A 70,866-nucleotide genomic window follows, 5' to 3' on the forward strand; every position below is an offset into this window, starting at 1 on the left:
CTGCCTAATACCAAGCCCCGTCGCTGCAACCCAAGCATCACTCACAACCCCACCGCAACCTTCATTTGATAGCCAGAAACTTAGAGAACACTTGGCAAAATATTGTAAAATGTTTTCCCTCCAAAATCACTTACTAAAAAAACTCATTGTAATTAAATTATGACTTTTAGTTTGTATAAAATCGAAAATAATGTCCTTTAATATCAAATTGCCCATTATAACTATTAAATGTTTAATTAATTTCTTTCACAATATTTCATACTTTTTACTACTAAGTCTATTTATAATATTTATATCCATTGTTTTTGGTAAAATTTATTGTCATTAGAATTATTTAACAACCGTGCATTGCACAGGGTTTAATCTAGTTAAGAATATGAATGATTGGAATAACAAATAAACCAAACTAATAAATAGGAACTTTGCAAAATTAACAAAACGAAAGGTTGAATGGATAAAAAAAAACAAACAAATAAGATTCGATCTTGGGACCTTCTTTGCTAATGGGCCGGGTCATGACCACTCCTACCACTGAGATATAGATTACAAGGCATCATTATTATGCAAATTCATTGTTTATAATAATTGTTTAAGGGGGGCAGCTTTTAACATTTAAGAAACTTGCAGTTGGGCCACGGGGGCCAGGCCTCCACAAGTCGCCCCCCCTCCCGGGGTGTGGCTCCGCCCCTGTATGTGCCTAAATCAAACGCGTCAACTAAATGGAAACGGATGAAGTATTATAGTAATGCCGAAAAAATATAGTCATAAATGAAAGGAGTCAAGAAACTAGAAAATACGGTTTGAAACTGGTTCAGTTTAAACGGAGGTATGGGGCATAATGGGGGAGTTTATTAGCGCAAGATGTGCAATTGACTTTTTTTCCCCTTAGATCTAGTGTAGTACAAGTAATTTTTTAAAACAATTTTTTATGATTATTGACTTTTGAGTCAACTTAATCAAATACAAGTAATATATTAACACTCAAGATGCTTCAAAATATTCCAAAGACAACTCATTCATGTGGCAATGTGGCATAGATTGATACATTACATATTATAGTCATGCCATAAAAAATATAATCATGAATGAAAGAAGTCAAGAAGCTAGCACTATCAAAATACGATTTGAAATCGGTTCAATTTAAACAGAGGTATGGGAGAGTTTATTAGCACAAGATGTGCAATTGACTTTTTCCCCCTCAGATCTAGTGTAGTACAAGTAATTTTTTAAAACAATTCTTTATGATTATTGACTTTTGAGTCAAATTTATCAAATACGAGTAATATATTAATACTCAAGATGCTTCGAAATGTACTAAAGCCAAGTCATGCCGAAAAAAATATAACCATGAATTAAAGAAGTCAAGAAACTAGCAAAATCAAAATACAGTTTGCCAGTTCGGTTTGAAACCGGTTCATTTTAAACGGTTCGGATTGAAATCGGTTCAAGTGACCTATTGGTCGATTTTGGTTCGGTTTAAATTATTATCGGTCCAGTTTCAATTTTTTTAGTTTTAATACCATTCGGCTTGTAAACGGCTCGAATAGTAAACAATTCGGTGTAAACGGGCTAGGGTTTGTAAAGAGTCGTTTTTTGTAAATGGTTTTAACCCGGTTCAAACGGTTTTGGGTTAGAAACAATTCTGGTTCATTTACAGGTTTAGTTTTTTTTTCTGAGTTTGGTTCTATTTCAGTTCGGTTTAGAACTGATGTGGTTTGTTTACAAGTTTGGTTCTTATACGAGTATTTTTTTGCCAGTTAATTTTTTAACAACATAATAAACTAGTCAATTAAGCTATTTTTGAATTTCATTGTACAACATAATAAAGTAGTCATTTAAACTATTTTTTAAGTCACTAACCAGCCAAGAAGAAGAAAAAAAAAATAAATAAATAAAAAATAAAGCAGAAAATTATATAACTTGAATTAGCAACTATATAAGATTGGTAGTGTGACATATATATAGACAAGAAGATGATACACACGACTGTCAAAAAAAATAAAATAAAAAAGAAGATGATACACACGACAATATTTCATTTCCTTTAATGATGAGGGGGATGAAATCCTTGGTGCTTCTGTAATCAATCGGCCACTTTCTTCGAATTAGTATTATGGGCCTGTTCACATTTACTGAACTGAGCCGAACTGAACTAAACTGAAATGAACTGATTGGAGCTTAACTGAACTGAATAGAGATAAAATGAATATTTTATGAGAGAAGAAAGTTAGGAGTTAAACTGAACTGAACTGAACTGATTAGAGCTGAAGTGAATAGAACTGAACTGATAGTAAGCATATACATATAGAATATGAACATACTGGTCAATTAGTACATACTTTAGATGCTTACTTACAAAGCTTTATCATGCTTTGCTATTGTTCATTGATTGTTTGGCAATAGAGAAGCATATGCATGTTCAAACTAAAAGAGGAAGATAAAGGAATGTCGCAAGACTATGTAAATTCAAGATGTGACACTGATCTGGGACCCTTGGATCCTCAACATGATAAGATATATATTGATCTGAGTGCACTTAAATTCAAGATGTGACACTCACTGTGCACCTTAATAGATCCGCCTCTGAGGGGAAGGAAAATAAATGATAAGAAATATTAGTTTTTACTTAATTTATATTATATTTGTGCAACTAATTTAATATTTTCCCACAAAACTAATTAAGTAAAAAATCATAAAGTTAGTTTAATTTAATAGTTTTATAGTACTAGTATGTATTTTTTATGTCTTATTTTTGGATTGAAATTATTTTGGTAAAATATAACTTTTTTTAATATAATTTTTGGATTGAGACAAGTGATTAATTATTGATGGTGACTCATAAGTTCGAAAATCCTAGATCCGCCACTGCTTCCCGTCCATATATTACTATCCAAACAAAGGAAATTACACCCATCCCTTTCCCTTCTCTTCCTTTCCCCTCAAATCCCTCTATCCAAACAACATGTAAGTCTTTTTAGTACAGATCTTTCAACAAGATATAATGTACGTTCTGAACCTCCACAAGACAAGGTGAATTGAAGTCCCGAAGACGCATTCACATGGAAATATTTAATAAAGCCTTTGTTTCTTCTTGTATGAAATCTTTTGAACTTGTAGTTCATCTTTAGATTATGGAGTATATATTACCATCAAGAGCAATGGATTCAGAAAGTAAGTTTACTTTGTAAACTAGTTGTTGGCCCGGGCGATGCCCCGACAATCAAAATTTTATAAATTTGATCAAAATTAATTAAAAAGAGTTAATATAAAACAATATTAATAAGTGCATGAATATAATAGTCTATATTATTATCTTTCATTTATATATACTTGTATAAGATATGTCTCATTTAAATATAGAGGTTATATATATGAAAAGTTTTTAAAGTAAATTAGACATTATTATAGAGATTAAAGTCACACCAATGAAGAGTTTTTAATGTAAATTGAACATTATTATAGAGAATTAAAGTCACGCCAATGAAGAGTTTTTCAAAGTGACTACATTACTACAATTATTCAATGTGGGAGAGAGAATGATAAACACGCATAGGAAGACACATGAACAAATGGTGGGGCCAACTCATAATTAAGGGCGACACATGGCATTGCCATGTTGTTCCCTTGAGTTTTAATAATATTATAGATAATAACAAGTCTAACCTTCCGACTGGGCTACACAAGAGTTTGACAAGCCAGTAATTAAACGCGGAATGGAGTAGGAGCTTGGGAAGCCCATTAATAAATATAATTATGATTATTACAAAGTAATATATTCAACTTTTTACTAATTATAACATGATAACTTATTTTGCTTGCTTAATGAGAAAATTTGTAAATTGCAGCAATTTAAAGTTCGTATTTTGCAAATTGTAGTCATTTTAAAAAAAATTGCAATTTGCAGCCCAAAAGTTCATAGAATTTGTAAATTGCAGTCCGATTCAACTTTTTTATCGGTTTACATATCGAAAAATCATCAGTAAAAGTTTTAGGGGCCATTTTAGCTCTTAAGGGTCCAAATTGAGCTCACAATTAGCAAAAAAATAACCTATGTGTCTCATTTGTACAATTTTCCATAAATCGATACATTTTTGTTACGCAAAACAAGACACTAACATTATTTTGCTAATTCCGAGCTCAATTCGGACTTCTAAGGGCTAAAATGTCTCCTAAATCCTTAATCGGAAATTTTTCGACTTGTAAACCGATGAAATAGTTAAAATCGGGTTGCAATTTACAACTTTTTATTTTTTAAAATGGCTACAATTTGCAAAATACGAACTTCAAATGGGTGTAATTTGTAAATTTTCCTGCTTAATGTATGTATACTACATTGAAGCTTCTCGAGACAAACACAAATAGGTCATTAAATTAACAGACTAGGCTGAGTATCATACGTTGATTTTGGATTTGTAACGTGTGATAACAACTAAATTCTAGGTACTTCTGCTAGCAAACATACATATCTATAGAAACTAACCCATCATATCCAACAAGACTAAGAACAGGTACACATCGATGTAATAACAAAGAAGAAAAATCAAACACTTGAAAATGTAACAAACTCAAAAATGTGATAAAAATATAGGTGTTAAAATACAATCTACTGTAGTTTTTATATTCATGTTAGACATCTAATAGATGGAATCAGGAAACTCTTCTAACTCACTTTTACCTTTTACATGTTCTGTGTGCTTAGCTTATTCATCTTTACTACGGAGTATCATACTGACAAAGTGATTAGGGGCCGTATCTTCCTTTGGAACTGGTACTGGTTTCCTCCTCACCATGAATTTGACTCGCTGAGCAGGACCAGCAAGGTAGGTTGCTGCTTACCATTATCTGAACTTTCGATTTTGCTCAACTCGTCATCTTCACCTAATTTACTCATTGTCGTCAACAAATCTGAAAGTTTAAGTTTCTTCATAATTCACATCATTTGCTATCTCATCACTGTCATCATCACGAAATATTCACACAAAATATTGATTTAAAAAGGGAATCATTATCCTCTTTGTTCATCAACTTTTCCTTAACTTTATCCTTAACGCCTCAAGCATTGTACAAATTCTATCCAGCGTTCAGCACAAGCTATCATAGATGCAAGAAACAGCCAATAAAAATGAATTTGAAAGACAACTAGTTTTGAATCTGTAAAATACAGCAATCTGGTGCAAACTGTCCTGTGTTCTTGTGCTTAATCACTGTCTTCACTGTCATATTGACAAAGTGACTGGAGTACACCATTAGAGGTTGTGCTTTCATGCGGATTAGTAACTTCCTTGTTCAAAGATTCTGTGTTGTCTGGTTTTTGAACTGGTTTCTTCTTCACCAAGAATCTGACTGATGAAGTCTGCAAGGTGGGTTGTTTACTATCTGAAGGTTCTGCTAAACATAAATGAAAAACAACTCAATCAGCACAGATAAAGCTTCTAGAATGATTTATCACTGAAAAATGTGGAACATGGTATCAGATAATGAAGTTCAAACTTGCTGCTTCACATTCTATTCTTTTTATTTTTTATTATTATTTTTTTTAAGACCGGGAGGCCCGAGGTGTTGATATAACAGGAAGCACTAGGTTGGTGTCAGGTTATGACAACCACTTCGTACAATGACAAACCAACAAGGCTTGTCCATTGACAAACCTATATAGCTTTTTCTGTTTTCTTAAGTTGGCATCATTATCCTTCAAAAGATACACCACAATAAACTTCCAGATCATTTAAGAATTCTTACCAACTAATCCAATCAGCATTATTCAGTTCATAACAAGATAGTCCTAAATTGTCCTGAAGAGGAGAACTTTCAAAACCCTTATATTGGCAAGATCAAGCTATGTTACTCGGACTCTTCATTTTACCTCACGTACCCGTGTCGGACCCTCGACACTTGGACATGGGTGGGACACTTGGACATGGGTGGGACACTTGGGCACTTCATTTTAGTTCAAAATCATTGAATTTTTTTAAAAAATAGCCGGGTCGGACACTTGGACACGTATCCGTGTCGGACATGGGTACCCGAGTCCAAGTGACATAGAGATCAAGTTATATTATTGGGCTGTAAGGATTATTCAATTTACTATAACATAGTGGCTGCATACGATGACTTGTGAATGAGAGTCATGCAGATGATAGTAGAAATTACAATTATACATTGTTGCCTTTTTTTTGTGATCAATGCCATTTTGTGCTATATTTTCCTTCCCATTTTGCCACACCTCTAAAAGCATAACATTTTGTTGCCTTAATTGCATTTCTTACACTGTATATCTAAAACATGAAGAGCAAAATAATACTCCCTCTATTTCTGACAATTGCTGTAATTCAAAGAAGAGGATGAACCGATGAAGTAATAATATACTATACCTTTGTTACTCGAATCTTCAGATATATTACTCTTTGTCAACACATCTGTAGGTTTACTAGCATCATCTGAAAGTTTTTGTCTCTGCATCACAATAGACCAAGAATCATGTCAATAGCCTGATTCTCACAAATCACAAGCATAGATCAAGTACACCAAGATAGAGATGTAAAAGTTCAACATTCAAATAATTCATACTCTGATTTCCACATTAGCAGAGAACACTCTCACAACCTCTATAAAAAGAGGGGAAATTGGCAATTGTTAAAACAAAAAAGAAGCACTCTTAATCTTCTGGATTGATTGAAATCGGTCAGTTACCATCTCAGAAATACGTCCTCATGGGTATTTAGTATTTCAACACAACACTTAAGACAAAGATTTATTCTTAGTAAGCACAAAGATAAGATTATTAACCTAATCCCAAATAAGTCTAAATTTTTTTATTCTTAGTGTCCATGGAGGCTTTGGGTATGGGCAGAGGGACGCCGGTGGTGAAGCTATTATGGATTTTGCCCAATCATATGATTTAATTTTGGCTAATACTTGGTTTAAGAAGAGGGATTCACACTTGATAACTTTTCGGAATGGAGCAAATGCAACTCAAATAGACTTCCTGCTCACAAGGAGCATAGATAGACAAAGTTGCATAAACTGTAAGGTTATCCCAGGGGAGAGTGTGGTCACCCAACACCGGCTATTGGTAATGACTATTCGTCTGAAAGAGAAGGCGAAGAAAAAAAGTTAGACAAGAAGAACCAAGGATAAGATGGTGGACCCTAAGGGATGCAAAAGCTAAGGTTTTTACAGAAAAGGTAATTGAAGAAGCGGATTGGGATGGAGAGGTGGATCCGGACAAGACTTGGTTACGAATGAAGAACTGTTTCCTAAGAGTGGCCAAAGAGGTCTTAGGGGAAGTAAGGGGAAGAACTTCGGTACAGAGAGATACTTCGTGGTGGAATGAAGAGGTGAAAGCAGTAACTAAGCAAAAAAGGGAATGCTATCAAGCCTTAGGAAAATGTAGGAGTGATGAAACCTTTGCAGCGTATAAGGAGGCTAAGAGTAAGGCAAAGGCAGCTGTTCGCCAAGCAAAAGAAAAGGCATATCAGGAGGTTTATGAAAAGCTTGATTCCAAGGAGGGAGAAAGGATCATTTATAAGATGGCAAAGAGAAGACAAGAGGCAAGGAAGGATATTGGCATGGTGAAGTGTGTCAAAGATAAGAACCAAATGGTCCTAGTGCAAGAGGAGGGCATCAAGGACAGGTGGAAGGGGTACTTCGATGAATTATTTAATGGAAGTAATGGAGTTGTGATAGGAGATACCTCTATGAGTGATGAAGAAATCAACATGGAGTATGTGCGAAGGATTAGGAGAGTAGAGGTGGAGATTGCACTGAGGAAGATGAAACCTAAGAAGGCGGTTGGCCCTGATGGGGTACCGATAGAGGTGTGGAGGTGTTTGGGTAAGATTGGTATTGATTGGTTAACAAACCTTTTCAACAAGATATGGACGGCTACAAGGATCCCACAAGATTGGAGGAAGAGCACCTTGGTCCCGGTTTATAAAAACAAAGGAGACGCTCAAGATTGTTCTAACTATCGAGGAATTAAGCTTATGAGCCATACTATGAAGTTGTGGGAAAGGGTGATTGAACAAAGGTTGAGGGCATGCACAAGCATTTCAGATAACCAATTTGGTTTTATGCCTGGGAGATCTACTATGGAGGCAATCCATTTGATAAGACAAATGATGGAGTTTTATAGGGTAAAGAAGAAAGATCTTCATATGGTCTTTATTGATTTAGAGAAGGCATATGACAAGGTGCCAAGAGAGATACTTTGGTGGGCAATGTTGAAGAAAGGTATCCCACGAAGGTATGTAGACCTAGTTAAGGATATGTATCGGGATGTGTCAACAAATGTGAGGACATGCGGAGGGTTGACAAAAGATTTCCCTATTACAATCGGATTGCATCAAGGGTCTGCATTAAGCCCTTTTCTTTTTGCAACGGTTCTAGATGAATTAACTAGACCAATTCAAGATGAGGTTCCATGGTGTATGCTGTTCGCAGATGATATCGTTTTGGTGGATGAGACTAAGGATGGGGTTAATGTCAAGTTGGAGCAATGGAGGCAAAGGTTGGAATCTAGAGGGTTTAAGCTAAGTCGGAGTAAGACTGAATATTTGGTATGTCGTTTTGGCACTCAGAGGGGGACAAGCAATGAAGTGGTGAGTTTGGATGGAAAGGATTTGACCATGAGTGAATGTTTTAAGTACCTAGGGTCGATCATCCAGAAGAATGGTGACATTGATCAAGACGTGACCCACAGGATTAAGTCAGGGTGGCTTAAATGGAGAGCGGCCACGGGAGTGTTATGCGACCGCAGCATTCCCTTAAAGTTGAAGGGAAAATTCTACAGGACTGCCATAAGACCAGTGTTGCTCTATGGTACAGAATGTTGGGCTTCTAAGAAAGAGCATATTAAAAAGATGGAGGTTACGGAAATGCGCATGTTAAGGTGGATGTGTGGAAACACTTTAAGAGATAGAATCAGAAATGAGGTTATTCGCAAGAAAGTAGGTGTGGCGGGCATTGTAGATAAATTAAGGGAAAATCGTCTGCGTTGGTTTGGACATGTAAGACGGAGACCCGAGGGTGCACCGGTGCGAAGAGTGGAAGAGTGGGACCATGGAGGGATTAAACGAGGAAGAGGGAGACCAAAGATGACTTGGTTGGAAGGAGTGAGGAAGGATATGAAGTGCATGGATTTACGTGAGGATGAAGTTTTGGATCGTAAGGGATGGAGGAGAAAGATTTATGTTGATGACTACACGGAATAATCAAATTTGGTTCATGTTAGCCGACCCCACTTTTGGGATTAAGGCTTTGATTGATTGATTGATTGATTGATTAGTTGGTGACCGTTGCATCTCATCAGTGAGGTGCACCCCTAGTTCACAACAATATCCAACCTTAGATCATCTTTTCCCTTAATTTAGAAATCCTAATTTGTCAATGTAAACTCTTAGATTATGCGACTGTTGTAAACCTTGCACTTCTGCCTCTCACCTCACACTTTGAGCATCAAATTTGAGGGCATACCTTGCAACTTTTGAAACTAAAATTCCATTGCACAGGCTTCCAAACAGAAGAGCTGAAGGAGCTACGTATAAACTAAAGCAGGATAACACCACAAACATATACAGAAGACCCAACAACACAATACATAAAATAAATCACACAATAATCAGCAACAGAAATGATTTACCCACAATCCCCTTCTAATATATAGAGTATCTATAACAATCAGGTAACATAACTTCTCTGCTTCAACAATTATCCAAGCTTACACTATTGTGCTTACGAGACTAAACACTCAATATCATAGCTTCAGATAGCCCAATAATGTAACTTTAAAACACTAAACCCTTTTGATGCAACAACTCGACATAGAACTGTGAATGATCACAAGGATCCCATTCACTATTTAAATTCAATAAGAATAAGTATACTAATTCACACAAATGTCCCTATGCTCCAAGAATGAATTTCAGCACCATACACAGGCTTCATTATTAGATAACTTACAGTACTTGTACGCATGACCAACATAATTCATCCAGTAGGGGTTTCAACCTGTGACCTTAGGTTCTTTTGCTACCAATTGCAATTCTTACAGGTAGGAATGACCAAGTTAATGACTTGTTCTAATATAAGCAGGAAGTTGCAATGTAAGCAATAGATGTAGTGAGATGACGACCTTAGAAATCCACAATTCCTCGTCATACTATAGAACAAAAACTAATAAAATAATTGACAAACAGTTATTGGAGCCAGCGTATTACATGTGAAGAGGCAGATAGCAGTGATAGCACACAATCAAGAACCAGAAATAGTACAACTGCAGTACTGAACCTTAGAGCCTATTATGTTCAAACTCAGAAATAGGTGTCAGGTGTCACACTTGGTTGGGTATGGATCTAGAGTTGGGCATGAAAGTTTCAAAAATAAAGACAAGGATACATTTCAGTGTCCAAAATTATTGATATGGACTCCAGGAGATAGCAATTGCTAAACTTTAACACTTAGAAGGAAAAACAAAGTATTTTCAATGTTAATGCTCTGTGCTTAACATTATGTTCTCCTTTAAACAAAGACAAGTATTAAAACAAGATTCAATCCTTCTTATATGTGAAATTAGTTAATCTTATGAGAAATTACACAAATTTAATTTTCCAATCAAAGTTTGTAAATTGTAAAAGAAAAAAAAAAGTTAATTTAACGGCTTACATGAGAAGTTGTAGTAGCTTATCATAAGTTAAAGAGTACACAGCCTTAGTTTTAAAAGGCATGAAGCACACCAAGGTGCAAAAATACTTGGAGCCTAGGCACAAGGAGAAGGCGTGCACCTTTTGTAGGTGAAGCGCACTAAATTTACATTCAAAAATATCAATTAATTTCTACTTCCTCGGATTTTTTATTTATTTTTTACTTCCAACACTTCTCGTTTCACACTTGCCATTACATTATTTCATTCCCTAATTAATTTGATTACAAATATGTAAAAAAACATTAAAATATGATATTATAAAAGTATAAATCGAGACAAACTAACAAGACACCACAACTAAATTTATCCTAAACTATAAATTATTACAGCTAGTAAAAGTGGAGTATATGAATATTGCAAAACTCAAAGTGTTGCAAGTAAAAAAAAAAAAGAGGAAGTATTAAATTCTAAAAAAAGAATTATGACAAACAGTAAAAGGGCCTGCGACAGCTAGGGTTCTTCAAATGGAATTGGGGGATACGGGGTTTCACTCTACTCTAGTATTAAGGATTTAATCATTTAAGGTAAATATGACCGTTGCAAAGTCACAAGGTAATTTACACGAAGTATTTTACAAAAATATCTTACACATCAGCTACTGACCTTACAACATATGGTGCAAAGGCAAAAAAGCTTTGCAGCCTTGAAAAAAGCTCATAGGCATGTGCCTTTTGTAGGTCATTGCACTTGGCAGAGCTAAGGTGCCTGCTCTCGTGCCTGACTACGGCTTGTGCCTAGGCAAGCTTCTATTCACCTTACCTACTTTGAGTCTTTGACCAATTTTAGCTATTTATACATAATAAAAAATAAAGTCTTGAGGGTACTTGTTGAAATCGTCTTAATGGATAGTTTGTTAATTTTCAATTGTTATAATTTATATTTGTTGATAACTAAAGATATTATTGGTCAAAAATTCAAAATTCTGCATCGGCATATGGAGCACTTAAATAAAAAACAGAAAGAGTCATACACCCTCAAGTAAAGGCATTGGTATTTTACTAACTAAATATAATCTATTAATTATTACCTTTCTTTTGGATCCATCATCTCCTTTTCACACCGACTTTTCCATCAAATTAAACATACAAATACCCTACTAACCCATTACATCTAATTTTTTATTAAAATAACAATAAAAAAAAAAATAAAAAAAAAAAAAAAAAAAAAAAACCAAAACACAATATCTTCAATAAACACTACACAATAGTACTTATTGAGCTAATGTGGCCAGAGTGAGTAGCACATAATTGCGTTTCGAAAGAAAGAGGCAAACACCGCAATGAGACATCAGTAAGACCAGCTGAAAAGCATCAGCATCACAAAGAGACCACATAATAGTTCTGTTTATACTATGACTAAAATTAAACCACACCATACCTTCACAGAGTTCACACTGTCATTTGCTATCTCATCATTGTCATCATCCCACTCTTCATCATCAATCCTTCGCACATACTGTTTGGGCCCCTGGAAAAGATAATACAGAAGAAAAAAATAATGAAAATTTTAGTTACAAAATGAAAAAAGAACATGTATTAAAGGTCAAAGGACGAGGCATAGAGAGTTATCAATTCCTATACTGACATTGAATATTGATTTGATAAGGGCCTCATCTTCTTCATCCAACTTCCTTTCCTGTAGCATAATTCAACTTGGTCAGCCCACTACTTAACAAACAAGTGAAAAAAAGGGGGTTGTAACATCAACAGAGCAAGGTAAACATAGACAAAGCAATTCAGATACATATTTCCTAACCAGTGAGCAAGTTAACTTCAAGACAGATACAAATGACAGAAACATGAACAAGATATACAAGTATCATCACAACTCCACAAGAATGTGTGACTTCTAAGTACTTTACAATTGGCTTCATCTCAGTTCAAGAATAAGCATGCATGCATTCATCATATAAATAGGTTCACTTAGCATATACACTGGTATGATTATAGTGCATTAACGAATGATTTATAACATGTTAAAACAATAACAACTATAATACCATGGGACAATCGACCAACATCAGCTCTGATTTGTTTCCGGTATCAACTACCTATATTAGAACTCGGAAATCTAACAGAAAAAGGATAGCAAATACATGAAGCATAATATACTAGTATATGCTTGCTTAACTTACTTAAGTCTCTCTAAAATAAGAAGCTCCATCTTAATACCAATAAACATTCTAATGCATTAACAGGAAAAGAATTCTAAATTAAAAAGGTCACCCCTTAGTTTGGAAGACTGGTGTATTTTGAGAAAACTCAAAAATACAGAGTAATATCACTATCAATTTATTTGAAATGTCACAATATATACAAACTTGAAACAAATAAATGCATACGGTCCCCTGTATTTAGTATGACTAACCAAATCCAAAGCAACAGCATTTAGTTATACCTTGTCCTCACCCGTCCGCTGCAAGGCCTCTAGCATTGCATCTACACTGACTGTTGCATGCCTTGACTGAAAAGAACACAGTAAAGATTAACATAAACAAACTTAAAATAGACATCTGTTGTAGAGAACATACAATATAACCAAATATTAAATTCTAACACAAGTGAAGTACCCTCATAGACTTCATTTCATCAAGGGTTGCCAGTATATCCATTTCACGTTTTGAGTCCAAAGTTCTATTCTCTAAAGATTTCATGGCATCTCCCATTTCTTCAGAATCTCGTTTCATTTTCTCCTTCTCAATTTCCTGAAGCCAACAAAAATTACATAATCTAAATCAGTATCAAACAACACACATTCCAAAAACTCTCAGAATTCAAATATCATTTTACAAAGCTCAAGCAAAACAATGGACATCAGCATAACTCACCTCATCTTTATCCCGCCAAGGTTCAAAATTCCGTGTGGCACCCGCCTCAACCACATAATCTGAGTTTTGTGGGTCAGTTTTCATTGCCAGCTCAGCCGAACACTTTGTACATTTGAAGTAAAATCGAAAAACTTGGATGCCCAAGTATGTCTGAATAGTTTAGAATGAAACTCCAGGTTAGAGAATCACATCAACTCTACTTGTAATGCAATTTATCATAAAATAAAATAAGCTATACCCATCAAATCAAACACCAACATAAACCTACAAGTATCATGAAATACAACTAAATCAACCAAATTCCAACACACAAGTTAGGTTTACAAGTTGAAGGATATAGGATACCTCGCCGATGACATCTTCTTTCCTCGAATTGAACTTGGTTCCTTTATAGATGTAGTTACCACACGTATTGCAGCGAATAGACATTGGCAACATCATTCGAACTTTGATTTGCTGATTCTTGGGCTGCCTTCGTCTCGGAATTTTGGCGGGATCAAAATCAGGTGGATAGTATTTGTTTAACACTTTCCTTTCTCCCATCTTTCTCTACTGTTTTCAATTCAGTATTCTACTTCGCCTTCTTCAATAAGAATTCTACCAAAAATTTATAAGAAAATCCACATTAAAGGGTTGGGCAATACATTATAGGGTTTTGCAATACATTGGCAACCAAATTTGATTCAATTATCAAACAAATCGCATAATTTCAGGGGTATGTGATTCAATTATCAAACAAATCACATAATTTCAGGGGTATGTGATTCAATTATCAAACAAATCACAAAATTTATAATCGCAGGTTAGTATTTAGAACCAATACTTCAGATTTCCGACAGTTAAATTAGATGAAAGATGAACCCTAGATTGTGAAATTGGTTTGATGATTACTAAAAGAAACAACAACTTACCTCAGAGGTTGCTGAGAACAAACAAATAGTTTGTAATGGAGAACGTCAAGTGCGATATTGAGTGCGCTTCTATGGAGAAGGAGGAGAGAGACGAGCAAATCAATGCTTTTTTTTTTTGTTTTGTTATTTATAGCCTTATAGGTAAGAAAAAAAGAAAAAACTTGAGAAAGGAAATTCCTAATCCAAAACAATCTTTTGAAAGGGGTGCAACACGAGTAATTCTCAAGATGTCACCTATCTAAAACACGAGTAATCCGGTGTATTAGTGTTGGTATGACTGCACCCGATGAGCAATTTAATGGGTTGGAGCCCTCATTAATAAAAGTAAAATAGTAAATATGATAGGTGACCGTGACCCGACTCACCCAACTAAAATTTAAATGTGATCAATCGTGACTCTTTAAGAATTGATCCCTGACTCGAGCCATTAAACAAGTTTATTGACAATATCCAATATGTTTTGTATTTTTATCTATTGTAAATTTCAAATTTGCAATACTTGTTTTATTCGTTCGTTTTTAATTTTATCGAAACTATTTGGATTATACTTTAATTGAGTGGTGTAAATCCCAACCACACATAATGTATGTGAAACGCTAAACGACACCTTCATTTTACTCGGTAACGCCTGCATTTTAAAATGAATGACGAATCTACTCTTACATACAGTATACTCTATGATTTTCACCCATCCAATTCGAGAACATTCTCTCTCCTCCTAACAAACCACCATCAACCACCACTGACCAAGGGGCAAGGCCATCGTCGAAGAAAATGTTGTATTTTTGCGGACAAAGCTAGGAATGCCTATTTTTCCGAAACACGGGGTGAAAACGGCCAAAAAAATTGAAACTCAAACGGTTATACGAATTCCAAGGTCGTTTTGTGAGAACACCAAGAAATTTCGTAGAATCGTGAGGGTGAACGAAATTTTTAGGCAGTTCTATCATGGTGATTCAAAATTTTTAAATAATTTCCGAAAATTTGAAGAGCAACTCATATTTCGACATTTTAGTAGTGAATTTTGAGTTTAACAATGTTTTAAATTGATCTCTTGTTCACTACCTAGTACTTACTATAGTACTATATACTTAGAAAAGACTATCCATAGGCCAAATTATGCCCAGAAATAGGTTTTTCAAGAGGTAGTTTTCGTTTTTGATGAATTTGAACCTTAATTAATCATTGCTTGTTAAGTATTTGATGTGAATGATTTATGTGTAATATACTCCACTTGTTCTTAATTGTTTCATGTAAATTTAAATTCGTTGATTACATTAGAAAGCCTTAAATCTATATAAACCCTAATTGTACTTGAAATTGCAATGGAAGAATTGGCCGATTATTAATTGAATCATTATGTAATAGGTTTAATAGACTATGTTCCATGTTAATATTCTTCATATATTCACATATTAATATATTAATTGGTTTAGCTATTTTAATCTGAATCACTAGAACCCTAATTCTTGAATAAACGTTGAATTTTTTATAATTTGCGGATTGATTGAAAATTCATGGTATTCATGATATTCTTGCAATTTTGGGGAATTGATTGACAACTAATACACAACCTTCAGTTTCATACAACCTCCAATAGAAATACATTGGTCGATCAAGAACTTAGCATTCATCAAATGCTATCGAGCTAAAAGAGAAACTAAACAATAAAAAATCAACGTGACATTTTATTATTATAAATATACATTGAGCTTAATCTTACAAAAAGCTATCAAAATAATTCGTAACATATATTAAGAGATAGATGATGTATATATTATATTTTATATAGTACTTGATAACCCAAGGAAATATGAAACTCCATATTCAAGTAGACTCATCAATAACACTAGATTTGGTACTCATTGTTAGACCATGCAATTTAGTAGCATAATCTAGCCCATACAAAATCCATACCATGACCAAGGAAGAAATGAGCACAAACACAGGACCAATCAACCACAACAACAAAGGCAGACTAATGCACAACATTCTACTCCCTACAACTCCCATTAGAAACCCTCTTTCCAACACTCTCTTTGTATGCCCACGGCTCAACAACTCGCCTGACGCGTTGATCAAGAAGTTAGCATCCACCAAGTAGCTGATGGCTATTGAGCTGCACAGGAAACTGGTCAATAAGAACACCAATGCTGAACCATACTTGAGGACAACGATCCGGCCTGTTTGGGACCCGAAAAATTGAGTCGTAGCCAAAAGGTCACTGGCCTTGTACGCGTTGTTGGCTAATGCTGCTAGTGCAGTGGTTATTAGCATGGTTATGGTTGCTGTTAGTATTGACTCCATTAGAGTGTTCCTTAGGCTTTGAACTGCTAGTACCTCTTTCTTGTCATCACCCTGTTACATTTACATTGTGCATCCAAAAAAGTTAAAGTTATTTTTATCAACCCTTCCAACTTTTATGAATTTGTTACAAACTTAGAAAACTAGCTCTTTGAAACAGACTCACACTAAACCTTCTCTTTTGCCTATCCTGAATTAGTTATCATGTCGTCACACATCACATAATTAAAATTTATGTCACACTACAAATGACCTTTATATTATAATATTTGTGTATTTCCATCCTTCGATCAATTTAACTTAATTTTATAAACGCGAGTCAAGCTAGAAAATCTAACAAAAATCATTACTACTGTAAGAAAGGTACTTGGTAATAATTTTTACCAGCCATCCTAAAGGGCCTAAACTACTTAAAAAATTTAATAATTTGTAATAAAGATAGAACTACATATATTAGATATATATCTCCAAACATATGGATTTTACTTTAAATAGATCAAATTAAGGTGTAACAATATATATATATATATATATATATATATATATATATATATATATATATATATATATATATATATATATATATATGATTAAAACTATATATATTATAGAGTTTATTTAATTAATTGAGGGAAAGAAATATTACCGGTTTGATACCTTGAAGCCATTCCCTCCTCTTGAGAGTGTTGATTCCAATGGTGGTAAGAGAAGGATTGTGCTTGAAATTGTGCCAAAGAAAAACATGATATCCCACACTCAAAAACAAACTTAAAGGAACTAATGTTGTATCCAAATAATTTGTCACTGCCATTAAATTGATTGAATCTTTTGAAGCTTTAAATTGGGAAACTAAAACTTGTTAGAGGAAATTAAGATTGATAACTAATCATAAAATTCCCCTCAAAAAATAAGTGGTTTTAAAGTTTGGTAAGGTGACTACTAATAAGGAAAAGTTGTGTCCTAGTCATGAAAGCAAATTAGAAGCTTTTCTTAATTGGAAACCAATAACTCAATTGGTAAATGACACATTGTGGAGCCCACATGAATTAAGAAAGATTAGTAACTGAAGCACTATTATTTGTTCACATTTTTTTTTTATTTAATTAAAGCTTTTTAATGATAAGATAATATTGTAGATATATATATATATATATATATATATATATATATATATATATATATATATATATATATATATATATGTATGTATGTGTCAATGAAATATTATAGGTATAAAATGGGAGATGGAATGCTGAGCATGCCAAAATTAGGCCATTTTGCCACCTTTGGTAATTGATAGTTGAGCCAATTAGGTTCATGATCAGCGTATAAATGCATGATGATTTACTTCATACGTATCTTGTGAAAAAATGTAAATGACAACGAATTTAGTTGGTTAATGAAGTATGAAAATCTGCCAATATCTGGTGTCCAATACATGAGATTAATATTGTCTTACATTATTTGTTCTTTTTGCCTCTTTCTGTACCAGAATTAAAGAGAAATAAATCTTGTGAAATTTGTTATTACAACTATCAAATGACCATCAATATAATCTAATGACATATCTTATTTTAAATAGATAATTAGTATGAATTTAGCATTATGATTTTATACCAGATTTAAAATAAATTTCTAAATAAAAATAAATAAATAAGCTTAAAATATAATAAGAAACATGAGCATCTGTTATGAGTGTCAATAGTCTTTTTTGACAGAGCACACTACTATTTATGCTTAAACTATATTTCACATGTATTACCCAAGAAAATCAAAAAGGAGGCTAATTTTCACATGATATGTACCAAGATAATAATGGATTAGGGAGAAAAGTTCACAAATATAAGGACACTGCCAATTGCTAACCAAAAATAGAGCATCAGAGGTCATCAATGATCATCGATGAAGGAAGAGTAGTGAGATGCACTCTCCAGTCTATATGCACACTTTCATTGGATTGGGAAGGGACATCGAAGCAACAATGGCCAAAGATCAAGAAGGAAACAAAGCTTAAGAGAGCAAGAAAGGGGCCAAGAGTTAAACGATGGTATTCGCTTTTATAATGTACATACAAATGTGCAATCAAGTTATAACAGCCGACCTCAATGGCTCAATGCATTCAAGAACAGATTATAGTTTCTTACAGAGCACTATTGTTGGTAGGCTGTCTAACTTTCACATTAGAGTAGAAAATCATGCATGCTTGAACACCAAGCTCGAGGAACAAATACACAAGTCGGCTTGTTCTTTTCATAGCTAAGTTACAGTAATGAGTAATGACATGGTTTTACAAGAAAGCTTCCCCATTTCCCCCCTAATGCTTATGCTAAGCTGTTCTTCCGCATATATACAGAAACACAAAATCATGGATCAGTGAACGTTCTCCCCATTTCAGTATGGATGAGTCAAAATTATGGTGCAGCGGTTATAGAACTTGCTGCTGCTCCATCTATTCTCGCTTGTCCTCCTCCAGTTCCTCCCTAACCCCAACAAACACGTGATCAGTGGAGCCTGAAACTTTTCTCTCTTTCCTTTCGATCATGCTAGCCATATCAGCAGCAACCTTGACTCCACTGCTTGTAAGTGAGACACCCTCTTCGTCTAGGTCATCACCAGACTCTTCCAAATAGGCATACCTAAAAGCAAAAGAAAGTATTAGATTTGATATTTAGATGCATGATTCATGACACCTTCCTAAGACAGGAACCATAATGGGTGATAATATAGAGATAGCATACTACGGGCAACCAAATTGCAATAAGCATAATAATCTAATAATGTCCTGAAAAAGAACAAAGAACAAACAATGAGAGACTCATCACAGAATCATAAACAAACATTATTCAGCTTGCAGCTTCGGACATGGAATTACGAAATCAAACTTCCATATTGCACAAAAGTACAAACACAAATAACTAAAGTAGAAAATCAATTAATTGCTGCTTACTATGTTTCTACACCAAAAGGACCATTGGATGAAGGCACAAGATTCCAGGATCAATGAAAAAGGAAACTATAAAGGCAGCAACTTTAATCAATTCGTCAAATACTTAAGTCTTAGGCTCATATCATAAGTTATATGAGCAGTGGAGCAAGCTTGACAAAAGTAAGATCAGCCTCAATTTCTATAGCTTCCAAGCAAATTTGAGGGGTTACCATTATCTTTCATACCCTCCATCCAACATATTTCCTCCACTGCCCTAACATTGCACCAATAAGACTTTTGATGCTATTCACAAACTTCTCTTCAATTACATTATTGTAATATACTACCTGTGTTTCTCAATATTTACAACAAATGAGTTTGCACGGACTCTTAAGCAAAATTTGTTTGCGAGTGTTAAATGGAAAAAGAACAATAGAGATGCATGTGATGTGGAGAGAGAAAAAGAACAATGACAACTTAAAAAGGATAGAAAACATTTGTTGCAAATAACATGAAACATCCATTTTTGGCAAATGTTGCAAATAATATGAAACAGGGGTTAAAAATCAATCAATCAACCAAAGCCTTAATCCCATACGTGGAAACGGAGGTAGTATATATTCAAATTATGTAGGGTCTTATTAAATTTGTCTTAGTATGTCTAAATATCTAATCTAGTTTTTATAATGTTTACTCATATATAATTAAGAGAAAAAATTTTAAGATTGGAAAATGTTCACTAAGATGCATAAATCCCCCTATGTTGCAATATTTGGGATCCACACTAAAAAATTAAAATACCCTTACTATACTTAGTTATCTTCTTCTAATTCTATCTATATCACTTCAATAAGGTAAGTTTAATGATGTAAGCACAATCAATTTCTGTTTCGTAAAATGAATTTTTTATTTTTTTTTATTTTTTGGGACAAACTAAAAAAGTAGACATAAAATAGACACCTATGTATAACAACAAGGCAATTGCTTCAGAAGCTAAACCCATAATAAGTAGTTAAGTACTAGGAGCACAAGATTGTATCAAGCTCCCTAGCTAATCAATGTTCTTATACTTGTTGTAGCTTATCTTGATAAACTGCCAATGTCTGTCTTGTACTCTAGTAACATGAAATTCCAGTGCCATTCCTTAATCTTTATCTATTTCAGTAGAACCTAAAACCATTAAAAGGGCAATTATGAATAGCATCTGTATGATTCGAGCTTGCAGGTTGCAAAAATCAGTTCCAATATTTCTTATAGCTCATCTTATCAAAAGTGCCAATGATAATCTTGGAGTACAGGAATTCAATATCCAAGAGTTGGAGTGCAAAAGATCAATCTGTCTAAAACAAAATACTTATGTTGCTTCAGATACTAAGGAGCAAAAAATGATTGAAAAAGTAAGAATAAGAGTTTGTTGACCATACAAAGGTGGACAGCAGAAATAATACTAGTAATCAAATTGACTACTGAACCACTTATCAGAACTGGCTTGACTTATTGTGTTATTCCTGTCATCCAACTTAAAAACGCAAACTGGTAATTAATGTTGTATATGCCTCCAACTCTCTTTTTTTTAATATAAAAGAGTTAAGAGAATGAGTTAAGAAAATAAGTTTTTATATTTTAAAGGAGATAATCTTTGTTTACACTTTAAGAACCAAAATCATACAAAGATACACTCTTTGACTCTTTGTACAAAAATAGTCTTCGCGTTATTCCAACTCCTAAGCCTTAAGGATATGACATGAATAAACTAAAAAACCCTTCATGACAGTTTATTCATTATCAGTTTCTCAAAGGCTTCATTACATGGTTTAGTATTTAGAAAGGCTAAAGCATAAGCATAACTATTTTAGAAAGTGACATAGTTTTCACATATCCATGATTAATTCGTATGTGGTTATTATATCCATATGTAGGAAAAATTAGGGAAATGAAAAACTCCTTATAAAATGCCGAAGATTATGGAGAGTATACACTATAGAAGGATGAAATAAGTTCCCAGATCTAGCATTCTAGCATTAGTAACTTAGTATTGAGGAAAGTAGAAGCATTCCCTCCCCCAAGTTTTACTTTCCTAGGGTATGGTAAAAGAGATGAGAGCAGAGGAGGGAAAGGTTTTACCCATTTTCTCATATTTCTTCAAAGATTCATTCCACCAATTTTGGTGGAATTGGTAGGATTATGCTCAGAATTGTAATTCAGCAATTTTATTGTTTTGCCATGGTACTATGAAGATTCCACTAGATTTGTGAATCTTTATCTGATTAACATGGTTTGCTAATATTTAAGAACAAGATCTTTGAAGCCTATATGAACTGGATTCACAGGTTTACCATTGCCAGAAGATACAATAAATTTAAAAAAGCAACCCAATCAAAACAGAAAAGCAAAGATTCAATGGCACACCTATCCGGAAAACAAATTTGCACTATAATAACAATATACAGACAGCTTGTCACCTCCTATTAAAGGAACGCTAAGTGACTAGGCTGCAGGTGAGTCTCATACATCAACAAGAGGGAAGGGGAGGGGGAGGGGGAGGAGGACAATAGCATCCAAATTTAGCTTGACATTTTATACAGGATTAGCAAAGGCCTACATATTACCTATATGTCAGCAGCAAAGAAGTAATACAAAGGAAAAGGCAGTCTTTTTACCTGATTAAATTAGTTTCTATCGTATTCGTTTCCACTATAAAAATTCAAGAAAGCCATGAGATTGAACATAATGCACAGATATCTATATGTTTCCCAACAATAAATTTTCCTTTTAGTGTATATCAACCACCCACATGCAAGCTTTGCAGAATAGAAACACCAACACTCTTTAAGTTCATAGCTAGTCTCAAGAGAGGCACCACAGTCCACAGACATTGGGAACAAATCAACAGACTACCTATATGATATAACAAGTGCTACATACCTCGTAGGGTTGCGAGAAGGAGCCCAGAGTATACATATCACAACTAAAAGAGAGTATGCAAGCAGAGCCCAAAAGGCAGGAATGATCCATGCAATCCGCCAAAGTTCGCCTAAAGGATCAGTTGCATTAAAATACAACTGCAAAAAAGCAGAAAATATCAAATAAGGTAAAGGACAATAACTTCATTATGGAAAGCACAGGAAAGAAGAACAGGTGAATATAAAGTACCTCATAACCAATCCAAGCAATTGAGAGCACTACAAATATCGCAAGGGAATTTGTAAATTTCCGGTAGAGCTCTAACTTAGCCAAGCTTCTACGAAGCTGAATTCAAGAATTAAAAAAGATAAATATAATGGCATTGCAAAATCTTACCTAATCTACAAAAATAGAAGCATCAGTATATGTGATAAAAGAAAACAGAGACAGCACATACATCCACATAATGCCTCCCCACCCACCCCCCCCCCCCCCTCCCCCCTCTCCCTCTCAACAAAAACACAGGGTGCCTATTAAGACGTTCATTTTCTAGAAGTTTTCAATTCAAAGGAATCAATTCTGTATGGAGGAGAGCATTTAAAGTTGAGATTAAAATTTACCCTAAAAAAACGAAATTATAGAAGTATTACCTGCAGCTTCTCCAAAGTGTTTGAAAGGGAGGAGAAAATCCACAAAATGAAGCACGTGTCCATAAACACAACAGGCAACACCAGAACTAACTTGGTTTTCCCAATGAAATCATTAATATTGCCCAAATGTTCATATAGTTCAAGCGCCTCAGAACCTAGAAAGTATATACCTCCAAAGAACATAACCTTCGATGTGATAGCCCCTAAAGTTGGTTTAACCACACCATATCCCATGGAAACAACCAGAAGGAGGAGTCGGGAGAGTGTCTTTTTAACAGCAGTAAAGGTTACTGCCCACAAAGTGACCCCCATTGGCCTAACACCTGTTGCATTCAGATTGGAATAGTCAAAATACCATAATGCCATTTCAAGCATACCAAGGGCAATCACTGCTGTAATGTGATAGTGCAGCTGTATAATATCTTTCCAGAACTGAACAAACCGCAGTAGCCAAGCCAGTCCTAGCAAAAGGTATGCTAAAGACATGAAACCATAAAATTTCATCAAAGGTGTCATTTTTCCAGGCAAATAACCATCCGGATTCTTCCATAACGTTCTTCCACTTATTGTTGTATCCTTTAGTGTCGGATCACAATACATAAAGTACAGATAATACATTCCTGTGCTGTTAATGTCAACAGACTGGAACTCCATCAAGGCCTTGTCGTTCTTTCCTTCAAAGAAAACCTTGATCCGTTTAGGCCATTCACGCTTTTCTGGATTAGGCTGCATTATTACCTCACCTATCTTGCAATGCCCCTCACTAGCAAGGGTTTGATTGCAACATATTGCATCGGTTTTTAGGTATGTTCCACCAATCCGTTCTCGGTCTTTCACCTCAACTATGATAGCTTCCACCGTACTAGTATATTGCTGCCATTCATTCTGCTTCTCTGCAGACTCTTTTGTCCTTGTAAATGTAACAGATTCAAATCTGGAATGCCAATAGCACATAATACCAAACCAAGTATCAGTAATTCTAATATTGAGCAGCACAAAAGCCTGTCGCAACTAATGTTACCAAAAATGTAGACAATGCAAAAGCTCAGTGGATCCATCAAGGCATAAATTCCATAACAAAAGTTTCTAAGTAACAAACTTAGCTCTTTCTGTCACTAAATAGCAGGATCATTTTTATTCTAGGCCGCCTAATATGATACAGAGCAACTCATATAGTCATATCTACAATTAATAATTCAAAAATTTTCATAAATGCCTTATATGATGCTTGACTAAGAATTTAAGTAAAGACTTCTTGTGGACCATAGTATTGCAGAGAAATACAAATTAAAAATCAATGCTCTTTATTCATAACCCCTGATCATGAGCGAGACAGTATAAACTAAGCAATTCTGTAATACATTGTAGTCTCATTACTCCAAAATAAGATCATGTGGCTGCCAACTAATTTAGTAAGTATAAAAGCAATAGGGACTATAGTAATCAAATCCCGACTACATCAATGCCCTTTGAGCTCTCAACACCGAAAATGTAACTAACATAACTAGATTCTTTTATGTTACCCTCCCTTAACCATCTAAATACCCAATCCCACATTACAAATAACTGGATCATCAACACGATACACCTTCTTGGCTCCTCACTCAAATAAACAAACCTAATACAAATTCCACAAACTAGCAATCTTCATTGCAGAAATAATCTCAGGCTAAAAGCTCGCCGTTTTCAATTCTTTTCAAAAGTTTAGCAACGTCTACTATACAAATAACAAATAACAAACAACCCTTAACAAGCTCGAAAATCAACCGCAATAGATTCAACCCAATTAAGCAGCAATTCATCAACCGCCAATTAAAATCTCGAAAATCAAACAATTAAATCCAAAATTGACGGAATACAGTATCAAACAAATCATTCAAATTCATGAATAAGATGATCAAATAATCAACAACTTACAAAAACACAAATTAATTGAAAAAAAAAAAATAAAGATGAAAATATACCTAATAAAAGACCTGCCTTTGGAACTTTTTTCGGAAGAAGAAGAAGAGTGATCGGAAACCTTAGAAGCATAGAGACCTTCGCTTCCGCCATGGAAGAAGAAGGCGTTAGATTGAGGGATGAATTTTTCATTTCTGTAATCGTGAATTGAAGCTTCAACTTTTTGGATTGAATTGAAGAAGAAGAATGTAAGCCCTAAAAAAAACCCTAATTTTAGTTTAACTGGAAATTCTCTCTCCTCCATTGTTGTTGTTGATTATTCTGTTTTTCTTTTTTTCTTTTTTAATTTTAGGATGAAGAAAAAATAGGGGAAAGACGAAAGGGAAAGGGATGAACAGTGACAAGAAATGTACCAAACACGAGGTCATAAACCACGACAACCAACGACGTGGCACTCTTATATATTTTATTAAAACTTTAAATTTAGACTTTGTTCACTCCACCTTAAAAAAAAAAAAAAAAAAATTAAGTTCAGTGAAAGAAAAATATGTTCAGTTCAGTAAAAATCAGTAAATTTAAAGAAAAATATCAGTAAATTTAAAGAAAAATATTATAGAAAATCAGTAATAATAATTTCAGTTCAGCAAAAATAATTTCAATCCAATAAAATTAATTTTATTTCAATAAATATAATTAAACTATGCTCTACAATTAATGCAGGATCATGAGCATATTCCTTCCAATTCGAAGTGGAATTTAGCTTGGAAGGCTCTAGTCCCTCGTAGAATTTGTACCTTCCTTTGGTTATGCTTCCATGATTGTGTGCTTTGCAATGTTAATAAGCTAAAAAGAAACCTGATAGAGAATCCTTCTTGCGATCGATGTAATCAACACACCGATGAGACTCTCCTACATTTGCTAAGGGATTGCCCTGTTGCTAGAAAAGTACGTATGGAATTGGGTGGCACAACCCATTACCAATCCTTCTTTACTGGTGATCTTACTGCCTGATGCGCAATTTAGAAGCTTATGGTTGTTTTTGCTGAGAAATGGCCAACAACTTTTGCGACTACCCTTTACTGACAATGGAGGTGGAGGAACAATGCTATGTTTGAAAGTCTTGAGGCAATACCTGCTGACATTGGATCTTTCTTGCGCAACAAAAGGTCTTCCGGTTTCTGGAGAACATGACTCAAACCAGCCTTGCTCTAAGACTTGAGGCTTGAAGAAAGAAACTCTCATAAGATGGATTGCACCACCAATGGGTTGGCTTGCTCTGAATACAGATGGAGCGGCTAAGGGAGCTCAGGAGGTGGGGTCACCCGTGACAGTACTGACAAGGATGTGCGAGGTTTTGCAACAAATTATGGGATCTGTACAACCTTTAAAGTTGAGCTCTATGCTGCTGAGATGGGGCTTAAAAAGGAATGTACTTTAGGAATCTCGAAGCTAGTTCTATAGATGGATAATCAAGCTGCATTGAAGCTATTAAAAATCCCGAGCACGTGGGAGGTGAATGTGTGCATGCACATCCTAAATAGTTGTCATAGTTTAATTAATTTTCTTGGTTGTAACTTTAATATTATGTTTTGTTTTAATTTAGAGAAGATAATAGGGTGGTTGATGGTTTAGCCAATTTGGGTGTTCGACTTGAAGAAGGGATTATTTATTTCGATATGCTTTCAATCGAAATAAAGTCTCTTCTAAGGGAGGATGTCATAGGCGTGGCTATGCCACATTTCATTACGATTTAATCACTTCCTAATGTGCTATACACTAAATAATCCTTGCAAGAAAGCTAAAAAGATCATCTTCATCTCAGGCCTAATTTAATTAAGTTAATTTGTAATTATTTCCCCTCATTGCGTAACTAATTGTGAAATTTAATTCAAGTCATTTTATGTATTGAATTGTAGCTTTGTAATCAATCTTAGTTAAGGCAATCCATTAATTGATGTGCGTTTATTTAGTGATAAAATAACACTTTATTTGCTATTAACTTCTATTAGAGATGATATAATAAACTCTTTTGAGCTAACTCAGGTCGATCAATTTAGATCACATATAAGTTACATCGATTTAGGTCAAGTCAATTAAGATTCATTCGCATTTGGTTTTATTACTAATAATTTCTTAAAAATTATTATTGCGCATTGATTATTGAGTCGAGATATAATTAGGTGAAAACAAATTACATGTTAATTTTTTTTTATTATTTATTTATATAGTTTTTAAACTCAAACATTGTACTTCCTCCGTTCTTTATTACTTGACCCGCTTTGACTTTTACACTGTTCACCACCCCTCCTTTGACCGTCATTTGTGAATAATATGTAAGGAAAAATATATTCATGTATGATCTCTTTGGATTCGTCTCAATAAGTACTATTATAATATATAACTTTTATAATTTTTACTTATGGAGAATTAAAGTTATTGATCGTTAAAGTTTTGTATTGGCAAGCGTGCTAAAAGAAACAGGTCAAGTAAAAACGAACAGAGGAGGTATACGCCTATTTCTTGAAATTTAGCAAAGTATTTATCTAATCCATGTTTTGTCCATCTAGCCTAATTGAAACTTTTATAAATGTGATTTGATTTGAACTTTTATGATTTGATCCAATTCCATTTGATTTGATAGCATGATTTGAACAAATTCTTCAAGGCATTTACAGAGCTACTTTAGGGTGTGCTTTATTCACTCGATTTTTACTGATATGAACTTATCAAAACATATTAGACCTTATAAAAACTTTTTAAATTGTAATTTGTACTCAAATAACATTTATCAGTTTTTTTTTTTTTTTTTTTTTTTTTTTTTTTTTTTTTTTTTTTTTTTGTCCTGAATTGAGCTAATATGAACTTAAACACATAATAATAAAAATTTAATCTAAAAAATCAAGCCTCGACTAGCTCCGACCTCCGATAAATGATACCTCCGATTAAAGTCGAATCGAATATATATAGCCATAGCCATAGCCGTAGCCGTAGCCGTAGCCGTAGGGCCCAAAGTCCTCTAATACAAACACTAATGAGCCATTTGGTTAGGGGTATTCAACAAAGAGAAAGGGAATCAACTACCATATTGATGTTTGATAGACAAAATCAATCATTCCCTTTACCCCCTCTCATTACCCTATTTTCCTCTACTCTCATTACCCAACCCCCCAAGGGAATCACTCAAACCCCCAAAATCCTCTTCATCCAACTACCTTGACCACCCTTGAAAACACCAACCAACCACCAACACCACCGCCTAACCATCGCAACTATCACCTAACCACCGAAACTACCGTCCATACGCCTACAGTATCACCGCTCAAACGCCAAAAAACCGCCGGCGCGCTGACGCCACCACCCAGTCACCACCAAAACTACCTAGATCCATCGGGAAAAAATACAATCTTCCCCCAAACTACCCAACTCCACTCAAAATAACCCTCACCCACCTCATTCACCACCAATTACCCACGAAAATCATCACACCCACCACAAAACCACCACAAAAACCACCCAAAAAACCCTAGCCATCTCAATAAGAAACCATAACAACCCCATAAACAACCTTCAAATACCCAAAAAACAACACATAACACTCTAAAAACATACAACCTTCTAGATTTTACCAAAATATTACCTAAAATAAGAGAGAGGGGTGTCATCCACATTTACCCATGGCGTTGGTACGGCGGTAGATGAGGTAGGGGTGGCGGTGTTGCAGGGAAAGGGGAGTAGCGTTGCCGGAAGAAAGGGTGGGGGCCGATGAAAGGGGTTGGGGGAGCTCGGCGCCGTTGGGGGTAGGAGGCTAGATCGGAGTTGGTTGTTGCCCTTGTTGGCTGTGCAGTTGTTTTTAAACTTCATTCCATTCTTTTGAAGTAAAACAAACAACTTATAATAAATGAGGGAATTGCTTTCTATTCCCACTCTTTCCCTTTCTTTAAATCATTTGCTTTCCCCTTTCTGAACCAAACGGCCCCTAATTTTCGATAACTTTCAAGTTACTCTAGTTTGTAGGAACAACCGAGCAACCGTTTCCTACACTCCAGGAAATAAAAGGCTAAAAATAAAAGAAACAAAACTTGAAAAGAAACTCCACATCAGATTTTGTTTTCCTTTTTTTTCGAATTGGATTTTGATTAACTTCTTCATCATCTAGTTTCTTAACACCTACAGTACAAACAAAAACTACTTCTTTTCTTTTCTTTTCATTTTTTCTTTTCCCTTTCAAATCATCAAAAATCAATACAATTATCCCTTTTGTACGCAACAATTTCAATTAAATTCCAATTCTGGAAACAAATTTAAGGAACTCCCTTAAATTTTTTTTAATGATCCTATAAACTAGATTATCACACTTAGATTACACTTTAAATCTTCAAATTAATTTCTGGGTTTTCCTCAAACACTACTAAATCCCCTATATTTTTTGGTCTGGGTGTTTAATTTTTCAACCAGATCCTCAAAAAAGGAAGAAAATTTATGGGAAGAAAGATGAAGAAAAACACAGAGCATTTGGTGATAATTAGCTTCCTAATCATGATTAATTCTTGTTTAGGGAGATTTGTGGTGGAGAAAAACAGTTTAAAAGTGACATCTCCAAGTAATCTGAAGGGTATTTATGAATGTGCAATTGGGAATTTTGGGGTCCCACAATATGGAGGTGCAATGGGTGGAATTGTGGTTTTTCCAAAATCTAATCAAAAGGGTTGTAAGCCATTTTCTGATGATGAAATTACCTTCAAACCTAAGCCTGGTGGATTGCCTGTTTTTCTCCTTGTTGAACGTGGGGGTAAGTTTGTCTTCTTTCTGTTAATTATGATTAGTGTTTTCTCCATTTCATTTAAATTATGTTTGAAAAATTGTATCTTGATTTGGTGGTTATGATTTATTTGAGAATCTTGATTTGCATGTGATGTTTGGTTATGTTATGTGTGATAAATGTGATTTGTATGTTTGTTTGGATGCTAAACTCAGTTTATTTTCAACTGTGGTCTTTAAATATTCCCTAATCCTATTTTTTTATTAATAAACAAATCTAGTGTTATTAAATTATATGTATTAGCGTTTCCCCGTATGTTTTGATGGACAAATTATCAATATAATTGACACCTTAACGGGTCTTCAAAAAAAAATAAAATTATATTAATGTTTATGAATATGACAGTATCTAGGATACATCATAGATGATGCTGGATTTGGTCTTTCTTGGTTATATCTTTATGCATGTTGGATGAAACTTTGACTTGGACAGACCTAGCCTTTGTCCTTTGTATATTTGTAATCCTATTTATTGCTGAAGCCATCTTTTATTGTTCCTGTGAGATGGGTTGTTTTCAAATGTTGATGCCTGTTAATAGTCCTTGAAGGCAGTTACTTCATGTTTATATGTGATTTGATTGAACTAAGAAATGTAGCACTAACTACTTCTCAAACTTGATCGAGTGTACGATGAATGTGAGGCTTTATGTCACCGGCATTCTGATTTAATGTAACATAAAAAGTATCAGGATTATCCTTTTCTAAGCTTGTTTTGTTCACTTTGTGACTTTTTATTGAGTTGTTTTCTAACTGTCAAGTTTCATGGTCTTTGCAGAATGTTTTTTCACCTTGAAGTCATGGCATGCACAGAATGCTGGTGCTGCGGCTGTACTTGTCGCTGATGATAGAATTGAGCCTTTGATTACTATGGACACCCCTGAAGAAGGCACATCTGAGGAAGATTATGTCCGGAATATCACCATTCCTTCAGCCCTCATTAGCAAGACATTTGGAGATAAGCTGAAGAAGTCTTTATCAAAAGGCGAGATTGTGAAAATCAACCTTGACTGGAGGGAGACAGTCCCACATCCTGATGATCGAGTTGAATATGAGTTTTGGACTAATAGTAATGATGAATGTGGGCCAAAGTGTGATGCTCAGATTGATTTTGTAAAGAATTTCAAAGGCGCTGCTCAGATACTTGAAAAAGCTGGTTATACTCAATTTACACCTCGCTATATTACATGGTATTGCCCTGAAGCTTTTATCTTGAGCAAGCAATGCACTTCGCAGTGCATCAATCATGGGCGGTATTGTGCTCCAGACCCTGAGCAAGATTTCACAGTAGGTTATGATGGTAAGGATGTTGTACTTCAGAACCTGCGCCAAGCTTGCTTGTTCAAGGTAGCTAAGGAAAATGGAAAGCCGTGGCTATGGTGGGACTATGTTTCTGATTTTGCAATCCGTTGCCCTATGAAACAAAAGAAGTACACAAAAGAGTGTGCAGATCAAGTAATCAAATCTCTTGGTAAGTTATAGAAGGTCAATCCTTGTATCTTACTAGTCTTTCTCAGTTCGTTAAAACTTCATAAATATATAATTTTTTGATATGTTTTGTTTTACTACTAATTAGTTGACTCAAATCCTCTAGGTGTTAGTATAAATCAGTACCCTTTCTGTCCCAATACTATTCTCTTGCTTCCTTTTTCAGGATGGAAGTCCTTATTTTGTGTCTACATACCATACTTGTGAACTTATTCATTGACATTTCCCAATCTACCTTATTTCATTGTGTTTTTTTAGAATTCTATGATTCTTTGATTGTAGTAAAGGGAAAAAGGAGGTTAAGTTGATTTGGACCACGTTCTCTGCATAGTTCAAAAACTTGACACCATAATGTTGTCAACCTACAATGCTTTTCAGAATATGATTATATCCAAATTTTCCAAGTATAAGAGGGCTGTACAAATGAATCATTTTGTTTAGTTTTAAACAATTTCTACAGAGCTCTGTCATCATTCTCAGCATATAAATTTTGTTGAATTGAACATTGAGTTAGGAAAGAGGATATTTTTACGAACTAGTGTGCCACATGGCCCAATGTACTACTCCATATTAACTTATTAAGTAGCTCATATTACAAATTGCTACGGGATTTTTTTGTCACTAGATTTGCTGTTGGCTGATTTTTATGCCTTGCTATGCCCTTTACTCCTCTTTTACAAGCTAGAGGTTATATGATTATGTTGCAGCTCCTAAGAAGCCAGTGCCTGAGATGACCTGTAAATTTCTTATATTTCTGAATTGCCATTATTTGATGATTTAATTGTATTGTTCCTGATTTCATTTACATGTCTACTATCCTTTATACTTACTGTTAGAACTGACGTGGTTTTATTTCCCCCCTTTCCCTTCTGCTTTCTCCTGGAAAGATTATTCTGATAATTTATCTTCTATGTGCTGTGTAGGTGTTGACGTCAAGAAAGTAGACAAATGTATTGGAGACCCTGAGGCTGACGTGGAAAATCCTGTCCTTAAGGCAGAACAGGAGGCACAGGTATATGAACATTTATTTATTTGATGTGACATCCTTTTTTTTTCTTTCTTCCCCCCCCCCCCCCCCCCCCCGTTGAAGTGTGGTTTATATGTTGGTCCTAAGCCTAGCCTTTCATTAAATTTGTTTCAGATTGGTCATGGTTCTCGGGGAGATGTGACAATATTGCCAACTCTTGTAGTAAACAACAGGCAGTACAGAGGTTTGAAGATGATATATTGATGTTTGATTTAATTTCTGGTTGTAATTGTCCAAATTATATGGATGCATCAACTTTTCAATATTTTCAGGTAAATTGGTGAAGAATGCTGTTCTCAAGGCTATTTGTGCTGGTTTTGAAGAGACCACCGAACCTTCACTATGTCTAACCCCAGGTCAGCATTAGCATTACGTATAAAAGACACTGGATACCCCCTTTACTTTTTCCCAGTTGGCTTGCTATTTATGTGGGGCTACTGTTTGTTTCAAAATGCTAGTGATAGTATCCTGAACTAAAAATTGATGAAACAATAAAACACTATGTTCCAGAAAATCTACCTCCCGGGCAGGGGGATGTGTGTGGTTTAGCCTAAGGGAAAGGCAATTACCTTGAAGCCACCTGTTGAAGGTCTGTTTAATTGCTTGATGATGGTTGTGAACTATATGTTAACAGATGTTGAAACCAATCAATGCTTAGAGAACAATGGTGGATGCTGGCAGGACAAGGCTTCCAATCTTACGGCATGCAGGGTAAGCACAACAACTTTAGTTTACTGTGACTGTTGAAAGAGTATATAAATATAAGAGAAGGATAGTCATCAGGGTAATGATTATGAATTTATATCTTATACATCTCTATTGCTCAGGATACTTTTCGAGGCAGAGTCTGTGAATGTCCTACGGTGCAAGGAGTCAAGTTTGTTGGTGATGGTTATGTTCATTGTGAAGGTAATTATATATTGATATATTTTAGGCATATTCGAGGGAGAGCCTGGATTTATTTCACACTTTTCCTTTTGGGTTAAAATTTAAAATTCAACAACTTACATAATGTTTTGGAATTTTGTAACTTTCCCTTGTATTATATTGTCTTACGTTGCTTACTGACATTGGCAGTAGTCTACTATGTGGAATGTAGCACTCATATCTGTTATTAATACCTTTTGTTTTTCAGCATCCGGACATTTACACTGCCAAATCAACAATGGAGGATGTTGGAAGGATACTCGTGGTGGCAGGACATATTCTGCTTGTGTGGTAAGCTCTTCCGAGTTCCAACTCTCTGGTTATTGCAGGATTATTGCGCTAAGACGCACATGAATAAACACAGAAGATCTTGTTAATAATGAGATTGATTTCTATATTTTCTTTCTGATTCAAATTATACATCTTTTGCATGTTCAGGATGAACACACTCATGGATGTAAATGTCCTCCTGGGTTCAAGGGAGATGGTATTCACTGTGAAGGTACTTTTTTCCATTGTTATTATTGCTTCATCAAATTGTCCCTAATGCTAAATTAACTTGATGCGATTTGCTTTCTCTCTTGCTAAGGCTAAGTTTGGTTTGTGTGAGTTTGGAGTGTGGCTAACACAAGGCTTGCTGTTTAAATGTCTAATAGTTGTGAAGTTCTGGAAGTACTGTCAGATTTTCATAAGAATGAGTGGAAAAGAAAATCCTTTCAGACCATTTTTCATTATTCCCTACAGTAATGAATTGTTAAGCAATAACTTGATGTGACAGTTGGACTGGATATTGTTACGCATGGATAGCAGAGTTCTTTTTTGGATTTTTGACAACTCTTCCTCTATTATATACAGTAGTAAAGAAAAAAATTATATACACCTTGTGGGCCGACTGCTCTCACAGAATATTTTTCTCCAACTCTTCCTCTATAAATTAAAATCAACGTCAACATTACTCCGATCCCTTTGAAAATTTTCCATTCAGCCAGGTGTAAGGGGGTGGTACCAAGTAGCCTAATACTGTAATTATAAGAGGCTATTTTCATTTTTAAAACAGTAACAGTTTATTGTGTATTTTATCTGTGTTCATACTTTCTGAAGTCAAAGAATAGTGAAACCTATTGCTTCATTTGAAGTGAATCTTTCCTGACTCTTCTGTGTTTTTTTTTTATCCAGATGTGGATGAGTGCAAGGAAAAAGTAGCCTGCCAATGTCCAGAATGCAAATGTAAGAATACTTGGGGAAGCTATGAATGCAGCTGCAGCAACGGTTTGCTGTACATGCATGAACATGATACGTGCATAGGTGAGTTGCCTGTGAAATTCCTCTTTGGTCTTTAGATGTTTTGTCCTTTCTTCTCTCTCCCCTCTTAAGGGTTTTGCAACACAGAAGCATTAGCATGCAAAACTCTCGTAGTAAATCTTGTGGCATGCATACTCAAAGTAAAAATAGTGAATCTTTTAAAAAAAAAGTATAAATAGTGAAGTAGTGTTTATGGGATCTTAATTCAATTCTCAATTGTGCCCCTGAACAATTGTGCTTTGTAGAGTATTATATAACAATAAGGATAGATTACTAACCTGTTAATTAGTCACCAACTAATCAAATCATCAAAAGGCGAGTTTCTTATTTCTCCTCTTACCCCGCATCAATCTTTACTTCGCTAATTCCAAGGATGGTTTTGTCAATTTACTAGGGGTTAGCTAAGAAACAAGCTTGTTTGCTTGCCTGCTTGGTGTTACCTAACGTTTAGTATTTGTTGCGCACTGTGTAACTTCTTGATAATTTTGAAATCTTTGGGAGTATGTTAGTTATATTAGTGAGTTTTGGCTTTTCAGCTCTTTGCAAAACCTAAAATAATGTTTTGGAAATGTATATCATAAATAGCATAAGTATAATAGAATATTAGTATTACTAGTTCAGTATTTCTTATACAATGTTGAAAACTGGTAGTGATACCGAGAAAATCCTTAGATTTTGGTACTGCTCTCTTAATGCTGCCCTTTTTCTTTTTTCTGCCAATTGTATATGCAGGTAATGGTAATGGAGGGTCTGGTTGGGGCTTTGCTTGGATGTTTATTCTGGCTTTGGGAACAGTTGGACTGGGTGGATTTGCATTTTACAAGTACAGGATCCGGAGGTACATGGATTCAGAGATACGTGCAATCATGGCTCAGTATATGCCTCTCGATAATCAAGTCGAGATTACCACTCATATACTTGGGGAAGAGAACTGAGAACTCGAGCTCAACGCTGAAGGTTGGCACCAATGACATGGGCTAACTGGAGATTGATCAAAAAAATTGTTGTATCTTTGCCCTCAATGCGTCATTACTCTTATCTTGAGTTGGGCAAAAAGAGGATTTCCCCTAGGCCAAGTATCTGTTCATAGAAGGCTGCATATTTTTTTGGTATGCTGGACTTTTACTGTAGATCTGGCTGTCAGATTAAGTATCCTGTTATAAATAATCCTGCTTGTATATATAGAATCGTCAATAAGCGATGGAGTTTTGATTTCCATCCATTTTCAGAAGCAGATTACTTATCCTATAGTAAAAAAATATCACTTATCTTGGATTGGACACGATTAAATGCTGCATATACATTTGGAGAATTTGTTGGGACTTGTTTCTGTTGGAGGTCATGGCCTAACAACGTCCATCCAAAGGAAGTAGCATTACCAGTTGTGAATTGGTTTACCATGAGCGCCATATCTATTTGATGTTTTCTTCGCAGCTATTGTTGGTCGGCTGGGCTCGGGTCTCGTTTAACTTTGCATTCCCTCCAAAAATTAAATAACTATGATCTTTGGCTGTGGCCCGTGGGATGATAGGATTAAAGATTAATAACAATCTCAACCTAATACAGTATATGTATCCATAAATTAACATAATCTCTATCAAAATCACTAGAGGGGGACCTTCCACCGGGGCCAGGCCCCTCGTAAATTATTGTAAATAATTAGTTAATGAACTTAAATAACCTATATATACTTATTAAATATTGGGCCATAGTGATTAGTTTTGAGCAAGAAGTAAAATATTCTTTCAAAAAAAAAAAAAAAAGCAAGAAGTAAAATATTTAAATCCCGGCCCTCTACTATTTTTGGCCAAGATCCGCCATTGAAAATCACCAAACACTATATGCATATTAACTCTCGCACATTGAACCCTATAAAATGAAGATTGTAATACACATTATTACAATTAATATGATTACTAGAATACGTAAATTGTTTAATTAACCGTGTTGCTCAACCTAATAATTTGCAGTTTACTCGTCTCCCAAAAAATATAATAATTCCTTCATTGTTTTAGTTAGTTGACACTTTCAATAATCATTACTATTCTCAAACTCTACTTGTTACAAAACATAGTTATGATAAAACTACTCCTTATATGAAATCTTTTTTGAATCTCAATGTAGTTTTCTTTTAACAAAATCAACTTTTTATACTTTGTAAGAATTATTAATAATGGGATTTGCATGATGACAAATGCAATAAAAGAAACATGTCAAGAGCGGAAGAATTTACCAAAAAAAAGAGCAGAAGTATACAATCGTTTTATTGTAATCATTGTCACAAAATTCTAATGGGAACTCAGTTGCTACTTTTGAGAGGAATAGTCAAGCTAGCTTATGGTTTAATGAACAGTACCAGGCACTCATGCTATAATCAATCAAGTGTAACCTTATTCCCCAGAGTTTTCTCATTACCAATTTGCACACAAAATTTGTACAGAATATTTTTTTCCAAAAACATCACCGCAATTTATGTCAGAAATTAACACCTGCTTTGAAAATGATCATGTTCAAACCGCCAACAATCCTCTCCCACATTCACAATTAATAATAAATTCTAGGTCTACTAGAAACTTGCTTTATAAACTGCTGATGCTGTGCATAGACTAAAGGTTGGGCAACAGCAAGCAACTTCATGTGCCAGCAAAGGCCAACACACCTGCTTATTATTACATGCTAAGAGACCTGCGTTTTGAACAAATTTAAATCGGGACACAGAAAGGGTAAAATACAACAAATTTTTTAAAATTATGGACTTGCTTTTATAGTTGATTGAAACTTCCAAGATCTTGCACACAACTGAGCATCCTCAACCTCAATTGAACTCTGAGATCTGCGTTAGCATCACGTGTCATCTGGTGGTTGTTTGATGAAAAAAACAGTAGGTTCTAATCTACGCTTTAACTGGTTGCCTCCCCATCAATATTTGGTTGCCTCTTGTCATAGGTAATCCTATATATAAAGAAAGCTGCAACTGCCCCACTGTACAAAGATGCATCCAAAATCAGAATCGGTGATGAAAATAGTAGTCATACACAAAATTGTGAATACAAATCAACATTCTGAAACTAATTGCTAAAGCAAAAAGGACAGTTAGAAGTTGAAAGCACTCCCTCGGCCAATAAAAAACATCATTACTCAAACATGGACAAGAATACACATCAAATTAAGAAAGAGCAAAATGGAATGGCACTACAGGCTGAAAATAAAACTATTTTTTTGTATATCCTGAAATAAAGATAAAGTACTAATTCATGCAGAAAAGATACATGGTTTGACCACCATTTCCGTTTACTTTTACCTCAGTCCAGATTTAGCTGTCATATGCCAATTCAAAATACACTATCATTGAAAATGGTTTCAAACAAACAGGTGTATAATTTGATAATGCCACTGTAACTAAACTTCACAAATTTGTCAGACCACATCAATCCACATTGCAAATCATTATACGATGAGATATATTAAGGGACTCCGTATAATTATTGATTTTGATATATAAAGGGACAATATTTCTAGGAAAGAGTATACGATGAGACATAATGTGAGCTATCAGCTGTTATGTTCAGCTTCGAAGAAGCACATAAACGCAACCAAAACAAGGAGATAGAAGAGGCGCGGGGGGGGGGGGGGGGGAGGGATGAGCTGTAAGCTCAAAAATGAAAACAAATATTGCAGACAGAAAAAAGGAAACACAAAAAAAGCAGTGGTAAGATAGAAACCTGATGATTGTTTTCAGAAGTCCAAAAAATGTCAACCCCTGCAATAAAAGGTTACAGATTTCAGAAACAATTTTTGAAGGATGTCGAATGTGCAAGTGCACCAATAGATAGGCACATCAAGTAAAAAAAACACCAATCTTACCTCAAACACCAAGCGCGCGTCCCTTAAAAATAAAATGCTAGTAATTGCTGCGTAACCAAAAATAAACATGTTTAGAAATCAAGTGGAATCATTATGGAGGTGATAAGGATAATTATATGGAAAGTTAATCTATTATTAGCAGGCTTGAGCCAGTCAACAAACAAAGCAAAAACTTATATCTTACATTAGAAGTTAGAAGAATGCATTTCCATGTCAAACTAAAAGCATTTATATACAGTATTATTATTGTAAGATATTTTGACCTAATAAAACAATTAATTACAATTCTATTTACATATTTATCGCATGCCTGTACAGAGCTAGATTTTTTGCTAATTGATACAGCTACCTAAACTACATGCCTGCCTTGCAAACTAACAAATCACTTCATAAAAATGTTTGGCTTCTTCACTTTACAGACCACACTAGGTCTAAAGATTGCAAGTACCAAATCAATAAAAGAAACAATCAGTTGCGACATAGTCAGGTGGGCTGTGCCTGAGTGTGTGCATTGTGCAGCTGCTTGCTGCATCCTCAAGAGGTCAATGCAGTCAACTGCAGTTTGGTGAATAGTTTGGCAATTGAAATTTAATAGCTTCTGCCATGATAATGATATAACAAACTTAGTTTTGATGATTTGATTGTTCAGCTCAACTATAGGCACAACATATGACTATATGAGCAGTTTAATTTGCCTTTCCATCTATTCCCCTTGTTTGGAGTAGGGGGTAAAGACTACAAACAAAGGCAAAACTATTAAAAAAAAAAAGATTAAAGTATCCACAGAATTTCAAAGGCAAACAGTGCAAGACTGAACTGGTGTTAAAATCCAAAATTTTACATATCGTCACATAGACATATATAATATGCCAAGTTGCCAACCAGATACTAACCTGCCTGCCCTTTCAAAGTCGTATCACTAAACTCCCCTTTCCTCCATGATCTTAGACTTGATACGCTCAATGCCAAAAGAATACCCCCAAGGATCACACCAAACCTAATGGAAGAAAGGCTTCCAGTTATCATAAAGTTAAGGAAGCCACCAACAGACAGAATTGTCCCTGCAAATTTAAAAGTTATATGAGAGACCATTCAAGGCAAGAATGAAATATACAGTAAATAAAAAATTAAACTAATGCAAGGAGAAGAAAACATGCATTGGAGTCATTGGACTATGAAAGTTCCAAACAATCCAGGATTATGAGAACAAATGACGAAATTGAAAAACTTTGTTGCATAAATATGATTGACAACAATCATATTCGTGACGTATAATCTTGAGACCAAAAAAAAAAAAAAAAAAAACTTGGATACATAAAATATGATTGACAGCATGCACATCCTAGACATAATAATCTCATCAGAGTAAATTAACTCTATTGTTAGAAATCTGCTTTATTTGAACATCCAAGTAAATGTCATACCATATGGTATCCCTATATAGAAATCACGGACTTTAGATACATCATCTAGATCACGAGCAGAAGCAAAGGTCTCCACTACATCCTTCACAGGTTCCGGGGAGTTCTCTGCTGCTGTAGCAAGATATTGTCTACCCTCTTCACTCAACTCTACTGTCATTACACTTAAATCCTGCCTTGCTTGATCAGCTTGAATCTTCAATTTATCGGCAGTGTCCTTCAGTGTAACAACTGCCTTTTTCATATATACTTCATATGCTTCTTGTGAAACACTTTGTAGCTTTAAGGCTTGCTCTTTAAAAGATGCTAAAGCTTGTTCCCAAGCTTCCTGAGACGCTTTACCACCTTTGTTAATATCATCCTTCTCCGTATCAATTTCCGCTTCCGAGGACTTTAGAGTTCAAAAGCATTCAATAAAATATGAGATGTCAATAGAAAGGATCAAGTTCATGCAAAAATAAAGTATATATCTAAATAAAGGACACCAAAAAAAAGAAGAAAGCTGATGTGCATCATGTTCTACCATGACATCTCAACCAACATAGTTGCCAAAAGAAAGGCAATAATGACATGGTGACATTGTAACTTTCACAATACAACAAAGGTAAGAAGAGCTTAAATTGGAATACAAAATCACAAGCTGGCTGCACAGCAAGTGAAAACATAAATAATTGAGATGGATTTCCTCAAATATATTTTTTTGAGGACAACTTGCAGCATAGAGGAGAGGATAGTATATTACAGTGCATTAACTGCACATAAGTTGCACTATTCACAAAATAGTAATAGCATTAAGACAATATGTAGATAGACATTCTACGTAAAAATAATAATTAAAAAAAGCCCTACAAAAACCAACTACAGGAAAAAAGATTAATTTTAAGCTAGATCAGCTAAGAACTATGTACTCTTTCCAATAACATATACTTATCAAAATGATCATATGAATGATATAATATGGCTTTCAACAAAATAAACTGGCACTTAAGCCATCTTGAATTTGGCATTTTTCAAGTTATACAACAGCAATGATCAGTAGGAGAAAATGATCAATTTAAAACCACCCATTTCGGTTCCAATTAGCTGCTCATTTGCTTCATCGACCTTCACCTTTTAAGTTGAAGACGTTGCCACGTTTGATAGCAAAATGATTTCATTAGAGGCTCATGAAGATTACACGCACCAATTAATGGATGCAAAAATCTATCATCTCTAGGTCGTAACCACCCTTTTGGGTCCTAGAATATGAATATCAAATACGAAGTACATCAAATGTTACTATCAACATCCTGCCTACCTCTTCCCTTCAGAAACAGGGGATGCGAGAGAGAACCCCAACTATGAACTCATTTGATTCACATTTTGTTTTTTTTACTACGGGTGTGGGGAAGTCGAGAGCAACGGTTAAACACCTCTGGAAATGATCAAGCCCTAAGCAAGCTTACTAGCACAGAGTCGGGGACCCAATTCTTCAATAGACATAAGAATGTAATTATCATCCAAATATTCAATTCACCTGATTTCTCCGGTACCCAATAATCCAAAAATATATCTATAGACATGAATTGATTAATCAACTGACCTACATTTTCCATTCACATTACGCACAGTAGTACAAATTCATCAAAATTGCATTTCTTTCAACCAATTTTAATTTTCTCTCAATCAAAAACCCTCCATTTTGTTCAATCAAATTCTCCAAACAGTACAATAATCATACCAATAAACACAACAAAAACACTCAAAATTCCAAACATTAAAACTCAATAGAACGCTTAAAAAAATATATAAACTCACAGATTCTTCGTGAGAAGCAGCAAAAACAACGGAAAGGTTCTTCTTCTGCCGATATCGACTCGGTAAGCAGGACCCAGTTAACCCCTTCGGCGACGCTGCCATACCAGAAACCAGCAACGCTCTTCGACGACGATTGATTGATTCAAATCGCACAGAAAACGACGACGTAGGCGGAGCAAACGAAAAGGACGCCATTGATGAAGAAGAGAGCTTATTCTTCAATGAAATTCCACCCAAATTAGGGTTAGGGTTTGTGAGAGAGAAACATTCAGGAGTCATCATAATTTAGGCGTAAAATTGTACCAGAAAAATTTGAAAAATGAGGAGAGAGAAAATGGAGGAAAGAGGAAAAGAAGGAAGGTGAGTTTGAGTAGGTAACGGTAAGTATAAAAAGATTGAAGAAAGAAAGGAATGAAGGAACCCTCAGATTTTTGTGAGAGTGACAAACTTGCGCCCTCTCTCTGATATGGAAAACTGAAAGAGTGAGGAGAGAGAAAAGTTTTGTTTTTTTTTTTCTTTCTGTTGTAAATTGACACGTAGGTGTTTCTTTTTTGACATGTAATCAATTTGGGTCCCATTTATTTTACAATGTTTACTAGGGCCACTAGGGGTGTTGGGTTCAATGGGTTGTTAATGAGCCGAGTAGTCTGGGTATTCAAGGTAGCTTGTAGGGGTGAAGTAATTCGGATTAAAATTGATCTGAACAGAAAACTGGATTGGATCGGATTGAAAAATTTAAAAATATAGATTATGGATTGAATTCGGTTTGGGGTTTAAAATCGAAAACCGAATTTCGACCTAATACTTTAAGCCCATTTTCTTTTTCATATTGTCCAACCACTTTCCCCTTTCATATATAAACTTTAAAAAAAACCTAATTCTCAACTCACCTTTCTCAATATCTTACTCCCTCATAAAGAATGTAGTTAACAAGGAATGGTTGTAGGAATTATCTAGGTGAAGACAAAAAATGGAACAAATTTCGGTTTGGATTGGATTGGATCGAATCTTAATTCGGTTTGGATTCGGGTTGAGATTTCCGAAATCGAATTAATTCGATTTGGATTCGGTTTTGGCTATAATCCAAATCGCAAACTGAACTTTCACCCCTAGTAGCTTGGGTTCGGCTTGTAAGACTTTAAGTCTTTAATCGAATTTAAGTTGAGTCTCGAGTTTTTCCAAACTCGAGTTCCTTAGACCAAAAACTAGATGGGTCAATAATACTCTTGGTGATGGGCATGGGTCGGACTAAGTCGACATGAAAGTTGATTGGACATGGTAAGAAAATGACTCAACTCGACGGTAACATGCTACAAACAGTGCATGAGAGGCACACTAGTTAGCCACAAGTTGAGCATGACCATTATTTTCAAAGTTCACAGAAGCTATGTTACATGGACTTTTCATTTCACCTCAAGTACTCATGTCGAACCCTTGACACTCAGACATGAGTACGATATTTGGACACTTCGCTTTTTGTTCAAAATAATGAAACTTTATCACAAAATAGTCAAGTCAAACACTCGGACACGTACTCATGTCGGATATGGGTACCTTAGTCCATGTAAGTAGGACACAAGCAAGACAAGTCACCTCATCTTTTGTAACCAATTTACCAAATTCGGAGTATATAACGATTACTATAGGAACCAGCTTCGCGTCGGAACACAACCAACTTTTATTTTTTTTGGCTCGCTCTAAGCACGACTTGTTTAGCTTTGTGCACGAGACACAATGGCATGACCGCATGAGGTCCATGAGCACACCTCCAAAGGTAGGCGGTAGGCCCTCCGCCCTTGCCCATCTTTAAAAATTTCCCCAGGTCTATAAAGTTACTCCGCATTTTTCTTGCCGTGCCAGTGCCTGGCTGCATCCGTTCCCCCTCTCTCTGTATCCTCCATTGTAGCAGCTTCTGAGCTTTCTGTCTTCCATTGAAGCAGCTTTTAAGGTAATTTTCTTTTTAATCATAGAATATCAATTTCGCAATCTAGTGTTAATCGTTAATCTTATTCAAATTAGGGTTCTTCTAAGGTGGATTATTGAGCTATTATGCTTTGATTGATGGAATTCAAATAAAACGACATATATATTTTAATTGATTTCTGTTGGAAATTTGATGTTTGTCGAATATTTGTAGCTCTCTCAGCGAGTTTGATTCAATCTAGTTAATGTTACATTTAACTTACTAAAGATCAGTTTTGATAATTAGTTTCAATTGATTTGTTTTCTTCACTTAGGCTGTACTCAAAGTACTGAATTAGAATTGCAATTGATCATATAATGAATGAGGGCAAAAAGACGAGAGAAAGCTGTTTATATAGTAGAGAGTTACAAAGCATTGACTTCAAGAAACTAGAATGATGGGGTATTTTAGAACCCAAATTTGTGTGTGTGTGTGTGTGTGTGTGTGTGTGTAACAGTGATCAGAAGAGTGGATTCATTAGATTATTCGTCGATTTGTTGCAAGTTTGTGGAGAATTGGGAATCTTGTTCTATCATATTAAAGCACGAGTAAAGCTTCTAAAGTTTGTGTGGCCTATTCATGTTGGGCAATTTCTAGCTGTCTAGCTTTAGGACACATTGCTTGTTGAATTGATTTAGCACGGAATCATTTATAGATCAATGATCTCAACTTAACTCCTTAGGCTACCCGTAGGCTAACAATGTCATGTAAAACATGTTGCTAATCTCCTTGTAGATTAACAAACGAGTTTTATTCGACATTGTTAATCTACGAGTAGACAAAGGAGTTAAGTGGAGATCATTGATCTATTAATGCTTCCGTGCTAAAGAATTTGGAGCAATACATCTTATGCCTTCCGTAGAAGTAGTGTTACTCCTATTCCTAAATCGTGTTCCCTGACCGAGAGGTAGTTTTAAAGTAAAAGGAAACTATTGTAGATCTTATTTGTTGAGCATTTTAGTTATCTTACGGATTTAACACTTCAGTGAGTATCACCTGGCCTTCTCTATATCTCCCCTTCAATATCCTTTCTCAACTTCAGGCAACCTTGCCATAGTTTTCTCTGCATCGGTTTCACTACTGGGGCTGGCTCTTTATTCCATTGAGATTTTGCACATTTTACCATTCTTGCACATGGAACCGTTATATGCCAACACATTCTTAGATTCATTGGGGGTTTTTGCATTAAAGTTTTGTAGCTAATTTGATTTGCCTGTGTTTCTGGGCTGATAAACTGCTTTATGGAGTTGATCTGTTAGTTCACTCTCCCTTAACGTCCTTGTGTTTGAAAGTAATGCTAGGAAGAACTTGTGATGTGTGTTTGAACTCTTTTTCCTAGCTCCCGTCTGTCTAAACAAAATAAAGCCTTAATTAGCTTTCTTCCTGTTTTCCTCTGTATCTATGAAAATTTTTGAGACTCCTCCTTTGACTTTGTTAAAACTCGAGTTGTTTGACTGTGTCTCTCTTGCTGTTGGATTAATGTTTTGTCGTATGTCTTTAAGATAATTTATTAGCTGGACCAGAGTTTTCCCATTTGACTCCTTTTTATTGTCTATACTTCAGGTGCAGGTGAATATTGTGGAGTTTTTATTTTATCATGGTGAATGCCACCAAAGGACTCTTCATTTCCTGGTATGATATAATGATTTGCTTGTGTATCATAATTTCTGTCATTGAATTGTAATTTGTGTGTGTGTGTGTGTGCGCGCGCGCGCATGACAAAACACATTTTATAATTAAGTACCCATATATTAACTCTTCCTTCTCTAGTTTATGGGCCCTGGCTGCTACACTTTATCTAGGAACATAGCTAGATCAAACAATACCACTAAGATATACTTGTATGCTATATGCCTATATCACAGGGTTTTTTTTCCTTCATATTGAAATGAAAATGGAGGTAATTCTTATCCTGCACTGTTTAGGCCATTTCAATAAGATTGTTGACCTTTTGTAAGCCCTTGTGTATCAATTCCTTGATCAAAACAAAAGTAGCCAATGCCACACAGTGTGAGGCAGAGCTACCACAAACTTGAATCACTGAATCATAACTAAGTTGGCCATTTGTGTCTTGTGACTGATCGATTGTAGACCAATCAATACCAGTCCTGCTGGAATAAGTTTTGGCTGACTTTGCTTCCATATAGCATTCACTTCCGCTACACGGAGTGGATTGAACTATTGAAGTCCTTACTTTATCCTGTATCCAACTTACGAATTTCAATTTGCTCCAGTAAGGACTTCAATAGCTCAATCCACTCCGTCAACACCCACTCTTCAGCTGCCTACAAAACCATTGCTTTCTCATTGACTGACACCCACTCTTCAGTTCACTTTAGTTTGTCTGAAAACGATTTCATTCTGGTGGATACAAATAGCACACTATCCTGCCATTAAATAGCTTCCTTTTTTTTTTTTTTTTTGAGGTACCATTAAATAGCTTCCTCTGTAATTCTAATTTGTGTTATAAAATTTACAAAACTGGCTGTAATTTCTGCGCCTGTTGACCAAGAAAAAAGTTTCTGATATGCTTTCAACATTGCGTGTTCTCTTTATTAAGTGCATGTTGGATTTGATACATGTTTGAAATGCTCTGATTGAATGTTTGATTTTCTGATCATTAGTTACCATGCACTCATGGAAATATCTGATTTTTTCATTACTCGGAAGGTCTAATCTTTATATATTTCTCTCCTTGTTTTCCATCTTTTAGCGACATACCCATGGCGCAGTTTATTATCAATATGAATGCTTCATTGCCAGCAAACCAGAAATTCATAATACATGTCCTTGATAATACTCACTTGTTTGTGCAACCTCACGCGGGTGAGATGATAAAAAGTGCCATCGCAGACTTCAGAGAGGCGAATACTTATGAAAAACCGGGTTAATGTTATTCGTTTGCCTTTTGATTTTTAACTTTTTGTAAAAAAGTTGTATAATAAATTTCCTTATTGCTTAATCATTGTTGTGATTGGTTACAATTTTCATAATGAGTCCCATTCATTGGGTGAATTACGCTTTGTAAGCAATACATGATTCTACCATTTGTAAACTTTGTTTTTCCTTTCGTTTTCTTGGTTTAGAAAAAAGCCTCACAATTTCCGAAACAATTCACCTTATTTTTTATGATCTAATATTCTAATATGAAGGCCTAATTTGATTTAACTTTGACGTATGCTAAGATTGCTAACACTATCTACCAAATATGTATTTTTTATAATGTATTTCAATGCAGAATTAAAAGATATTTAGCTATAAAAATTCGTAAATATAACAATACGTAGGAATGGAATAAGTAAAAATTACTCCGTAATAAGATAGTGAAATAAGGGAAACATAAATACTTGTATAACCTAAGCCCTACTACTTAAATTCTATTCCAATATTGAGAACAGCCAGGCCAAAATTCAGCTGATATCACTGCCTAGCAATTAGCTAACCCAACAATCTAAACTTAGGCTTCATTGTCTCTGAGTATGCTGTAATCGGAATTCAACATATCTACATGCAAACTGCCGCGATATATTTAGACAACTAGACTTGTGTGGATCCTCAAAAATCCATAATCAAGTCCAAACTGTAATATCAGCAGCCTTAAGTCACCATGAAGTACAGAAACCTAGCAGCCTTCAGTCACCATGAAGTACAGGAAAAAAAAAAACATATGTGCCTGCCCTTCGGTGTCACTGAAATTCGACCTCATACTAATGAACTTGACATCATAATACTCATTTCAAGGACTTCAATGGTAACAATTTACAGAGTATTAGACTATTGAAATTTTCTTGTCACGATAATTCTCCATTCTCCAATACCATAACAAGATCGACATGATAGCATGAAAATGAAGTTCGTCACACTAATTATCATAAACAACAATTAGCCAAACAATCTCAAACTCCCCATATGGAAATCCTATCAAGTGAGTCAACTTTATATGTGAGGCGTTTATTGATCTGAACATCACAAGTCTTGGAGGCTCTGGTAAACGCCAATAACTTCTGTAAAACTTCAACATTCATGTCATTCAAACCAAAGCCAATCCACATAAACTCTAAAACTTGGGCATTGTTCAGCAAATACTCTACTACTTGTAACTCGTCTTCATTTCCTTCGAAACAAAGGATTCCAATTTCCTTGAGGTGTTCCAACAGACAATTAGGGACAATGTCTGGCGGAGACCACTGGTATATTTCATCATTTATATCCTCCTGAAAATTGTAAGAGATAGCAATTAATAAGATATGGAGTTTTTTTTTAAAATAATTATTTTTATTAATCATACTCGAGACGCTGCCACTCGCCAAATCCAAAATAAGAACCTCCAAGCAAGGGGCGCTATGGAGAACTTTTGAAAAGCAGGTCCAACCCGAGAAAGGACTTAAATGCATAATCAGCGTTTTTAAATTTGGAAATGTTGGCTAGGTATATCTGAGAGTTGATCCGAGAGCCTTCACAGAGAGTAAATATAATTTGAAGGATGTAATTCAATTGAAAAACAGCATACAAATATCATAAAACCAATTTTTTTTGTAACAAGCAACAACTAAGTTCAGAATATAACCATGAAGCACTGATGTCTAGATACCATAAGAGTATGAGGATATAATGAAGAGAAGAAACTTACACCTAAAGTATTCCACTTCAATATCAAGTTTTCAGCAGCAGCAACTCCCTTTAACAGTTCAAGGAGGCGGTTAATATGTTCAGGACCTAATATAGTAAGACTGAAGGCACAATAATTAACTTCAACAGTATAGACTTGTACTAAATTTTTCAGCACATACCGAGATAATGAGTCATCTTCTATGGAGAGGCGTTCAAGATTGGGTGTATTGAAAGTAATAGTAAACTCATTTCCACATGAGCCTCCCTCATATTTCAGCCCCAAGCTCAATTTTCTTAAGGTAGAACTAGAAACATTAATTTTTAGCACTTTTGGGGAATCCAAGTAGCCTAATAAATCCAGTTCTTCTAGCACTGGGCAGCAAGACAAGAGTTGGTTTACAACATCAATGTGATCAGGGAATATAACATCAATATCAAGTAACTTGAGAAAAGGAAAACAAACAACTGACTCTGGTATATGAATATCAAAACATGATTTAAGTTTCAGAGTTACTAATGTGTTGCAAGAAAGAATGAATTGTGCTAAGGGGCGTTCTGGTAACTCGTAAAAGTATTTGTTGATCCATAATTGTAATTTTTCCAATTTGTGGTTTAATACACAGCCAATCCATGCATTTAGACGAGATAAGTCTATTGCACTAGGACACGCAAGGTCAAATGCTTGGAAGTTTGTAGAACTGCAATTTTGAAGCACATGCTCTACAAGATTTGAAAATTTATCAGGATCAGCATTAGCACCACGCAAACTAATACAAGTTATGCCTTTCCAAATATACCTCCACCTTGAAGACAAAACGCTAGTTTTAACTGCTTCTTCTGTTTCAAGGAAAGAAAGTATCTGAGCAATTACATGATCTGGCAAATCACTTATTCTGTCTTCTTGTTCCACAACTTCCTTGTTGTAACTTCCTTTCTGTATAAAGGGTCTCTTTTGTAGGCTCTTTAGTTCAGAATCCATTAATTAACGTTTAATGCCTAAAAATAATTCATCACAATTAGATTGAGCAGCAAAAACGATCAAATTAGACCATAACAGCAACACTGAGACAACAACCGTAAAGTACAAATAATAAAGATCAATAGAACAGAACAACAGATACATACATAGGAAATCAAGATTATAATAATGACAATCTTCTACTTCATTTGAACAAGAAATTGGCTGGCATAACAACAATATCAAAGAGGCTACCAAACGCAATAACAAATGATTCATTCAACGCCTTTTATCGAGCATCAATACAAACTACAGGACAACTAAAACGATTTTCATTGAGAGAAGGATCAATGTTGATCCTCTTTTCTCATTTTTCAAAGGGAAACTCAGGACTACTAATCATCTAAACTCGGCAGCAAATTGAAACAACTCGACCCATCTAAATCATGAATGCATGATAGCTCATTAGACTCCTCAAATTAACAATCAAAACAAAATTAAATCAAGAAACAAAAAAAAAGCATAGATTCATCATCAATCATTTTAAGAAATCTATTGAGGAATCCACAAATTGGCAATCAGAACAAATAGATTTCTAAGACTATGAAACAATCGACACATTAAATCAAGAAATAAAAATGAATTAAGTGTTGTGTCAGTGTCCTTGCATTTAAACAAATTATTGTGCTCTTGAAACTAAAACCCTAACTAATTCCCCTAGAAATGAAAAGGGTACTAATCACAGCAAGGTTAAATCCAGATGAATTAGTAACAATAAAATACAATGAAAAGCAAAGTTGAAGAAAAGTACCTGGTAATTGACGAATTAAGATGGAATTAGGGTTTAAGAGAATTGGGAAAGTAAACAATTGAATTAGTAACAATTTCGCGCCATTTGCCGCCCTCTCATATCTAATTAACCTTTACCAAATTAATTACGTACGTAGTAATACTCCACATTTTTCCAAACTTATATTTTGACTTATGTTTACAATTTTTTGTTTTGGAAATTAAAAACTACTGGTATGACTACAAATGCACTTTTATACAGTATAATAGATCACATTCATATTACGTGGAACGTTGTTGAATTCGTAGGGAAATAAATTTTTGCTACAATGTTTACAAATGCTTCTAATGACTAGATATGGTCATACCTTATGCCAAACCTGCATATTTTGGACGTAAGCTCGTTCAACTTTCGGCTCACTAAATGTGTCATGTCTAGCTTTTTTTCAAAAGTGTTGCTTAGTACTAAAGTGTCACTAATCTCATTATTATTGCGCAGTGTACAATATATTAAACTTTGACTTATTATTTATTACTCGTATCAGTTTGTTATCACCCATGTGATATGCATTTAAGTCTCATAGATAATAAAAAAATTCCTACCATCCTATGAGATAGATGGATTTCCCTTTATTAGGTGAAAAAATTCAAAAGAGTACACCTCTTGGACCATTTTACACTACATGTACAAATTAGTTTAAGAACATGGGAAGTGACAAAAACAACTTTGTTGATGCACGTAAAAAAGGGCCAAAGGGGAGTTTGTTCATGCCAAGACAACGTTGTTTTAGTTGCCCCAAACCAATTCAAGAGCATCCTGATGATTGTATTTTTATACTACCTCCGTTAATTGTTTTAGTTGCAGATAACAATTAACGGAGGTAGTAATATCTATCTATATATACTTTATTATTTTATTATATATTAAAAAACGTTCTTAAAAACGTTTATGTGCCACGTGGCACCCTCGTCATGCCATCTTTCAACTATGAGCATATTCTAATAAAAATGTCTATAATCTTTCAACTATGAGCATATTCTAATAAAAATGTCTATAATGAGATTCGAACTCATAACCACAAAAATATGCATTAGATGTCTTACCATCTAATACATATATTAATCATGCTTTTATGCTCGACTCATAAATATATAAGTATATGGATTGGATGGAAATCTGAACATTTAGGGTCTGTTCTCATACGTTTATTTTCAGTTCAGCTCCTAATTTCCTTCTCTTATAAAATATTCATTTCAGCTGATTTCAATCTATTAGAACACGCCCTTAAAAACTGCAATTCTTTTAAAAAAAAAATCGATCCTATTATTTGCCAATTATACTAATCGAGGTAATACATACAAGCAAGAAAAATTAACTACTCCAGTACTCCGTATTGTTATAAATTATTTTTAGTTATTTAATTATTTTAATAATAACTATATGTTTATTTTCATTATATTATTACAAATTATAAACAACGGACATGTTTATATAATTTTTTTTTTACAGGAACACATTTGTATATTTAATCAATAATTTTTTTCATAAATAATTTATTCAAAGGTTTAATGAAAAACTATTATAAATTATAAATAATGATGATAATTAGTAATAAAGAATGAACATGTCTATACTATTCAATTACAAATTTACAAGTATTCAAAAAAAAAAAAAAAAAAAAAAAAAAAAACAGAGCATTGTCTGGGCCATACACTAGCTACTTCTTAAATTGCGTAATACGGAGTAGTTGTTATCTTATATTACGTATATAGGCTTGATTTTTTTTGTTGTCTTACCATGTCATCTAATCCAAGACAAATTAATCAACTTTTGTAAAATATTTTTCCCACATTGAATTGGTATTGTTTAGTCTAACGTGTATGACTTATCACGTATGTTACTGAATCAATGGTTCCTCTTGTACTAGGTTGAATTATCATTGCGACACTGTCATCAGTAAGGCAAATTTAACTTGTCTCATGACGATCTAAACCCAGCTCATGTTCCCTATTGGTGGATGAACAATCTAACACTTGGTGAATTCTGCTTCACAATGATAGGAAGAGCCGACATCGAAGGATAAAAAACAACGTCGCTATGAATGCTTGGCTGCCACAAGCCAGTTATCCCTGTGGTAACTTTCCTGACACCTCTAACTTTAAATTCAAAAGGTCTAAAAGATCGTTAGGCCACACTTTCACGGTTTGTATTCGTACTGAAAATCAGAATCAAACGAGCTTTTACCCTTCTATTCCACACGAGATTTCTGTTCTCGTTGAGCTCATCTTAGGATACCTGCATTATCTTTTAACAAATGTGTCGCCCCAGCCAAACTCCCCACCTAATAATGTTCTCTGCCCGGTTCGGCCCACAAAGCGAACCTTAGGTCTAAAAGAAGGGGCATTGCCCTGCTTTCGACTCACGGAGTAAGAAAAATAACGTTAAAAGTAGTGGTATTTCACTTGCGCCAAAGCTTCCACTTATCCTACACATCTCAAGTCATTTCACAGAGTCGGACTAGAGTCAAGCTCAAAAGGGTCTTCTTTCCCCGCTGACTCTGCCAAACCCGTTCATTCCCTTGGCCGTGGTTTTGCTGGATAGTAGACAGGGGCAGTGGGAATCTCGTTAATCCATTCATGCGCGTCACTAATTAGATGATGAGGCATTTGGCTACCTTAAGAGAGTCATAGTTACTTCCGCCGTTTAATCCATTCATGCGCGACATGTTGCATGTCCTGCGACTGTTGCTTGCTGGCTGAGCAATGAGTTTATCACCATGGTTTTCTTAGCTACAAGACCTTTGTTTCCCTACGCCAAGAGCTATGAGCCACTATAGCCTAGCAACGCTCAAACATTTAGTTTTGACTCGACCAAGCCATTAAGCATCAAATCAACCATGATGATCTATAATTAAACTTAATGCGATGAGAATGATGTTAGCCAATTCCAAATATCAAATGTGCAATGCGCTTAGCCTAGGAAACCTGATAAATCCACCAAGAGTTCTCCAAAGTAGTAGAAATTTCAAACATCTTATTCAAATAATATTTAGTTAAATATTTAAATTTTTGTAAAAAAAAGTTCGTTAAATATAAGTTTAGAAAAATTTGTTTCAATTAGTGAAAAATAGTTTAATTAGTAAAGAAACCAGATTTTAGAAAACATAAAGAACAATTAAAGTTCAGTAGAAAAAAATAATAATTTTAATAAATTTACTGCATCCGTTTACAAATAATTGACACTATTTGACCATTTTTTTGCTATTATATAAAACTAATATTTGGATTATCAAGTTTATGCTACCCTTTTTTATTTTTTATTATTTTTTTTTTAATTTTTTTTAAGAGTTGATGCTATCTCCGTCCCACAATAACGGACACATTAATTTTTTTCAATATACATTTATTATGTTTGAGTATATTTATTTTATTTTATTTACGTAATAAAAATATATCTTGTAATAAAATGTGGTCTTAGATACTTCGTATGTGCTAATATAAAATTTCATAATATGTTATTTTTGATATTTTTTTATTAACATGTAATTATGTAAAAAAGTCAAACTAATACATCGATATATGGCAAAGTTACACCGTGTCTATTATTTTTGATACGAAGGGAGTATAATTAAAAACACGGTTATACTTTCCTTCAAGAAAAAAAAAACAATTGTACACCATAGGACGAGAACCTATTATGTACACGCAGGGTTATTTGCTCAATCAATGAACAAATAAGTATAAGTAAAAATATTATTTGCTCATTTATTGATTAAATAAGTAAATGACTGTGCGTGTACGATATAAACAGGACACCAGGTGTATATAACAAATTCTATTGTAGGACCATAGTAGTAACAAAAATGAGCAAACGGGCAAAACTTGAAAAAAAAAGCCCACATTTTCGAATGTTAGATTGTAAATCCTTTTCGGCCCAGAAAAAACGAAAGCCCTCAATTGAACAAAGTGTGTATAAAAACCAGCCACTTTGTCATTAGGGTTTTTCTTCAAGCTTTAAGCAGCAACAGAGAGAGAAAGAGAGCGCAGCAGCTGCTAGCAGGAAAACCCCTCTCATTCATCAACCATGGCCGTCGGGTACTCCTCCTTTCTCTCTCCTCCTCCATTTCCTCCATTGTTGCAGTTTCTAATACCTTCATTCTGCTGTTTTTTTGCAGGAAGAACAAGAGGATTTCCAAGGGTAAGAAGGGAGGCAAGAAGAAAGCGTATGTTTTACTAACCCTAACTTTTATTCGAATATCTCGATTGGTGATTTTTGTTGATGTTGATGTTGATGTTGTTGTTGTTGGTTGATGCAGTTCGGATCCCTTTGCTAAGAAGGATTGGTATGATATCAAGGCTCCTTCAATCTTCAACATTAGGAATGTTGGCAAAACCCTAGTTACCCGTACTCAGGGTACCAAGGTCAGTTTATTTATCTCTCAATTTGGGGATTTACTAATTCATTGATTCTCTTTCAATTATTGTTGTTTAATATATTCATAGAAATGTTCATGAGCTCATAGTATCATACATGTGTAATGTGTTTGTATGCGGTCTTGTTTGATTAGAGTATTAGATCATCCTGCCAAAAACAGAGAAATGTACTCCTTGAAAGCAGTGCGATAGCTTTTTTTAATTTTTAAGTTACAAATCTTACAATAATCATTGAACAAATTATATATTGTAGATATGCTTTTTCATAAAAAAAAATTAATCCATCTTAAATAGATGTTTTAGAATTAAAGCGGAGAATTTACTGATTTTATATGGTTTTTTTTTATATCTTTTAAAAGTCAATTACAGTCTTGTTAATTGAAGGGTTGAGATTTACTAAATTATAATGGCCACCATTTCATTGTAGCTATTGCAAAACTGTCTGTTATGGTTTATACAATGATAGTATTTGATGAAATTATGTTTTTTTTTTTTTTTTATTCCTATAACTAGATAAGATGTGTTTTTATATTGATGCAGTAAAGACTGTAATTTTCAGTGAGTTTTGCTTGTATATTTGATCCTATGATTTAATGTGAGTGAAATTTGTATTCTTCTGTTTTGGGTTCTTTGTTTAATTGCGTATTTTTTCTGTTGTTGTTGGATAGAGTTACATGTGGAAATGTCATGAACTGCATTGGTTGTTTGAACCCATTTAGGTTAGGTTGATTTTGCAATTAGGTGATTATCCAGGAATTCCAAGAAATAACTTTAGTAGTGTTATGAAACAAAAGTTATTAATTTTGCGAAATGACCAAGTAGTGTTATGTGTTCGGAATTTTAAGAAATGACTTTAAGTAGTGTCATGTGTTTAAAACTCTGTTGAATTGCCAGTGAAAAATCATGTTGGTTTGTTGAATGCTTGTTTAAGTTTTTAATATTTTGTGTATGATTTTATTGTAATTGACATATTATGAATTCCTACTTTTTTGTTGGTTATTAGGATTTATTTTGCCTTTTGCCATGTTGCTTATGGAATTTCATTTGTTAAATTTTAGATTGCATCTGAGGGTCTCAAGCACAGAGTTTTCGAAATTTCATTGGCTGATCTTCAAAATGATGAGGATCAATTCTTCAGGAAGATTCGTCTTAGGGCTGAGGATGTTCAGGGCCGTAATGTGCTCACTAACTTCTGGGTATGTAACTACCATTATAACTTATGCAGTTATGCACCGTATATTGTATACCTTTGTTACTTCATCATAAAAGTAGAGGATGCTAATGAGTGATGATTGTCTTTAATTATCTAGGGCATGGACTTCACCACAGACAAGTTGAGGTCCCTTGTTCGCAAGTGGCAGACATTGATCGAGGCTCATGTTGATGTCAAGACCACTGACAACTTCACCCTTCGTATGTTCTGTATTGCCTTCACAAAGAGGCGCCCAAACCAGGTCAAGAGGACCACCTATGCTCAGTCTAGCCAGATCCGCCAGGTTGGTCATTGCTATGATCGGTTTCTCCTATTACATATTCTCAATTAACTAGATATTAACGTGTAATGAACGTGGCAATCTTTGTGCAGATCCGCCGCAAGATGCGTGAGATCATGGTCAACCAGGCTAGCTCTTGTGATCTCAAGGATCTTGTTGCTAAGTTCATCCCCGAGTCCATTGGCAAGGAGATTGAAAAGGCTACAACTGGCATCTACCCGTTGCAAAACGTGTACATCAGAAAGGTTAAAATCCTCAAGGCCCCCAAATTCGATCTTGGAAAGTTGATGGAGGTAAGTAATTTCTCTGAATTAGTGTTGAAGCAGTTGATCATGTATCTATCATTCAATAGTGACAAGAATTCTGATTCTATAATTGATTGCCTGTTTGGCTTGATGTAGGTTCACGGTGACTACTCCGAGGACGTAGGTGTAAAGCTAGACAGGCCAGCTGAGGAAACTGTTGCTGAGGGTGAGGCCACTGAAGTTGTTGGTGCTTAGACAAATTCTTCTTAATGTTCTAGTTATATAGATGCTGTTTAGGAAACTTTTTTAATGATGAATTTGATTTGTAAAAGTTTTGGAGTGGTATCTTTTTGTTAAGGAGAGTTGTAAGATGATTTTTCTTGGGAAATTTTGTTGTGTTTGAACGGCTGTGTTTCCTACCTTTGGTATCGCAACTCCATCTCATATATTTATAATTTGCTTGGGAGTTTTTTCTCTCGCGCAACTATGAACACCCATGTGACATCGTTATCTACATCTACACTCTTTAAAAAGAGAGAAGTTTGGCGGAACTGTTCCTTATGAATAGTAGGCCAGTGCACGGACGATTCTACCCTGATGTTGGGGTTTATTCTACGTTTGTGCCATTTTTGCTTTACCCCCATTTTCTTTCCACCCCAACTTCATTTTCTCTCTCCTCTAATGTAGCGTGTACTCTGTGATCTACTCGTTTACTCTGAAATTTCTCACTTCCATTGAAGCCTGCTGTGAGTTTTTTCAGTTTATTGATGCTAAGGTTTGATTCCATCTTTTGATGCTGCAATTGGAATGGGATTATTCTTCAATTGTAGCATAATCGAAGGTAATCTCTCTTACTCTACAATTTTTTCAAAAAACTTTATATATTTTGTAGAGATTATAGATAAGGTATTGCCTATTCTGATTAGTGTTCCATGATTTCAGAGCTTTGTTTGTGGGGTGGTTGGTAGATCTAGGGTTTTTACCAACACGATTTCATTTTCAACTGTGTTTGATTTAAGGGGTTTTAGGATATAGGGATTTCTAATATGTTTTGTTAGTTGTTGATCTGCTGCAAGAAGATGAGGAGTTGTGAAGATTGAGGCTGTAGCTCTGGTGATTTGATCAATCTCAATATTGAGGGTTTGATCAATCTCAAATACGTGTCGCAACGTGATTTTGGTAATGGCGGTGAGGTGGTCGATTTTAAGAGAAAAGTACGTTGTAGCGATTTCAGTTTATGAATTAGGTCGGGTTTACAATTTTGTTAACGAAGTGGTGTGTCATTTGATTGCCTGATTTGGTTAGTGATATTAATTATTTTCAGAGAGTTTGGTTACTGCATTTTTTGGGTTTATATATGTAGATTGATTTGCATTTGATTTAGATTAATGGTTTTGTGTCGTTTGACTATGTTTACAGGTGTGTTTCTATTTTCGGTATGTGACAGTTAGTGGCAATCAAGTTTCAAGTCACAATTGATATTGTGCTTTTCTGTTTTTTTTTTTTTTTTTTTTTTTAATTTTTTTTTTTTTTATAGGAATAACAATAAGTGGGTTTTAAGTGTTTCATTTGGTTAATTGCTTTGTAGTCTTTTGAACTTGTGCTAAACTATTATTTTAGAGCTCGATGACTGCATCATTTGATTATGTTATTTATGTTTACAGGTTTTATTTACTTAAGTTTTGACATTGACTGTGCACCATTTGACATGAAGTTTATAGCTTTTCTTTTGTACGGACCACCTGGAATAGGAAAATCATACTAAGCCAAGGTTGTTGCAACTGAAGCTGACTCAACATTTTATGGGTATATACTGTGCTTGCACTTATGTGATTTATCTCATTAAGATCTATTTTTTAGTTGGAGAACTTGACTACTTTTTGGCAGAGTCAACCATGTTTAGCTTTTTGTTTACTTAGTATGACTTTCACATTTGTCAATGCGCAACTTTAGACCATTAATATCATTGTATCAATAAGTAAAAATTATGGTAAGTTGATATTTTCCTTATTCAAATCACAAGTGACGGCCAATGGGTGTGTCTTGTTAATATGGTCAATATGAAGAGGTTATATTGAATAAAGTCATAGTTTGTCAAATGTTGACATGCTTCTGAAATCTGAATTACTGTACGGGCTCCTATATGGTAAAAATGTGTTGGGTTTGAGAAGTGTGGAGAACGGTTCAAGGAGGCTAAGGGGGTGCATAGCTAAGGAGTTTAAGCTATGGGTTATTGCTTGGTGTTAAGCAATGGTGGATGACAAAGGGCTGACTTTAAATGACCATATCTCAAGATCTAGAAGTGATATTGAGATCATTCGAGTTGGAGGTGATAGCTCGTCTCAAGAGCTTTCCAACGACTGGTCATAAGCTCAATTTGGCCAAGAAACAAGGAAGATATGGCTGTTTTACGAGAAGCTGTCCAACAGGGGAATACCGAACGGCCGCTCCTCTCTAGTATGGCTAAATTTGATTCATTATTATTGGTTTAAGCATAGAGGACCAATTTGATCCATATAGATGTGTGTGGCCTATTGATGACTATTACCAATTTGATCCTTGTATTGATGATTATACTAGGAATTCCTGAAACTTCAATATTATTTGCTGAAGGGAGCTCACTGTATTACTCAATAAGTTGCTGCTTTTCTTCTATTCTACTTCTTAACACAAGCCTGAAGTATAAGGCAGTTCACTTGTGTTTGTGTGCATAATTTTACACCGCGTAGCCCTATACGTTTCATTAATCTATTCTTGCAGTTCAAATGGAGAAACGGCTGGTTCGATCTATTCACTTTCCGATAAGCCAATTTCTCAAGGAAAACCTGATCCTTGCCCCCTTCACACTGCATGGCTAGAAGAATTAAATACTGTGCAAAGAACAGAGTTAGTATGCAAGTGAACATCAAAAGTGTATCAGGGATCAAAATTTTCTGTATTTATTATCTAACACTAATACAGAAGTCACCATTCTTTTATTTAGCTTGTTAATCTTGTTGCATCCATTAACTATTTCAGTATTCAGGATTGCATTTTCAGACATGATTTCAGAAATCATCCATTCTTTTACTTGGGGGCTTACTTCTTTTAATATATAGCTGTTGGGCTGCTGCAGGCTTATACGAACAAACCATGCTGCTGCTTTAATTCATTCTTTGACTAACTTTGTTTTATTTGTTTGTTTAATGCTCTATTATTGCGTGCGTTTGATTTAGCTTGGTTGAAATGTCTGCTTTTCGCTCGTGTAAATTATCCAAGCATTGATCTAATCCCTTTACACTCCCATCATCATGGAGATCAGCTTGTTAATCGTGTAAATTATCCAAGCATTGATCTTTGAGCACGTTCATCAGTATTGGGAGGCTAGTACAGAGAGATCAGACAAGGTATTGTTCCTGCAGTACGAAAATCTGAAAACCGAGCTAACAGTTCAACTGAAGATGTTAGTCGAATTTATAGAAGAATGGTATCGTACAACAAATTATAGATGACTTGTGTAGCTTTGAAGATAACAAGGCTGTGAAAGTGTGGGAATGGACCAAAGGCGATCAGTTTACACCCGAAAGGATGGCTTTACTGATGCAACAAAAACTTGAGCCTCAGCTGTTCTTCAAATTGATCCCCCATAAGTAATGATTTGCATCCTTTAATTTGTTTATTTAATGCTTTAATTTGCTTCCATTCCTTACTTTACAACATCTCAATGTCCTCTAGTATTAGACCTTCTAGCTTAGTATGTTGAAGGAAATGTGTTGTTGCTGAAATATAAAATACTACACAATTCATGTTCGTACAGAAAGTGAAGAAATTGTATTTTCTTTTGCGTTTCTGTAGGTGTTTGTCTGCACTTGGATCTAACCAGTTTTTGGAAAATCTGTCAAAAAAAGTACATTTGGATGTCCATTATAAATAAGTCAAACCTTCAACTATCCGCTTTAAACATGTTATGACCAATTGATAGCCTATTTAACATACAATTAAGTGACATGTATTGATCACTATATAATGAAATAGGAAAATTTCCAACTTAGTGTTTTGAGGTTTGACATAATATTACTTTAATTTGGTGCCCTATTTTTCAATAATTCCACTTTGGTGGTGCCCTATGTTTTCTATAATTCCACTTTGGTATTCTAACAATCTAACCTTCTCAATAACATGCAGGAGTTGATTTTTATTCCTTCAAAAAAGAAACAGGATTTTAACTACTTTAAAAAGAGCTACTCTATCATTATCGTTTATTTATATCAAAAAAAAATGGCCCGAAATCGTATATCCTTTAATTTTGGACAATTTTTCACTTTTTTAGACCCAGAAACAAAAATTGCCGAGATGCTTCCCATGGACCCTAATATACCTGGAGAGTCCATTTGGGTGGGTAAAACCATCCATACACCTTCAAACTGTCAATTTACCCGTTTACAACTTGCACCGATTTCATAAACTCGTTGTTACCACGGACATTTATAGAAACATATAATGATCATGTATGGTTCCAATTGAAATTATATGATCCTAGGATGTATCCCATGGTATCTCGAGACTTTTCGACACCGGGTCCCGAAACCTCTGAAATTGGCCAAAATGCGTGTATTATAACCTTCAATTTTGCCAAATTTTGACTTTTTTGGACCCGGAAAGAAAAATTGACGAGAAGCTACCTATAAACCCTAATATCCTACGGGAGTCCAGTTGGGTGGGTGGAACCATCCAATTTGTCTTTAAGCATCAAATTTACCAGTTTCCGTACACGCATCTTGTATTGGCTATAGGCTTCCACGGGGCCTTTATGTAGCCGACTTATGGTTGTATATGGATCCAAACAACATCATATGACCTCGGGATGCTACCCGTAAAATTCCGTGAATTTCTGACACCGGGTCCGAACACCTACAAAATTGCTCCGATTTCGTGTATTATAGCCTTCAAATTTGGCTTCCGTACATCATTTTTTCACCCGGCAAGATTATGCATCCAAGAACTTCCGTGGGTTCCCAAAAGGACCTTGGGAATCATGGATGATGCCCAGAACCATCTCATTCATCCTTAATCACCACGTCTTAAGGCAACGACGACATACCCTCAAACAACAAAACTAGTTGTTTGTATGCCTTGTCCTTGGGTGCACATGTCTTGTGCAGATGCCACACGCCCCCTTGCACCATCCCACACCCCAACACTTTGGCTTTGTCACTTGTCTCAATCCACTACTTAACATTTTATAGCATATAAGAAGCAACACTAACCTCGTTTTCCAACATATAGGTGTTTTTAGGGAATAGGGTGGGGGGAGGGATGAATCGAAGCGACATAGGACTGGATCTCAGTGGATCATGGCAGCAAGGCCACTCTGCCACTTACAATACCCCATCATGTATTTAACTCATTTGCAAAGGATTTAACTCGCCGTTCGGTAGGAATTGTACTTCAAGGTGGCTCTCACGGCGCATCCACCGCGTGAGCTTAGCCTATGATACTTGCCCTTGGGGCCCGAAGCCCCTACTGTAGGACGACAATCGGGAGGCGGGAACTTGCGTCGCTTCTGACCCGGATTCTGTAATACAACACACGGTAGCTTCGCGCCAGTGACTTTTCAACCAAGCGCGATGACCAATTGTGATTTTCGATCTGAAAATGATGTCACTTATCTCTTTCGATCCTTGCGCTTTATTATAATCAAACTCGTAAGAGTTGTAACTACAAGGGTACATACTATAAGACTAGAAGAATGTGTATTATGTGTTATCAAGTTACCTGTTGAAATATGCCTTGAATTTGAGTTTAGGAGCAGCGAGCTATAGCTCGAGAGGTAGCTCGGTAGTTTCGGAAGCATATGGAGTTGCGACGAAATTGGAGCTATAGCTCCTATGCGAGTGGGCTATAGCTCACGAAGACATATTGGTTCGACTAGGCCGAGCGATAGCTCGCGTGGTAGCTCGCGAAGGTCGAAGGTGAGATAGGGGCCGAGCGATAGCTCGCTCGACCATGAGCGATAGCTCGACTGGGGTCCGAGCGATACCTCGCTCGATGGTGAGCGAGAGCTCTCCGTTTGTGCACGGTGGAACCCACACGATTTATTAGGGTTTTATGGGCCGTTTTTATGCACTTATCTATCTTATTTGGGGAAGCTATATATATTCCTAGTTAGGGTTTATTCATAGCTTAGTCTATTATTGATAATTGACATTATCAATCTGTAATATGGAATTTCCTCAAGATCAATAAAGCTTTTCTCTCGCCTGCCCGTGGACGTAGCCAACACATTGTTGGTGAACCACGTAAATCTATGTGTGTTATTTATTTGTTTTGCATTCATTAATTTGTTCTTTCTCACATCCGTTACAACAATTGGTATCAGAGCCAGGTTGCAAGAGGGTTCACACAAAGAGAGGGGATAGACTACAATGAGATCTTCTCACCTGTGGTCAGACACACTTCCATCAGGGTGCTACTAGCAATAGTTGCACATCAGGATTTGGAGCTTGAGCAACTAGATGTGAAAACAACTTTTCTACATGGAGAGTTGGAAGAGGATATATACATGACCCAACCGGATGGTTTCCAAGTTCCAGAAAAAGAAGACCATGTTTGCAAGATGGAGGAAATATTTCAATGGCTAATAGTGCAGTGTGCAAGGAAATTGGGATTGGCTCTATCAAGATCCGGACACATGATGGTACGTTTCACATATTGAACGATGTCAGACATGTTCCACAAATGACTAAAAATCTGATTTCACTTAGTGCACTAGACAATAAGGGTTTCAGTTTCAGGGGTAAAGGTGGAGTTCTGAATGTCTGCAAGGGTTCGGATGTGATTCTAAAGGGTGTCAAGCGTGGTACTTTATATTTCCTACAGGGCTCCACTTTATCAGGTTCAGTTGTTGTTGCTTCATCTGAGGTTCAGAAGGATGATATGACCAAGTTATGGCACATAAGGCTTGGGCATATGAGTGAGAGAGGAATGCAAATCCTCTCCAAGGATGATCTTCTAGGTGGCCATAAGGTCACAAACCTTGATTTCTGTGAGCATTGTGTCTTTGGAAAACTACATCGCAGTAAGTTCCCCAAAGGCATTCATAGAACTAAAGGTATTCTTGATTATATCCACTCCGATTGTTGGGGTCCTTCACGTGTTGAGTCATTGGGAGGTCACAGGTATTTTGTATCATTCATTGATGATTTTTCAAGGATGACTTGGGTGATCATAATGAGGTTTAAAAGTGAAGCTTTCAAGAATTTCAAGCAGTGGAAGACGTTAGTGGAGAATCAAACTGGGATGAAGATCAAGAAGCTTCGAACTGATAATGGTCTAGAATTTTGTTGGTCTGAGTTCGATGAGTTCTGCAAGAATGAGGGGATCGCTAGGCATCGTACCGTCAGAGATACACCACAGCAAAATGGTGTAGCAGATTGAATGAATCAGACACTTTTGGAGAGAGTTCGGTGCATGCTCTCTAATGCTGGATTGACCAGAAAGTTTTGGGCAGAAGCCGTTAGTACGGCATGTTATCTGATCAACCGTGGACCGCACTCTGGAATTAACCTCAAAACACCTTATGAGGTGTGGGGTGGTAAGCCTGCAGATTACTAAAAAATGAGAGCTTTTGGTTGCAATGTTTATTATCATGTTAATGAGGGTAAATTAGAGCCAAGGGCCAAAAAGGGAGTATTTGTAGGGTATGGCGATGGGGTTAAAGGTTATAGGATTTGGTCTCCATCGGAAAGTAGAGTTATACTTAGTAGAAATGTAGTCTTTGATGAAAATTCTATGTTTAACTCTAATGTTAAGTCCATAGTTGTATCAGATAGTGGTAGTGTTGACAAACAGGTGGAGCAGCAAGTCACTCATGATGAGAGTGACTAGGTACAAGAAAAAGATGTTCAACACGAAAATACTGAAGCACCAGAATCATTAACGCCAAAATTGAACAAGCCTAGTCTAGCGTTGGAACGTTCTAAAAGGGCGAATTTTGGAAAACCTCCTGACAGATTTGGTTTTGAAGATATGGTGGTTTATGCACTACAGGTTGCCGAAGAGGTGGATGTATATGAGCCATCTACCTACAAGGAAGCAGTTACATGTACAGAATCTACCCATTGGCTTGCTGCAATGGGAGATGAGATGGAGTCACTTCATAAGAATAAGACTTGGGATCTTGTTCCTAGGCCTTCAGGGAGAAAAATTGTTACTTGTAAATGGATTTTCAAGAAAAAGGAGGGGATGACACCTGCGGAGGGGATCAAGTATAAGGCTCGAGTAGTTGCAAGAGGGTTCACACAAAGAGAGGGGATAGACTACAATGAGATCTTCTCACCTGTGGTCAGACACACTTCCATCAGGGTGCTACTAGCAATAGTTGCACATCAGGATTTGGAGCTTGAGCAACTAGATGTGAAAACAACTTTTCTACATGGAGAGTTGGAAGAGAATATTTACATGACCCAACCGGATGGTTTCCAAGTTCCAGAAAAAGAAGACCATGTTTGCAAGTTGAAGAAGTCCTTGTATGGGCTAAAGCAGTCTCCTAGGCAATGGTACAAGAGGTTTGATAGCTACATGATGGAGCTAGGCTACAACAGGAATCCGTATGATTGTTGTGTATACCATAACAAGTTGACAGATGGGTCTTACATCTACTTAGTTCTATATGTAGATGATATGTTGATAGCAGCGAAGAACAAGTCTGATATTCAGAAATTGAAGGGTTTTCTCAGTGCCGAGTTTGAAATGAAGGATTTGGGTGCGGATCGAAAGATATTGGGCATGGAGATTTATAGGGATAGGGCTCAAAAGAAACTTTTCTTATCGCAGAAAGGCTACATTGAGAAGATATTGTCGAAGTTTGGCTTGTCAACAGCGAAGACTATAGATACTCCAAGCGCGGCCAATTGTCACTTGTCGGTTGCTTTTGCACCAAAGTCTGCTGAGGAGAAGGAGTACATGTCTCGTGTTCCATATGCTAGTGCAGTAGGGAGTTTGATGTATGCTATGGTTTGCACTAGGTTGGATCTTGCACAAGCAGTCAGTGTTGTTAGTAGGTTCATGATTGACCCTGGTAAGGAGCATTGGCAAGCAGTTAAGAGGATTTTTCGTTACCTAAGGGGTACATCTGATGTTGGTCTCATTTATGGTAATGATGTGGCATGTTTAGTTACAGGCTATTCGGATTCTGATTATGCTGAGGATGTTGATGGTAGAAGGTCTATGACTGGTTATGTGTTCACTCTTGGTGGTTCGGTTGTTAGTAGGAAAGCTACTTTGCAGCCTTCAGTGACTTTGTCTACTACTGAAGCAGAGTACATGGCCTTAACAGAAGCATCCAAAGAGGGAATCTGGTTAAAGGGACTAGTTAGTGATCTGGGTCTACATCATGATCAAGCTATAGTATATTGTGACAGTTTGAGTGCAATATGTTTGGCTAAGGATCAAGTGCATCATGAGAGAACTAAACACATTGATGTCAGGTATCATTTTCTACGAATTGAGACAAGAATTAAGGTGAAGAAGGTAGGTACTGCCGATAATCCTGCTGATATGTTCACCAAGCCGGTTTCGCGGAGTAAGTTTGAACACTGTTTGAACTTGCTCAATATTCGAGATTGTTAGTAGCCCTTAGGGGCTAATCTGGAGCTCTACGGGGCTAATCTGGAGTCCTACTGGGCTAATCTGGTCTGGTTGTCTTTCGGGACAAGTCTGGTTGCAGGGAGAGTCTGGGCATTGTGATCAATGCGTCTGGTTATCTGGTTTTGTGAGAGGATTCAAGTCAAGGTGGAGATTGTTGAAATATGCCTTGAATTTGAGTTTAGGAGCAGCGAGCTATAGCTCGAGAGGTAGCTCGGTAGTTTCGGAAGCATATGGAGTTGCGACGAAATTGGAGCTATAGCTCCTATGCGAGTGGGCTATAGCTCACGAAGACATATTGGTTCGACTAGGCCGAGCGATAGCTCGCGTGGTAGCTCACGAAGGTCGAAGGTGAGATAGGGGCCGAGCGATAGCTCGACTGGGGTCCGAGCGATACCTCGCTCGATGGTGAGCGAGAGCTCTCCGTTTGTGCACGGTGGAACCCACACGATTTATTAGGGTTTTATGGGCCGTTTTTATGCACTTATCTATCTTATTTGGGGAAGCTATATATATTCCTAGTTAGGGTTTATTCATAGCTTAGTCTATTATTGATAATTGACATTATCAATCTGTAATATGGAATTTCCTCAAGATCAATAAAGCTTTTCTCTCGCCTGCCCGTGGACGTAGCCAACACATTGTTGGTGAACCACGTAAATCTATGTGTGTTATTTATTTGTTTTGCATTCATTAATTTGTTCTTTCTCACATCCGTTACAACATTACCTCTACGTGATCTCGCATGCTAACTTTAATTTGCTAATCCAACTTTTAATTTCTATATATATACGCTTCCCCTATATAAACAAGACTTCGGATATATATAATAAGCTTTCCAGTCACAAATACTTTGTACTCGGTACATCTCAATCTTAGTTTCCTAGCTTGTACATGTGTTCTATTAGTTACTTGAAAGAGAAATATTTAATCAGTGAAAACAATCTAGCTAAGCAATTGAATTCGATATATATAAACTAAACGAAGGAAACCAGCAACCTCAATGCTTAATCCCTTAGAAAAGCATCATCGACTAAGGGCATGTTCTCATTGACTGAACTCAGCTGAGCTGAACTGAACCGAACCGAACCGAACTGAACTGAGCTGAACTGAATATTTTATAAGAGAAGGAAATTAGGAACTGAACTGAACTGAGCTGAGCTGAACTGAACTGAACTGAATGGAATTTCAACGTATGAGAACATGCCCTAACTTGCATGCATGAAGCATGGCTAGCTCACCATTAAACACTACTCAAAATGACATCAAAGCATTCATCAACCCCATATATAGAGAGACAATATTATCAGTATGTACACATTGTCAGATGGAGAACAAATTAGCCATTTAGTCAAAGTTATCTATCCTGTGATAAAATAACAAGAATGATTATATACACTTGTCGATCAATACAGATAATAATTATGTTAGATGGACTACTAATTAAATTAAGTATTAATCATGTATTTATACTCATCAATTTCTCGAATGAAGGGCGGAAGCGGAACCTGGGGGGCTAGGGTGGGTCTTGGCCTCCCCCTTGACTTGGGTTATCTATTAAGGGCCTATTCCGATTTACTGAATTGAACTGAACTTAACTGAAATAATAAATAGAGCTGAAATGAATTGTTTATGAGAGAAGGGAATTAGAAACTGAACTGAACTGAAATTAAGCGGAAGAGAACAGGCCCTTAATGCTGGTAGAGTTTATGTTGATAGTATTAGAGCTAGCTGACCTGGTTTTGCATATAAATTGAGTTCTTTAGGTACAAAGTTGTTTTTTATTTTTAGTATACAATACTCGGTATTATTTTTATGCGTGAGATATTCCTACATAGTTTGGCCACCCTAATAAAAGATTTCTAGTTAACTGCTCAGAACTCGGAACAACGACAAGAAGGTAGCTAGTGTGATTAATTATATTAAGGGAATGAAATATTAGGAGTTCATAATTGGGAGCTCTAATTTACATGCAATTGCCTAGTATATGACCCTCATTCTTGGAGCATCAACAATTACTACTGCTGTGCTCCCCATGGGCCATGATTGTGATGATTGATTGTAGAAGTATTTATTTATATATATACTCGTACTTATTACATGATTTCAAAACAAGTTTAATTATAACGTACGATTTCATAAAAACTTTGACACCCAAAAAATAAATTGAGTTTGGGAGATGGGTCTACCAGCAAAGACAAATTGAGTGCACTTTTAAAGCACTTTAAGAAACATAGTGGTGTACATCATGAGTGTAGTGTGGTCTTATAGAATCATGATAGATACAGATACAACTGCAGAATCAAAGCATATAGTCGATTTAGATATAGATGTTGTAGTTTTTATTTGTCAACTTTACTACCTTCTAAATACTCAAATTATTCCCATTTCTCTTATCTTCTTTTATTATTGCAACAGTCATGGATATATAGACTTATCGCATAATGTTTGATGTAGTTGGTTTGAGATTTATCGCCCTTCATTCAGACTTGAACTTCATATCTCTACGAATTAAAGTAAAAATCACTTTTAACTCAAGTGTTACTTGTCATGAACAACTTTCAAAATTACTTACTAATTGTAAATCTTTTCAAAATAGTGTTGCGGAAATACTTAAAAAAAAAAAATAGGTTGAAGATCTACGTAAAATCTAGTACTCGAGTAAGATTTTCTTTCCAACACATGAAAGCCATCATCATGAAAGTGCATCAATTATGTGCAATTACACAACATGCTTACTTTTTCCATATGTTCTCTATGAAGATACATGTTTGGAAATAATAATGTTGATTTCCCTCCAAAATCAATATATTAATTTAGCATATTATGTGCCTAATTGAACCTAATATTGTGAGATCGATTAATAAAACAAGTTTCCTTGTGACTCTTGTCATGTCTATTGTAGCTTATAGTTTATACAGATTTCATATAACTAACATATATAAACATCAAGACATACATCAAGTAGATTGTCAAATCAATAAAAAGCTTGGTTATAGCGTAATATCTAAGATTGTGACTAAAAAAACTTTTCAAAATGAGTAATGAAAAAAAAAAATCAAATTTTGAATTCAACAACATCAATAATAATCCAACAAAACTTATTTTCAATGAACAAAACTAATTTTTAATAACAAAATTTATCATACTCATACAATCATATACATGCATACTATTATTACTATATCCCTATGTAGGTCGTGTTAGGCTGTTAGAAAACGGATGAACTCTTTTTTTTCGTCGTTGTATAACTAATTTTGTGCGAATTTTTCAAAATAAGTACTTATTTTATCTAATACATGTTGTACTCCTTATCATTAATAGTACATTATCCGTGTATATAAACTCGTTTAAAGCTCGGAATTAGACAAAAGTAAGCATGTTTAAGGAGAGATTAGTAGTTACATGGGACCACGAGGAAAGGTGATATTTACATTGGTAGCAAAGAAAGAAAAAGAAAGCATTGTTTGACGTTAGCATGTTACTATTAACTTGTTAAAAAAGAGTCTGACTAGCATGTGAAACAGAGTATTCTTGTTTGACCACCCACATCACAATTCACAAATTCACAATACATACATACATACTAAACCTATGTCATTAATTATATTTCAGACTAATTAATTTAATTCTGATGCATTTAATTCTCTCCCTCTCTCTGTAACTGTCTAACTGACACTACTTCAGTATTTAATTACATTAAATTAAATGCTCTCACCTTTTTATTTTCATTAAATTTTATAATAATAAAAAATTAAAAATAGGAAGGTAATTTAAGACACAAACCCCACTTCACTGCTTGGCGTTCTTTACGCCGTTTGCTTTGTAAAAAGTCCACTCGCTCCCTTCCTTCTTTCCCCTGTATTTATTTACAGTATTTATTTATTTATTTAAAAAAAAAAAAAAAACAAATAATCATGTTCTCTCTCTTCAAATTTCACTCTAGGACAAAGTACCAGTGGACACACTACATCTTTATACTCAAATCTCAACGTACTTTATTTTATTTACAGTATGCAATAACTAATTAACGTAGACACAGGATATCAAGTAAGGTTTAGTGAAGTCCTTTAAAAAAAAGTAAAAAAAATTAAGGTTTAGGGTCTGTTCTTATTGACTGAACTGAACTGAGGAATATTTTATAAAAGAGGAAATTAGGAGCTAAACTGAACTGAACTGAGCTAAATTGAACTGAACTAAACTGAATTTCAACGTATGAAAACAAGCCCTTAATGTAGTTCGTGAGGAGTTTATATTGTCCGAGTAAAGGTCGAATATTTTTAACTGCGAAAGATCTATTTTCCTCATCCCTCAGTTCTAAGTATCTAATCTGTAAATACTATTTCATAAAAATCATAAAGGTTGAGGTCTGATTAGGGTCACTTAAACAGAATAACTATAATTTAAAATCGTTGGTAAAAGATACAGAGTAGAACACAACCGAACACCACTTATATACTTAGTACTAGACTCGGATAATCCTATCCTCGTAAATAAAAGAAACCGCGAGTACAAACAATGTATGCTTTAAGCCTAAATTAAGTGTCGCTTCCAAGATTTTAACCAACTAATCTACTTTAATTTGCATCTAACAAAAGCACTCCGTAATACAGTAATATACGATCTTAAGACATGTACCATACTTATTAATGCAATAATACTTGATTTTAGACTAACTAATAAAAAAAGCAATATAAAAAGCTTTGAGCTCTCCAAATTATTCCCTTGACTGTCCCACATTCCAATTTCTCTCTCCTCCAAAATCTTCCATTTTGGCCCTTCTCAACTAAGATCTCTGCTGCAGTCACTCTCTCACTCTCCTTTCTTTTGTTCTTCCTCGTTTCTTTTTTCCTTTAATTAGAACAACTCAACCAAAAAAAAAATTAGTGAAAAATCTCCTACCTTGTTTGTTAGCTTCTTGTTTAGGAGTATTTATCAATACATTCTCATTTTCCCCTTTTTGTTTCTGTGTTTTTTTTTTG

The 70,866-nt window shown here is 35.3% G+C and overlaps 8 protein-coding genes and 1 pseudogene across 8 annotated transcripts in view; 3 read left to right on the top strand and 6 right to left on the bottom strand.

Annotated features, from left to right (window-relative positions):
• Positions 1-5,097: 5,097 nt before the first annotated feature.
• On the bottom strand, positions 5,098-14,535 carry LOC145623658 (uncharacterized). Its single transcript, XM_081676503.1, has 9 exons — positions 14,441-14,535; positions 13,875-14,126; positions 13,530-13,679; positions 13,272-13,406; positions 13,100-13,165; positions 12,287-12,337; positions 12,080-12,169; positions 6,372-6,453; positions 5,098-5,385 (listed from the first exon to the last, which is right to left on the bottom strand). The coding sequence occupies exons 2-9, from the start codon at positions 14,070-14,072 to the stop codon at positions 5,198-5,200; spliced, it is 960 nt and encodes a 319-aa protein (XP_081532629.1). The 5' UTR covers positions 14,073-14,126; positions 14,441-14,535; the 3' UTR covers positions 5,098-5,197.
• A 1,669-nt stretch (positions 14,536-16,204) lies between these two features.
• On the bottom strand, positions 16,205-17,661 carry LOC145609791 (uncharacterized). Its single transcript, XM_081665235.1, has 2 exons — positions 17,391-17,661; positions 16,205-16,798 (listed from the first exon to the last, which is right to left on the bottom strand). Exons 1-2 carry the CDS (start codon positions 17,553-17,555, stop codon positions 16,268-16,270), a joined length of 696 nt encoding a protein of 231 aa, XP_081521361.1. The 5' UTR covers positions 17,556-17,661; the 3' UTR covers positions 16,205-16,267.
• A 1,098-nt stretch (positions 17,662-18,759) lies between these two features.
• Positions 18,760-25,524, bottom strand: LOC145623659 (uncharacterized). The gene is made up of 5 exons (XM_081676504.1): positions 25,189-25,524; positions 23,225-24,158; positions 22,824-22,919; positions 22,596-22,732; positions 18,760-19,380 (listed from the first exon to the last, which is right to left on the bottom strand). Exons 1-5 carry the CDS (start codon positions 25,428-25,430, stop codon positions 19,194-19,196), a joined length of 1,596 nt encoding a protein of 531 aa, XP_081532630.1. The 5' UTR covers positions 25,431-25,524; the 3' UTR covers positions 18,760-19,193.
• Positions 25,525-29,321: 3,797 nt separating this feature from the next.
• On the top strand, positions 29,322-35,975 carry LOC145609807 (vacuolar-sorting receptor 1-like). Its single transcript, XM_081665236.1, has 11 exons — positions 29,322-29,915; positions 30,720-31,412; positions 32,353-32,441; positions 32,571-32,640; positions 32,729-32,812; positions 33,091-33,167; positions 33,284-33,365; positions 33,592-33,674; positions 33,822-33,885; positions 34,560-34,688; positions 35,418-35,975. The coding sequence occupies exons 1-11, from the start codon at positions 29,606-29,608 to the stop codon at positions 35,618-35,620; spliced, it is 1,884 nt and encodes a 627-aa protein (XP_081521362.1). The 5' UTR covers positions 29,322-29,605; the 3' UTR covers positions 35,621-35,975.
• Positions 35,976-37,229: 1,254 nt separating this feature from the next.
• Positions 37,230-42,238, bottom strand: LOC145623661 (protein FATTY ACID EXPORT 3, chloroplastic-like). Its single transcript, XM_081676505.1, has 6 exons — positions 41,768-42,238; positions 39,974-40,361; positions 39,443-39,610; positions 38,550-38,596; positions 38,408-38,445; positions 37,230-37,667 (listed from the first exon to the last, which is right to left on the bottom strand). The coding sequence occupies exons 1-6, from the start codon at positions 42,047-42,049 to the stop codon at positions 37,586-37,588; spliced, it is 1,005 nt and encodes a 334-aa protein (XP_081532631.1). The 5' UTR covers positions 42,050-42,238; the 3' UTR covers positions 37,230-37,585.
• A 4,784-nt stretch (positions 42,239-47,022) lies between these two features.
• LOC145609823 (F-box/FBD/LRR-repeat protein At2g26030-like) lies at positions 47,023-50,127 on the bottom strand. The gene is made up of 4 exons (XM_081665237.1): positions 50,111-50,127; positions 48,361-49,337; positions 48,038-48,184; positions 47,023-47,944 (listed from the first exon to the last, which is right to left on the bottom strand). The coding sequence occupies exons 2-3, from the start codon at positions 49,318-49,320 to the stop codon at positions 48,155-48,157; spliced, it is 990 nt and encodes a 329-aa protein (XP_081521363.1). The 5' UTR covers positions 49,321-49,337; positions 50,111-50,127; the 3' UTR covers positions 47,023-47,944; positions 48,038-48,154.
• Positions 50,128-51,783: 1,656 nt separating this feature from the next.
• Positions 51,784-52,649, bottom strand: LOC145625588 (25S ribosomal RNA; annotated as a pseudogene).
• A 1,425-nt stretch (positions 52,650-54,074) lies between these two features.
• On the top strand, positions 54,075-56,664 carry LOC145623662 (small ribosomal subunit protein eS1-like). Its single transcript, XM_081676506.1, has 7 exons — positions 54,075-54,183; positions 54,264-54,311; positions 54,405-54,510; positions 55,581-55,718; positions 55,833-56,018; positions 56,108-56,308; positions 56,417-56,664. Exons 1-7 carry the CDS (start codon positions 54,173-54,175, stop codon positions 56,513-56,515), a joined length of 789 nt encoding a protein of 262 aa, XP_081532632.1. The 5' UTR covers positions 54,075-54,172; the 3' UTR covers positions 56,516-56,664.
• Positions 56,665-70,641: 13,977 nt separating this feature from the next.
• Positions 70,642-70,866, top strand: part of LOC145609840 (uncharacterized) — a 3,913-nt gene continuing 3,688 nt past the window's right edge. The window contains exon 1 of the mRNA XM_081665238.1: positions 70,642-70,866. This exon is cut by the window's right edge and continues 1,629 nt beyond it. The gene's annotated coding sequence lies outside the window, so the exon portion shown is untranslated.

The sequence above is a fragment of the Chenopodium album genome, chromosome 3 (assembly GCF_948465745.1).
Source record: "Chenopodium album chromosome 3, dcCheAlbu1.1, whole genome shotgun sequence".
NCBI classification, from domain to species: Eukaryota; Viridiplantae; Streptophyta; class Magnoliopsida; order Caryophyllales; family Amaranthaceae; genus Chenopodium; species Chenopodium album.

Bases quoted from the DNA above. Each gene is read 5' to 3' on its own strand.
- LOC145609823 (XM_081665237.1), bottom strand. From the start codon at position 49,320: ATGGATTCTGAACTAAAGAGCCTACAAAAGAGACCCTTTATACAGAAA. The intron at 48,185-48,360 runs GTAAGTTTCTTC...CTCTCTGTGAAG, and splicing joins TGAAGTGGAATACTTTAGGT to GCTCTCGGATCAACTCTCAG.
- LOC145623659 (XM_081676504.1), bottom strand. From the start codon at position 25,430: ATGGAGGAGAGAGAATTTCCAGTTAAACTAAAATTAGGGTTTTTTTTA. The intron at 24,159-25,188 runs GTATATTTTCAT...TTGGCATTCCAG, and splicing joins AAAGGCAGGTCTTTTATTAG to ATTTGAATCTGTTACATTTA. The intron at 22,733-22,823 runs GTACTTTATATT...GCTTTTTTGCAG, and splicing joins TTGCTTGGATTGGTTATGAG to TTGTATTTTAATGCAACTGA.
- LOC145609807 (XM_081665236.1), top strand. From the start codon at position 29,606: ATGGGAAGAAAGATGAAGAAAAACACAGAGCATTTGGTGATAATTAGC. The intron at 32,641-32,728 runs GTTTGAAGATGA...CAATATTTTCAG, and splicing joins AAACAACAGGCAGTACAGAG to GTAAATTGGTGAAGAATGCT. The intron at 34,689-35,417 runs GTGAGTTGCCTG...TTGTATATGCAG, and splicing joins TGAACATGATACGTGCATAG to GTAATGGTAATGGAGGGTCT.
- LOC145623658 (XM_081676503.1), bottom strand. From the start codon at position 14,072: ATGGGAGAAAGGAAAGTGTTAAACAAATACTATCCACCTGATTTTGAT. The intron at 12,338-13,099 runs GTATAACTAAAT...ATTATGCTACAG, and splicing joins AGCGGACGGGTGAGGACAAG to GAAAGGAAGTTGGATGAAGA. The intron at 12,170-12,286 runs GTCAGTATAGGA...TATCTTTTCCAG, and splicing joins TTATCAAATCAATATTCAAT to GGGCCCAAACAGTATGTGCG.
- LOC145623662 (XM_081676506.1), top strand. The intron at 54,312-54,404 runs GTATGTTTTACT...TGGTTGATGCAG, and splicing joins AAGGGAGGCAAGAAGAAAGC to TTCGGATCCCTTTGCTAAGA. The intron at 56,309-56,416 runs GTAAGTAATTTC...GGCTTGATGTAG, and splicing joins ATCTTGGAAAGTTGATGGAG to GTTCACGGTGACTACTCCGA.
- LOC145609791 (XM_081665235.1), bottom strand. From the start codon at position 17,555: ATGGCAGTGACAAATTATTTGGATACAACATTAGTTCCTTTAAGTTTG. The intron at 16,799-17,390 runs GTAATATTTCTT...TAAATGTAACAG, and splicing joins GGCTTCAAGGTATCAAACCG to GGTGATGACAAGAAAGAGGT.
- LOC145623661 (XM_081676505.1), bottom strand. From the start codon at position 42,049: ATGATGACTCCTGAATGTTTCTCTCTCACAAACCCTAACCCTAATTTG. The intron at 40,362-41,767 runs GTGAGTTTATAT...TGAACTCTAAAG, and splicing joins CTGCTTCTCACGAAGAATCT to TCCTCGGAAGCGGAAATTGA. The intron at 37,668-38,407 runs GTTTCTATCTTA...ATCTTTGTACAG, and splicing joins CTTCTGAAAACAATCATCAG to TGGGGCAGTTGCAGCTTTCT.